Source organism: Heloderma suspectum, chromosome 1 (genome assembly GCF_057233095.1).
Source record: "Heloderma suspectum isolate Gila_16-S chromosome 1, 16-S_ref, whole genome shotgun sequence".
In the NCBI taxonomy this organism is placed as follows: domain Eukaryota; kingdom Metazoa; phylum Chordata; class Lepidosauria; order Squamata; family Helodermatidae; genus Heloderma; species Heloderma suspectum.
The window spans coordinates 38,487,145-38,559,233 of NC_139458.1; the positions used below are offsets into that span (position 1 = coordinate 38,487,145).

A 72,089-nucleotide genomic window follows, 5' to 3' on the forward strand; every position below is an offset into this window, starting at 1 on the left:
CTGGTCTTTCGACCGGCTGCCACGGCCGCCATTTACATTCTGGTCATTGCTGTGATAGGCTATGTAAGTCTTTACGTAGCCTATCATGGCAAGCCAATCAAAAACAAAAACAAAAACGGCATATGCAAATGGTGGTGGCTACGGCGGCCGCCATTTGTGCTCCTTATTTTTCGCTGTTTTAGTCTATGTAAATATTTACGTAGGCTATTATGGGGGGAAAAAGGGGAACGCAAACACCATAGTGGGCACTATTTGCATTCCTTTTTTCTGCCATTTTAGCCTATGTAAATATTTACGTAGGCTAAAATGGCGAAAAATAGGGAACGCAAATGGCGGCCGCCGTAGCTGCTGCCATTTGCATAAGCCATTTTTTTTTTTTTTTGCCCAGCCGTGATAGGCTACGTAAAGACTTACGTAGCCTATCATGGCTGCCTGGCTGGACGCAAATGGCAGAGCAGAGCCGGCTGGGCAGGATTCCAGGGGGAGGACCGGATCGCCTCCCCCCCTGTCGAGGATTCTGGGGGGAGGGACGGAGCGCCCCCCTAGCAAACAGAATCCACGAACAGGTAAGTCACTTTTGTAGATCCCTATTTAAAAGGGGGTTGGATGAATTCCTGGAGGAAAAGGCTATCAATGGCTACTAGGCTTGATGGCTATGTGTTACCTACAGAGGCAGTTTGCCTATGTACACCAGTTGCAATGGTACATGGATGGGAGTGCTATTGCACTCATGCCCTGCTTGTGGTTTTCCCATGAGCAGCTGGTTAACCGTAGTGTGAACAGGATGCTGGACCAGATGGACCCCTGGTCTCATCCAGCATGGCTCTTCTTATATTCTTACTTGCTTCCATTGTTTTTGTGATAACAATGTGATCTTATTTAGTGACCAGTTCTCCTTTTTCAAAACTTAACTGAATATGGTAAATATTTGGCACACCATGAAATATTTAGATGTGCATGAAAATTATTTGCTACCATAGATGCAGTGAACTCTTTTGTTCATGCCTTCTCTTCAAAGACTAGTTTGGTCCAAAAGTTGCTAAGTGTACTACCAACCCACAATAAAGAATCTGACCAAGAAAAGTATCCTCATCATGAGGCTTGCATGCATTGTCTCTTTGAATTGATTTCAGGAAGGTACCTCACTTGCTCTACAGAGCTTATTTTTGCCACACCATTTCCCAAATGCTCAAAAGCATAATTTCTCTAGCTTTCCCAGTCTTAGAGTCTTCTTCAAATTCTCTTTTATCCTGTACTGATGGAGATAAACGCAATATTATTTAAACTGTCTGGTATTTGGGTACAATCTCCAGTATCTTGCCCAGCAGTGCTCTACAAAAGAATACTGCACATCACAGATGTTAAAGGGACTACTTGTGTGGGTGAAATATTGCAAGATTTGGGCATGGATTGTATATATGTTACCTGCAATTTCTATGACACACAGAGCTAGACTTTAATACATTTTTTTCATCCTAATTCTGAACATTTGTATCTGGAAGAACTTCCTTTTAAGTAAGGTTGTTTAGAACTCCAGGGTTCCTGACCAAGGGGCTAATGAATTTGTTCCCATCTCTTAACAGCCAAAGAACTCTTTCCTATTTGCTATCATTGCCACTACTTCAGAGATAATCAGCTGATAGCAGTAGAGGGAGGGGGCAAACCAAGGCATCCATTTGCCACCAATGCTGCTGCCATGGAGACCATCAACTGACAGCACCAGCAGGAGAGGCCAAAGCCAGCCACCAAGTTTTCTATCAGACTAAGATGATTTTTATGTTTCTTATAATTTATTTGTTTTATCTTCTTACATTTATATCCTGCCTTTCCTTCATCATGCACACTGACTCCTGTGATACACAAAGAAGACAAAGGACCAAGACTGAAGGAATGCATCCCATCCCATCCCACCCCTCAACCCCCCCATGAAGATATTCTCTAAGGATAAATCTACACTGTTAAACCAGTTTAATCAATATTTAAAGCTCATGGTGCCCAACAAGCAACCCTAGTCACTACAGCTGTATGAATGAGATCCAGTGTAGGGATGGGGGAGAATTTCTCGCTGAAACTTCGGGGGGCCGAGTGCCAACGTATTCGGCCCCCCGAAGTAGTTTCGGGGAGAAATTCTCCGCACCCCCCCGTCCCCCGCACCCCCCCCGGGATGGGACTTACCTTTCCCGAATGTCGCTCCTGGTGGCGGGTCGCAGCGGCGGTTCGGCAGGTCTTCGACAGGGGCAGGGGCGGCAGCCAGTCTTTCGACCGGCTGCCGCTGCCGCCATTCCAAGAAAAGTAAATAAAAAGTTAAAAAAAACAAATGGCCCCGTGATAGGCTACGTGACGATTAACGTAGCCTATCACGGCTAGATTTGCAAAGTCAGCCGTGATAGGCTACGTAAATCGTCACATAGCCTATCACGGGTGACTTAAAAAAAAAAAGCGCGTACGGCCAATGGCGGCCCCCATAGGGAGCCGCCATTCGCGTTCCTTATTTGGTCGCTGTAGTCTATGTAAAGATTACGTAGACTATGGCGAAAATAAGGGCAACGCTATTTGCGTTGCCCTTATTTTCGCCGTAGTCTACGTAAAGATTTACGTAGACTACAGCAACCAAATAAGGAACGCGAACGGTGGCTCCCTATGGGGGCCGCCATTTGCGTATGTGCTTTTTTTTTAAAGTCACCTGTGATAGGCTACGTGATGATTAACGTAGCCTATCACGGCTGACTTTGCAGATCTAGCCGTGATAGGCTACGTAAATCGTCACGTAGCCTATCACGGGGACTTTTTTTAAAAAACTTTTTATTTCGCAGCCGGGCGAGGCGAGGCGCCTCCTCCCCGGCCTGAATTTCGGCTGGGCAAGGCGGGAAGCCTTCCCCCCAGCCTGAATTTCGGCCGGGCAAGGCGGGAAGCCTCCCCCCCCGGCCTGAACTTCGGGGGGAGCAGCGAAGCGCCTCCCCCCCACCACGAAGCAAGCTGCGAGACCAGGTAAGTGACTTTCGTACACTCCTAATCCAGTGAAGAAATTTCAACCACCCTCACAAATCTACAATTTCCAGAACCCTTCAATGGTAGTCATGACAAATAGCACACTTTAGGCACAATCGTATGGCTGCTAGTCAGTGGATAGATGGCCACAGGATAGGTCGGTTCCTGGGAATGGACCTCAGAGCCCATGCTTTGAGGTAGTTTCCCTGAGAACTGACCTCCGAGCCCATGCTTCGAGGTCGGTTCCCTGAGAACTGACCTCCACCACCCTCCTGTGGAATGGCCCCATGCTTCATGTTTGTAAGAGGAGCACGGAGCAGCGAGAATGGGGTGTTCCTGGGCGTGGGGCAGGGAGGGTGGAAGTACTGTTTCGATGCTTCCTATGCATCGTCTGGCATCCGCCCCCCGCTCTGACTTCCTGCAGCAAGACAGCTGAAATCGGTTGTCTAGCCATGAATGCAGGGCAGCTGCGGAGGGGAAGATCCCCTCCATGCTGCTCCTCCCCTGCATTGGATAGGCGGTTGCCTCTGAGTTCGGAGACAGCCACCTATCCAAATAGGATATGACCTTTAGCATGGATGGGCAAATCCTTCAAGCTGATTTTACACAAGTTGACATTTTACCTCTGCTGAGTTCATTTTATCCAGTCTCTGCATAAGATTGCCTGCCTGCCTGCCTGCCTGCCTGCCTGCCTGCCTGCCTGCCTATCTATCTATCTATCTATCTATCTATCTATCTATCTATCTATCTATCATCTACCATCATCTATCTAATCTCTCTCTCTCTCTCTCTCTCTCTCTATATATATATATATATATAGTCTACAAGAAAATGTCTACATATTTTTGTGCACATTTTTCAAAATATATGCATTTTTGTATTGGTTTTTCGAAATGTATCCATTTTACATGTGAATTTTTCCCACTGAATAAAACAAGTTTGGGTGCATTTCCCCAAATACATGCTTCTTTGTACACGTGGTTTCCAACATACCCCTTTTTTGATACTCACTACTTCAATTGTCCACATCTTTGTACACTTTTGTTTTTGGCAAACTGCAGAAAAAGATGGATTTTGATGTTTAACTGTGTTCTGTTCAAGTTTAGGTAATGAAATGCGGATCTGGTAAGCTTGCATTGAAATGTGAAGGGAGCAAATTTCTCCCTCATCCCTACGCATTAGTGCCCTGAGTCTACACAAAGCCACCATAGTTAGTAATGTAGCTACTGAGATAGATTATATTTTCTGGTATCAAGGTACCGGCAAGATAATATATAGGACCCCCCCCCCATTATAAACATTGTTCCTGTTTGGCTGCTCCAACAAGAATTACTCTTTTGCTCTCAGGCCAATAGGAGCATTCTCATAAGGTCAAATCCACTGTAAATGGAAATCTTTATCCTGGAGCGCTCAGACAAGGTGTTTCATTTCTTTGTATTTTCAACCTCTTCACGTTTATTTTCCCCCACAGCCCTCTGTGCTCTTTATTAGAAAGCCTCACACTGTTGGCATTATTATCCTGGCTGAAGACCACAAAGTCGCTACAGGCTCCTGGTCTTCACAAACCCTGCTGTGTGGTGGCTTAGTTGTGAATACAAGTTTAGTAGCTGCCCTTTCCCTCACCTAGCTAATTTCCCAATGTGGACAAGTGTTCTGGTAACAACTTAACCCCTTTTCCTTTAGAACAGAAAGGATACAACAACAGAAAGCTCTTTTGTGTCTTGGCCTTAAGGCTTAAAGCATAATGGTTATTCCTGCTCTTCTGTTCTTTCCCACCCCTGTCTCAGACCATGCATTCTCTTGAAGAAGACTAAAAAAGAAAGGGGGGGGGGGAAAGGATTTTATCACAGAATTCTAGAAGCCACAAGGCAGATCTTTAGAAGTTATAAACTGGAAGAATGTCAGTAGCAGTGAAGGTGGTACCCTAGTTAGCACAAACCCAGTAGTTCCTAGTAAGGGTTGCCACAGTCCAGTTCTCCATATCTGGGCAGCCTAATATTAGCTAAATATGCCAAACATGTGAAGGGTTGGGATAGGGTTAAGCAACCCCCCTGATGATCTTCCGTTCCACATCATACCTTTCAAATTTGCTTTACAAGAAAGAAAGAAAGAAAGAATGGTTGGGTTTAGATTCTTTTACATATTTGAACCCTCAATGCTTAAATAAAAATAAAGGCAATCATATATTCTAAGAAATCTAAGGCTGCAATCCTATGTACACTTTCCAGAGAGTATACTGCTCTGTCTGCCCGACCCAAATGGGTTCAGGTGGTGGTGAGTTTGCATCCTGGCTGGGATAGAGGTAGGATTAGGGATGGGGGAGAATTTCTCCCCGAAACTTCGGGGGGCCGAGTGCCAACGCATTCGGTCCTCCGAAGGTTCGGGGAGAAATTCTCTGCCCCCCCGCCCCCCCCCCCCGGGATGGGACTTACCTTTTACGAATGTCGCTCCCGGCGGCAGGTCCCGGCGGCGGTTTGGCAGGTCTTCGTCAGGGGTGGGGGCGGCAGCTGGTCTTTCGATCGGCTGCCACTGCCACCATTACAACAACAACAACAACAACAAAAAACTCCCCTGTGATAGGCTACGTAACGATTAACGTAGCCTATCACGGCTAGATCTGCAAAGTCAGCCGTGATAGGCTACGTTAATCATCACGTAGCCTATCACAGGTGACTTAAAAAAAAAAAGCACGTACGCTAATGGCGGCCCCCATAGGGAGCGTCCCTTATTTGGTCCCTGTAGTCTACATAAAGATTTACGTAGACTACGGCGAAAATATGGGCAACGCAAATAGCCCGTCACCGGAGTCGCCGGCCATGGTAAAGCCGCGCAGGAGCATGCGCGCCCGGCCGCGAAGTACTAGTTCCCCTCTACTCAGCACTGGTTAGGCCTCAACGTCAGCGAGGCTTTGGGCGCGCAGATTGCACACCGAGTTCATGTGGCTGGGAAGGCGAAGAAGCCGGTCTCCAGCAGGCAGGTGTCCTTTGTTGTTTCTCAGCAAACCTGTAGTTCTCCCTAGCTGCGTTGAGCCAGAGAACTGAGATTGGGAGGAGGGCTGAGTTTAAGGCAACTCAGCCTGCCCCTCTTTGCATGGTGGTGCCACTGGGATGCACCAATCAGAGGTCCCTACGTCTTGTCACCCCACCCGCCCGCAATGGCCCCCCCCTTTCTGCCAGACAAGCTGGTGTCGGGTAGGGCATTTCCATTAATACATCTAGGAGATGGCATTCTGGGATACTTTGACCATTGGTCCCTCCTGATATCAAATAGCTCCGATGGCTCACAATAGGAGGCACTACACACAGAACTAAGTGTTCCTGTTTCTAGTCTGGAGAGAAATGTTTAATGATAGCAGAAACCCATGGCCTTCTGGCATAATTTAGGAGAAGATCCCTGCTGAGCAGCTATCGCAATTCTTCTGTATGTGAGAAAGAAAGTAAGGCCAATAGGGCAGTATGGCAGGCCTGCTGGAGCCATTTACAGCAAACAGAAGAGCCTCCGGAGGCAAGCCAAACGAACTGACCAACAACATACATGACCAACAAACAAACTTGTTGGTCAGGGATGCAGCCGTGTATTCCTGTTTGAAACAAGTCTAGTTGCTGAAGAACAGCTAGTTGCTGAGATTGCACACCTGGACCTTGATAAGTGTCTGGAAGTGAGTGGGCAGGAGTACTCTGGGCTGCTACAGCATGAGGTGTGTGTGGCAGAATGGATGGGACTCTTTCAAGCACAGCTGGGGTTCACTCAATCCCTTTGGAACAAGCTCCATTTGGAGGTCCACTATTGCAGGCTCTTAAGAAGGCCTTAACAAGGTATTATTTTACTGTGGCCTTCTCTTCATATGACTGCTGTTGTTGCTGGTTGTATTGTCAGCTTTTATTGTTGCTTTTATTTGCTATTTTATTGTCCTTATGTTTTTATCAATTTGAATATTTTAACTGTTTTTATGTATTTATTGCTGTGAGCCACCTTGGGAGGGCTTCTGCCCTGAAAGGTGGCCAAGAAATTTTTAAATAAATACAAAATAAATAATGAATAGCTGCCAGTCTGAGGTGAGGCAGGCATAGCATGTGGGAGTCTCGTGTGCTTGGCATTTTGGAGTGCTGAAAAGTTAGCTTCCGCTAGATTTACCTTTGTTGTTCAGTCGTCCAGTCGTGTCCAACTCTTCGTGACCCCATGGACCATAGCATGCCAGGCCTTCCTGTCCTGCGCTCTCTCCCGGAGTGTGCTCAAGTTCATATTCATTGCATCGGTGATGCTATCTAGCCATCTCATCCTCTGCCGTCCCCTTCTCCTTTTGCCTTCAGTCTTTCCCAGCATCAGGGTCTTTTCCAGGGAGTTTTCTCTTTGCATTAAGATGGCCAAAATATTTGAGCATCAGGTTCAGTATCTGTCCTTCCAATGAGCAGTCAGGGTTGATTTCCTTTAGGATTGACTGATCTGACCTCCTTGCAGTCCAGGGGACTCGTAAGAGTCTTCTCCAGCACCACAGTTCGAAAGCATCAATTCTTTGGCGCTCAGCCTTCCTTATAGTCCAGCTCTCACAGCCATACATTACTACTGGGAAAACCATAGCTTTGATTAGATGGACCTTTGTCGGCAAGGTGATGTCTCTGCTTTTTACTATGCTGTCTAGGTTTGCCATAGCTTTCCTCCCAAGGAACAAGCATCTTTTAATTTCATGGCTACAGTCACCGTCTGTGGTGATCTTGGAGCCCAAGGAAGTAAAATCTGTCACTGCTTCCATTTCTTCCCCTTCTATATGCCAGGAAGTGATGGGGCCACATGCCATGATCTTAGTTTTGTTAATGTTGAATTTCAAACCAGCTTTTGCATTCTCCTCTTTCACCCTCAACTAGGGATGGACGAAAGGGACTTACCTTGTCCCACAGTTTGCTTCATGGTGGGGGGGAGGTGCTTCGGTTCTCCCCCCGAAGTTCAGGCGAGGGGGGGGAGGCAACCCACCTCGCCCGGCCGAAATTCAGGCTGGAGGGGAGGCGCCCCATCCCTCGCCGGCGAAATTCAGGCTGGGTAGGAGTGCCCCGTCTACCCGGCCGTAAAAAAAAAGTAAAAACACACACACACACACACCCGTGATAGGCTACGTAACGATTTACATAGCCTATCATGGCTAGATTTCCAAAGTCAGCCATCATAGGCTATGCAAATCGTCACGTCCATGGGGACCACCATTTGTGTTCCTTATTTTGGCACATCTAGTCTACGTAAAGATTTACGTAGACTACGGCGAAAATAAGGGCAACGCAAATAGCGTGCCAAGATAAGGAATGCAAATGGGGCGCCGCCATTTGTGTACGCGCTTTTTTTTTTTCAAAGTCACCCGTGATAGGCTACGTGACAATTTACGTAGCCTATCATGGCTGAATTTGGAAATCTAGCCATGATAGGCTACGTAAATCGTTACGTAGCCTATCATGGGTGTGTGTTTTTTTTTTTACTTTACTTTTTTTTTTTGCAATGGCGATGGCGGCAGCCAGTCGGGAGACTGGCCGCCGCCCCCGCTGAACCGCTGCCGAACCGCCGCCGGGACCCGCCGCCGAGAGGGACATTCGCCGAAGGTAAGTCCCATCCCGCGGGGGGCGGGGGGCCATCAGAGAATTTCCCCAACACTTTCAGGGGGCTGAATGCATCGGCGCTCGGCCTCCCAAAGATTCATGGAGAAATTCTCCGCCAACCCTACCCTCAACAAGAGGCTCTTTAGATCCTCTTCGCTTTCTGCCATTAGGGTGGTATCGTCTGCATATCGGAGGTTGCTGATAATTCTCCCAGCAATCTTAATTCCGACCTGTGATTCATCCAACCCGGCGTTTCTCATTATGTTGTTGTTGTTGTTCAGTCGTTCAGTCGTGTCCGACTCTTCGTGACCCCATGGACCATAGCACGCCAGGCCTTCCTGTCCTGCGCTCTCTCCCGGAGCGTGCTCAAGTTCATATTCATTGCATCCGTGATGCTATCTAGCCATCTCATCCTCTGCCGTCCCCTTCTCCTTTTGCTTTCAGTCTTTCCCAGCATCAGGGTCTTTTCCAGGGAGTTTTCTCTTCGCATTAGGTGGCCAAAATATTGGAGCTTCAGCTTCATTATCTGTCCTTCCAATGAGCACTCAGGGTTGATTTCCTTTAGGATGGACTGATTTGACCTCCTTGCAGTCCAGGGGACTCGTAAGAGTCTTCTCCAGCACCACAGTTCGAAAGCATCAATTCTTCGGCGCTCAGCCTTCCTTATAGTCCAGCTCTCACAGCCATACACTACTACTGGGAAAACCATAGCTTTGATTAGACGGACCTTTGTCGGCAAGGTGATGTCTCTGCTTCTTACTATGCTGTCTAGGTTGGCCATAGCTTTCCTCCCAAGGAGCAAGCGTCTTTTAATTTCATGGCTACAGTCACCGTCTGCGGTGATTTTGGAGCCCAAGAAAGTAAAATCTGTCACTGCTTCCATTTCTTCCCCTTCTATATGCCAGGAAGTGATAGGGCCAGATGCCATGATCTTCGTTTTTTTAATGTTGAGTTTCAAATCAGCTTTTGCACTCTCCTCTTTCACCCTCAACAAGAGGCTCTTGAGATCCTCTTCGCTTTCTGCCATTAGGGTGGTATCGTCTGCATATCGGAGGTTGTTGATAATTCTCCCGGCAATCTTAATTCCGACCTGTGATTCATCCAACCCGGCATTTCTCATGATGTACTCTGCATATAAGTTAAATAAGCAGGGTGACAATATGCAGCCTTGTCGTACTCCTTTCCCAATTTTGAACCAATCGGTTGTTCCATGTCTGGTTCTTACTGTTGCTTCTTGACCCTCGTACAGGTTTCTCAGGAGACGGGTAAGGTGGTCTGGTACTCCCATCACTTTCAGAATTTGCCACAGTTTGTTGTGATCCACACAATCAAAGGCTTTAGCGTAGTCAATGAAGCAGAAATAGACATTTTTCTGGAATTCTCTTGCTTTCTCCATGACGCAGCGAATGTTGGCGATTTGATCTCTAGTTCCTCTGCCTCTTCGAAACCCAGCTTGTACTTCCGGTAGTTCTCGGTTTGCATACTGCTGAAGCCTAGCTTGTAGGATTTTGAGCATCACCTTGCTGGCATGTGAAATGAGCGCAATTGTGCGGTAGTTTGAACACTCTTTGGCGTTGCCCTTCTTTGGAATTGGAATGTAAACTGACCTTTTCCAGTCTTGTGGCCACTGTTGAGTGTTCCAGATTTGTTGGCATATTGAATGCAGCACTTTAACAGCATCATCTTTTAGGATTTTAAATAGCTCAGCTGGAATACTGTCATCTCCGCTAGCTTTGTTGTTACTAATGCTTCCTAAGGCCCACTTGACTTCACTCTCTAGGATGTCCGGCTCAAGTTCAGTGACCGCACTATCATGGCTATCAGGGACATTCAGATCTTTCCTGTATAGTTCTTCTGTGTATTCTTGCCACCTCTTCTTAATCTCATCTGCTTCTGTTAGGTCCCTGCCTTCTTTGTCCTTTATCATGCCCGTCTTTGCACAAAACGTTCCCTTGAGATCTCCAATTTTCTTGAAGAGATCTCTAGTCTTTCCCATTCTGTTGTTTTCCTCGATTTCTTTGCATTGTTCGTTTAAGAAGGCCTTCTTGTCTCTCCTTGCTATTCTCTGGAACTCTGCATTCAGTTGGGTATATCTTCCCCTTTCTCCCTTGCTTTTCGCTTCCCTTCTTTCGTGAGCTACTTGTAAAGCCTCATCAGACAGCCACTTGGCTTTCTTGCATTTCTTTTTCTTTGGGACGGATTTTGTTGCTGCCTCCTGAACAATGTTACGGACCTCCGTCCATAGTTCCTCAGGCACTCTGTCTATCAGGTCTAATCCCTGAAATCTATTCCTCACCTCCACTGTATATTCAGAAGGGATATGACTGAGGTCATACCTGAACGGTTTAGTGGTTTTCCCGACGTTCTTCAATTTAAGCCGAAATTTTGCAAGAAGCAGCTCATGATCTGAGCCACAGTCAGCTCCAGGTCTTGTTTTTACTGACTGTATGGAGCTTCTCCATCTTTGGCTGCAAAGGACATAATCAATCTGATTTCGATATTGACCATCTGGTGACGTCCATGTGTAGAGTCGCCTCTTGTGCTGTTGGAAAAGAGTGTTTGCTATGATCAGCATGTTCTCTTGGCAAAACTCTATTAGCTTTTGTCCTGCTTCATTTTGTACACCAAGGCCATGCCTGCCTGTTATCCCGGTGATTTCTTGACTTCCTACTTTAGCATTCCAATCCCCTATGATGAAGAGGACATCTTTTTTTGGTGTTAGTTCTAGAAGGTGTTGTAGGTCTTCATAGAACCGATCAACCTCAGCTTCTTCGGCCTCAGTGGTTGGGGCATAGACTTGAATTACTGTGATTGAATGGTTTGCCTTGGATTCGTACTGAGATCATTCTATCATTTTTAAGATTGTACCCCAGTACTGCTTTTCCCACCCTTTTGTTGACTATGAGTGCTACTCCATTTCTTCTAAGGGATTCTTGCCCACAATAGTAGATATGATGGTCACCTGAATTAAATTCGCCCATGCCTGTCCATTTTAGTTCGCTGATTCCCAAGATGTCGATGTTCAATCTTGCCATCTCATGTTTGACCACCTCCAGCTTACCTTGATTCATTGATCTGACATTCCAGGTTCCTAAACAATATTGTTCTTTACAGCATCGGATTTTCTTTTCACCGCCAGACACATCCACAGCTGAGTGTCCTTTCGGGTTTGGCCCAGCCGCTTCACTCTTTCTGGCGCTACTTGGAAATACCCTCTGCTCTTCCCCAGTAGCATATTGGACACCTTCCGACCTGAGGGGCTGATCTTCCGGCGTCATATCTTTTAGCCTTGTGATACGTTCCATGGGGTTTTCTTGGCAAGAATACTGGAGTGGGTTGCCATTTCCTTCTCCAGTGGACCACATTTTGTCAGAACTCTCCGCCATAACCTGTCCGTCTTGGGTGGCCCTGCACGGCATAGCTTATGGCTTCACTGAGTAACGCAAGCCCCTTCGCCACAACAAGGCAGTGATCCATGAAGGGGTCTCATTATGTACTCTGAATTTAAGTTAAATAAGCAGGGTGACAATACGCAGCCTTGTCGTACTCCTTTCCCAATTTTGAACCACTCGGTTGTTCCATGTCTGGTTCTTACTGTTGCTTCTTGACCCTCGTACAGGTTTCTCAGGAGACAGGTAAGGTGGTCTGGTACTCCCATCACTTTAAGAATTTGCCACAGTTTGTTGTGATCCACACAATCAAAGGCTTTAGCATAGTCAATGAAGCAGAAATAGACGTTTTTCTGGAATTCTCTTTTTGCGTTTTGCTATTTGCGTTGTCCTTATTTTCACCGTAGTCTACGTAAATCTTTACGTAGACTACAGGGACCAAATAAGGAACGCGAATGGTGGCTCCCTATGGGGGCCGCCATTAGCCGTACGCGCTTTTTTTTTTTTAAGTCACCCGTGATAGGCTACGTGACGATTAACGTAGCCTATCACGGCTGACTTTGCAAATCTAGCTGTGATAGGCTACGTTAATCGTTACGTAGCCTATCACAGGGGCATTTTTTTTTTTTTTACTTTGCTTGTAATGGTGGCGGCAGCAGCCGGTCGAAAGACCGGCTGCCGCCCCCGCCCCTGACGAAGACCCAACAAACCGCCACCGGGACCCGCCACCGGGAAGGACATTCGTGAAAGGTAAGTCCCATCCCGGGGGGGGCGGGGGGGGGAGAATTTCTCCCTGAACAACCTTCGGAGGACTGAATGCGTTGGCGCTCGGCCCCCCGAAGTTTTGGGGAGAAATTCTCCCCCATCCCTACCTGTCTCTGCTGAGCACCGGCAGAGAGGGGCGCAGTTGCTCTCAGCAGCAGGGTGGGAAGGCTTCCCATCCTGCCGTCACCGCTCGGGCAAGGATCAGGGGCCACTGCACTTGCCCGACTCAGCATGCGCCAAGTCGGGCAAGAGCAGGAAGTTGCAGACTGGTGTCCAGTGGGCTGAACTGGTGGGAACCTGGCAAGCTCAAAGCCCCAAATGGATGCCTGTGAGATCCCTAGTTCTACCTTTTACATAGAATTGCAAGGGATAGTCAAACCATTGAGTAGGGGCTGGCAATGTAGCACCTGCCAAGACCCCTGAATATTTATTTTTTATTTCATTTATTTCATTTCTATACTGCCCAATAGCCGAAGCTCTCTGGGCGGTTCACAAAAATTAATACAAAAAAGTATGCTTGCCAGAACCCCTTTCACTCCCCTCCACTCACCACCTCGTGCCTTCCCTACCACGTCTGCCCACTTTCTTACCCCCGTGCACCTTCTGCGCCATACCATCCCTACTTGGGATTACACACACACACATACACACACACACACTTCTGCTTCCTTTCTCTGTGCTCACCTCAGCAGTGCCAAAGTGCCACCAAGGAGCCTGGAAGCAGGAAATCTGCTGCCACTTCATCTACTCATCTGCCAGCTTTCTGGTTCCTCCTTAGGGCATCAGCACTGCTGTGGCAAGCATGGAGGCAGAAGCAGGGCAGGGGGAATCCTGGGCAAGGGCTGGGGAAAGTGCATGGGGGTGGTTGTGGAGAGGATGGTGGGCAAGGGCTGAAGGGAATCCCAGGTTAACGCTTGGGAAATACCAAGAGAAAAACCAGAGGGAAAGAGAGAGAATCCAGGGGGTGAGGGGGAAAGAAAAGTCAGAAGCCAGAGCAGTGGGGGTGGGGAAAAAGAAAAGTCAGAATTTGGGGAGCAGGGAGAAAAGTCCAAATCCAGGGGTGGGGGAAGAAAGGTCAGAATCTGGGGGTGGGGGAGAATAGTCAGAATTGGGGGGGGAGTCAAAATCCAGTGGGGGGGGAGAAGAAAAGCCAGAATCCGGGCAGGGGGAGAAAAGTCAGGATCCAGTGGGGGGCCCTCCCAACATTTTGTGACTGGCCAGCCCTCTCACAGCAATTTGTGGTGGTGTCCAGAACACTTTTCAAATGTGCCTGCAGTCCCCCAAATCCCTGCTGTAGAATAAGGTATGGAGGCTGTAGGCCTTGGAGGAGTTCAGATTTATCCAGGCTGCTGAGCTGGGCATGTATGTATTATGGTCAGGACTGTTATCTATGGGGTAGGAATGGTGAAGGGGATCTCGAGTGTCTTTAGATCTGGGGTGATCCTTTAGGAAAGGAACAACCATATGTAGGGAAGTATAAATCAGCAAATTCCATCTTGAAGCTTGTTCTGACTCGAGTTTGTATCATACCGCGAGTTTTTTTCTTTTCATATGAAAATCCACGTCTATTTTTGTGCATATTTTTCTAAATGTATGCATTAATTATGTACATCTTTGAAATGTACGCATTGTTTTCTCGTTCATTAAAGCGTATTAGTGTGCATTTTTCAGAAGTACACATTTTTATGCTCACTGTTCAAATGTACATCTGCCGTCAAACACATTTTTGGGGGAGGAGATGTCCACAAATCACATTGTAAGCTCAGAAATGTATGGACTTCAACTGCAGATTGCATCCAACTCTGTGTTTGGTCCAAAGGTACGTACAGGGTATGAACTGAAACAAATTTCTCGTACATCCCTAACCGTACATGAATGGATCACTATGATCAGTTGCTGAGGAGGCTAGTTAACATTTGTGTTCAATTCTTCATGGTGTTACTCATGCTGGGTTGAGGGGATTTATTTCAGGGGGAAGAAAAGCTCACTATAAGGATCTGCAGTGTGGCCTGTGGAGTTATATCCTGACCAGTGGGGCAAAGGCCATTAATCAGAGGCTGTCCCAGTGGAGGCTGGTGGCTCCCATGTCAGTGGAGCAGTGAATCCGCTCCGGGTTTCAGTCAGAACCAGTCAGAATTCTAAAGGAGCTAGTCATACCATGGATATCTCCTTTAGAGTTTTGACTGGTTCTGACTGAAACCAGGAGTGGATTCACCGCTCCACTGACATTGGAGCCTCCACTGGGCTGCCTTCCTTTTGCCCCAGGGCTGTATGGGAAAAGTAATCAACACAAGACAGAACTCTGGTGGTCACTTTGAGGAAGATGATGGCGGATTCCCAAGACTCTTGGACCCATGGGGTTGGAGAAGGAAACCCTTTGGATCCAACCTTTCTCAGCTAACCAGAGTTGTGGGGCTTGAGGGGGAGTGACCTTGAACAATTGATGCAGTGGGGAGGAGGTAGTTAGTACATTGCCCCCAACTCATGGGTGGGCATGGCCTGCTCTGATTCAAGGCTGCTGGGCCACCACATTAGTAGTGTCCTCATGATTGCAGATCCTGTTCTAATAAACTTAAATGAATGTTTCCAGAACATTTGCTGAGCTTCTCCTAATTTCAGCTGAAGGCCCTTACCAAGACAAGTACGCATATCTATAGGACCTTTCCTGTAAATCTGATGCAGTGACATGATCTGCTTTAGGATATCAAGCAAGGGTGAAACAAAGGTTGATCATTAATAAGCACCATACAGGTTTGCTCCTAGGAAGGCAGGTTGGGGGTCTGTATCAAGCAAAGGTCAGACACAAGACTTGCAGATTATGTGCAATTTCTACCATTTAACCCGTTGCATCCCTGACTCTCTGTGACAGGAATAAAGCAGATTGTCACCTTAGAGATGGGAAAAGGCAAGAGTAGGGATGTCAGAGAATTCCGCCACAGATCGAATTCCCTTCAGTCCGTGCCACAGAATCCTCTGCGGAATGGCACCACGAGGTCCTTCAGAGCCAGCAGTCATGTAGCTTTTTTTCGTCATCCGCAGAGTCGCAGAATTTTCATAAATAAAAACGCAGTATAGTATGTTCCAATAATAAATACATAAGTTTTTTTTTAAAAAATGAATTGTGCTCACCACCTCGTTTGTGGGTGTTCTTTTTAAATTGAAATCCCCCATCTCTGTTTACTTTCAGCCAAAACACTTCCTCCTCCTAGGGGCTTCCCAAAAGAAGCCTGTCCTAGGTGTGCCTGAGCAATGCACTCTTTGTTTAAAGCAGCACTGTTTTAAAGAACGAAAAAACCTTTTAAAATGACCATGCCAGTCCTGGAGCCCTGCACGGGGTATTATTATTCTCCCTGCTAACCTTTATATTTCCACATCCAGCTCATGATCAAGCAGTCACACTTGTACAAATGCAGCATGAAGGGAAAGAGTAGCAAGCTTCTCTTTGTTTGAATAAAAAGCACACTCTGCACATGCTCAGGGAATGGACAAAATGAGGAATAAACATACCAGGGAATATGAAGAACTGTATTGTTCCGTTATGCATGTGTGTGTGTGTGTGTGTGTGTGTAGATTCTCTCTCAATCCAGCTGTTTCCCTGGTAGGTTTATTCCTCATTTTGTCCATTCCCTGAGCATGTGCAGAGTGTGCTTTTTATTCAAACAAAGAGAAGCTTGCTACTCTTTCCCTTCATGCTGCATTTGTACAAGTGTGACTGCTTCAGAAAGAACTTTCCATTATACTGTCTCTTTTTCATGAGTTTCATACCAGAAGTGTGGTGTAGTGGTTAGAGGCCAGCCCAAAGTGAGATAACTAACAGGAGGTTTGATCATGAGCTGGATGTGGAAATACAAAGCTGAGCTGGGGGCAGTGGAGTGCTGACATGGGTAGGAGTAAGTCACATTGAACTCAATAAGACTTACTTCTGAGTAGACATGCACAGAGTTGGTTTTCCTCTCCATTTTAGCCTCACAGCATCAACAACAATGCTGGATGTGGAAATATAAAGCTTAGCAGGGAGAATAATACCTCATGCAGGGCTCCAGGACCAGCAGGGTCATTTTAAAAGGTTTTTTCTTTCTTTAAAACAGCGTTGCTTTAAACAAAGAGTGCATAGCTCAGGCACACCTAGGACAGCCTTCTTTTGGGAAGCACCTAAGAGGAGGAAGTGTTTTGGCTGAAAGTAATTACTGCACGTCTCAGGGCAGGGGGAAAAATATGTAAATATCTATGAAAAATAGCCATTCTTACGGAAGTTACACAGACTCACGGAGATGGCTGGGCACCGGAATTATGGTTGTCAGTATGGATTTATCTTCGTAATTTTCGGAGCAGAAAAAAAGAGAGGAGAATTCTGGGGGCTTGTTAAGGACGGAACGGAGCACTGGCTGCAAACTGCGGAAGTCAAGCGGCACTGAAGGTACACAATTCATACATTCCTAGACAAAAGTGAGACACTGCTCAGTTTAATGGTTGATTTGGTATGGTGATGTGACACTTTGTTGGGGCAAAAGTGTGATGTGTATGTGGCTGCATTGTCTCATATCTCTGAAGACTTGCTTTTTCAACTTGAAGACTGGGAATCCCAAAGTAGCTGAGTTTATTATGTTATTATCAGTGAACCAGCTTTGTACACTGGCAATAAAAGTGATTATGGTACCACTTTACCTGATAAATTCTGGAAGCCAAATGTAGGCTGCTAGGGAGGAGAATAAACTCTGAGGTCATAATGTAGTGCTTTCAGAAATGCGATTTGGTAAATGCACAAGGCCAAAAAGATGGGCAGAGCTGTGGTCTCTCAGTGCATGTTTGGGATGATGTTATCAGAGAAACATGTTTAAAGGTGCAATCCTATGCAAGTTTAGACAGAAAAATGTCCTACAACTTCCAGCATGCTGGGAGTTGTAGGACTTCTTTCCATCTAAACTAGCATAGGATTGCATCCTAAATTTGCTAGGCATTAGGGAGCTTAACAAATATTGTTAGACAAGAGAAAAAATGTACACAACTGTTGAGGTATGCTTGAACTACAATAGAACCAAACTGTTGAATGAATATATATATATATATATATATATATATATATATATGTGTGTGTGTGTATATATATATATATATATATATATATATATATATGATAGAAAGACTAGCAACAGAGAATTTAAAAAAAATATTTTGAGCTAAATGTTTTGGCTTCCACCTTCATCAGTAGCTGTGCTGTTAAATGGATACCAGGAGTCAGGAGTGGCAGTTTGGAGATGAACATTCCTTAGGAGAAAAAACAGAGGTATGAGTGGTATAATGCCTATGAATTGTCCTCCAGATTAAGGCCATTTGGACTAATAGTTCTGAGACTTCTGTTTGTTCATATCAGTGTCGTGTGTGTGTGTGTTAATATAATGCCCCTTTCACTTTTACTCTTGTGAAGAGGTGTTCACATGCTACTTGTCCTGCCCTTGAGGTCATGCAGTTTCCTATCCTGACACCCATCAGTTAAGCATGGACAGCTGATGGGAGAAATCCTATGTGTGTGGAGACCCTGTGCAATCAGGGATCCAGGTCCTGGGAAAGCCTATGTCAGCCATCCCCAGTGTGGTGCCCTTCAGATGTCTTGAATTCTCATCAATCCCAGGAGCACAGTCAATGGCCAGGAATTCTTAGAGTTGTCGTGGTCCAAAACATCTGGAGGGCACCAAGTTGGGGTAGCCTGGGCAACACACACAGAGGTATATGCATGTAGGTTTTTTCCCTGCGGATGTCCCCAACTTATATATGGACGTCAGGGGTAGATGTTGCTGTGTGACCATGGGGTAGGCCCAAAAGGGCAGCTTCACTGCCACTTGATTACATGAGCATCCCTTCACTTGAGTAACTTGGAACTTTTAAACCCAAGTTTTGGGAGACAGCTGACAAGTGGCGAGGAGTTTCCAGTTTGTAAGGACTTATCCTTCAGGGATGATATTCTAAATATTAAAGGTTTTCACAGTGAGACAGTATCAAAGTGGATGAGCATATAGAAACTGAAGAAAACTGTTGTAAGAGAGTTTCAGAGGTATTCTTTAGCTTCCACCCAAAGTCAGACCCCGGCTTCTTTTGAAGGATCCCAAAGTATTTCATTTTGGATGTAAGAGAACTGAAATAACTTAAACAGTCATCTTCACATCATTCCAGACACTCTTCTCCCATTATGTCACTTGTGAAAACTGGTCAAGGATATTTCAGCCCACCAACAGATTCTTTTGCTTCTGAGGATTTGGGTTTCTTCCCCCTAAAACTCAAGGATATCTGTTATATATCAACAGGGGGAACAGAGTTTTAGGGGGACTCTAGAATGCAATGTAAAAATATAATGCAATGTAAAAACATTATGTTGAAATTGGTATAACTATTTCCTGTCCATGGGACAGTGAGAGATACGAATATAAATAATTATCTTTTTGTAATAATGTCCTGAGCTATGAAATGGAGGCAGTTCCTTTTAGGAATGGATAACGCAGCCTATTTTTGTACACATTTCCTCCTAAAATATACATTTTTGTACACATTTTTCAAGCCAAGAACTGCATCACAACGTCTTGAGAAGTGTGCAATCTGAAGGATAGCTGTGTTCCAATCTGTATATTAGTATGGAAGTGCAAATTAGGTCAGTTCACTTAAAAATGCAGACTGAACAGAACTCCCCAACATCACCTCTACTTCCATATTTCAAATGCTGCCGTGTAGATTTGATAATGTGAAATAAGCATGCCTTGTTCGATCTACTGAGATCCATCAATACTTTTTCTGCAAGACTGTGACTTTGTTTCCGTTCACAGAATACCCTGGAAAAATCGGGATTTGCTATGAAATTCCTATGACTGAATCATAATTAGTATGTGTTGTGTGTGGGGGGGGGGGGAGAGAGAGAGAGCTGTTTGTAGTTCCTTTATTTTGTCTTTTCACAAGTTTACACTAAGTCGTCATCTCCAACAAACTGTGCTGGACTACCACATTATTAATTGTTTGGATACAGACAGCAATTAAATATAATTAGCAGACTGATTATCATTTGCCAGTAGATTTTGCTAAGAATGCATATGCTCCTTTGGGGAGTTGCTTTCTATTTCCTGCACCACTGATCTGATGCTGTTTAGAGAGAGCTTTCCCCCCACTATTTACTGCTCCAGTGAGCTGGGGCAGGAAGAAAGTAAGTGTATGAGAATATGCATGCACTGGCCTGTGAATAACTCTATCACAGAGAGTGAAAGGCTGAAGCTTCAAACCAGCTTTGTTGCCAAGCAAAGATGCACAAGCATTATATGATGCTCATTAGGGGGTGCATGAAAGGAAGGTCATCACACTGAAGTCAGGGGGTGGGGGAGATACAAACATTTCCACTGCTGGGGTGATGCCTGCATACATCAATCGGATAGATTGTTTTTTTTTTTTAAAAAAAATATTTTAATCTTTTTCTATTTGAGGATAAGACTATCAATGGCTACTAGTCACACTGGCTTGATATTATCTCCAGTATCAGAGGCAGTATGACTTTGAATTAGGGCTGTGTGTGTGTGCACTGCTTCAGTCCAAACGCCAAATCCTGAAGCAGATCGGGTTGCTTTGGGCTGAAGTGGTGCAGTTCTGGAGTGGGTCAGGATCAGGCTGAAGCACTCCAAAGTGGGGTGGATCACCTCAGGACACTTTGGGGGCACTTTGGCTCGATCTGGAAAGCCACCCCACCCAGCCATGCAAGCCCTCCACTCCTCACCTGGACCCCTGGGGAGCACCTGCAGCCATCTTGGAGGGAATCGGCGTTTTCTTTCAAAATCACAACTCTTCTTCTTCCGGTAAGAGGAGTCACCATAAAAAATAAATAAAAAATAGACGACTCCCTTGCAGAGGCTGATGGCTGTGGGTGCTCCCAAAAGGTCCAAGTAAGGAATGGGGAGTTTCACGCAGTACAGTGGTGGGGTTGGGGAGGCTCACCTGGTGGCAGTAGGGGCACCCGCTTCGGGTCTCTGGATCTTGCTTCAGCTCCAGAGCCCGAAGAGGGTCAGCCCGGCTCTGGAGCAGGCCGAGGAGGGTCGGGGCCAATTTGGGTCCTCCAAAGCAGCCTCTGAAGCGGGCTGTATACCAGTTGCTGTGGAATGGTGCTATTGAGCTCGTGTCCTACTTGTCAGCTTCCCATAGGCAGCTGTTTGGCCACTAGGAAGACCTTTGGTCTTACCTTTGGTCTTACCCAGCATGGCTCTTATGTACTTTGCTCTGGGACACTTTTTCTTTGTTCATTAAAATAATAATAATAATAATAATAATAATAATAATAATAATAATAATAGTAATGATGATGATGGTTAAAAAAGGAAAGCAATCAGCAGAAAAATGAAGGAGAGAGGTGACCTCAAAGGAACTCTAAGAATGTAAGAATATTTATATATTGTTCTTCATATATAAATGAAGAACAATATATTGTTCCCCACACTCCTTTGTTCCCATAAACCAAACAAATCAAACAATTGTTTTCCTTTGGGGGAAAGATGTCTGTACATTTTTGAAAGCAGGCAGCTTGTAATCAAAGCTAAGAATTTGGAAGGGAAGTGAACAGGATGCAGTTACGCTGTCCATATTTCAGAATACTTGCTATGACATCTCAGGAGGAGAGCCTATGTCTCTGGATAAGTCAGTATTCTGCACACGGATTTGTTCTACACAATCAAATGGGTCTAATATATGTGCTAGTTATTCATGCCAAAAGCACTTTCACCTCAGCAAACAGACAGAAAGGGTGACTGTTTCTCAAGTTCTGGCTATGCTAGTCAATAATGTTTTTTCTTTTCTTCCTGGAGCACCTCCTTTGGAAGCAAGTGGGAGATGGTGGACTGCCTTGGTATCTACTCCCTAAGGCAGGGGTAGGTATGGATGTACAAGAATTTCATTTCAGTTTGCAAATCGCTTTAAAATGCCCCTTTCACAAACCTGAACCTGAATGGGAATGCACGTTCTCCTGAGTTGTAGGTTCGCAAAATGTGCACTTTAAAAAAATGCAGACATTTAAGAAACGCACAACTTGAAAAATGCGCCACTCAAAGTGTGCATTTTAAAAATGCCCACTTTAAATCTTCCCATTTTCATGCTTTAGTCAATAAGGGGAAAGTGCATACTTTTGAAAAATGTGCACTTTTCCCATTTGAATGAGCTGAAAACAACAACAACAAAAGGTCACAACTGAGAATGGGAGCAAGCCAAACCAAGCTTTGAAGTAAATTTCAGAGAATTGAAACAAGTTTGAACATCCTTGATTCTCCCATACCTAGGGGTAGGAAACTTCCACTGGTCCAGGGGCCAATTTCCCCTCACTGGAACCCTAGAATTGCCACTGCACAGCCAAATTTACCACCGTACTTTGGCAGTGAGGTGGTGGCATAACCCCCCACCCGATTTTCCATTAAAACAAGGCTAATGGGGAGCACATACCTTGTTCTAAAGCAGCATTCTGCTCCCTCGAGGCTTCTGGGAGTGCAATTTTGCTTTAAAACAAGACACACTATGTTTTAAAGGAAAACATGAATTTTTCCCCTGTTGTGACACCATCACATTTTGGTAGGGATGTACGAAAGTCAGTTACCTTTCCGCGGATTATGTTGATGGTGTGTGTGGGGGGGAGGCGTTCTGTCCTTCCTCCCGGAATCCTCGATGGGGGGGGAGACGATCCATTCCTCCCACCGGAATCCTCCATGGCCGGCTGTGCTCTGTGGCAGCTCCGCAGAGCAGCCAGCCTGGCCCAGGCCAGAGCCGTCCGCAGCCGGATTTCCGGCCGCGGAGGGCTCTGGCAAAAAACAAAACAAAAACAAACCGCGTACACAAATGGCAGCGGCTATGGCCGCCACCATTTGCGTTCCTTATTTTTGGCCGTCTTAGTATACATAAATATTTACGTAGTCTATGACGGTGAAAATAAAGGGGAACGCAAATAGCGTAGTGGGTGCTATTTGCGTCCCTTTCTGATTCGCTGTTTTAGCCTACATAAATATTTACGTAGGCTAAAATGGCAAATCAAAAAGGGACGCAAATAGCGCCCGCTATGCTATTTGTGTTCCCCTTTATTTTCGCCGTCATAGTCTACGTAAATATTTATGTAGATTCAGACAGCCAAAAAGAAGGAACGGAAATGGCGGCGGCCATAGCCGCCGCCATTTGCGTACGTGTGCGTGTTTTTTTAACCCAGCTGTGATAGGCTATGTAAATCTTTACGTAGCCTATCACGTCTCTGTTAAAAAAAACCAACAACCTCCAGACTGCAAATGGTGGCAGCGGCAGCCGGTCGGAAGACCAGCCGCCACCGCTGGAGCCGCCGCCACCGCCCGGAACATCCGCCCCAGGTAAGTCTCGTCCCGGGAGGGATCTGCAGGGTGGCGGGGGTGTGGCAGGCTGTTCTGCCACGGAGTTCGGGGGGGCCGAATGCACTGGCATTCGGCCTCACCGAGATCCGTGGCGGAATTCTCTGACATCCCTACATTTTGGCAGTAAATTCAACAGGGGCAGAATCGGCCACAAAGTCAGACGGAGAGTGGGTGGATGGATGCATGCTGGCCACCTCTTCACTAAACCGACCTGCCAGCAAGTTCACTCGCCATTTATGGACCATTTCCCACATCTCTTTTGCCTTTGCAGCCAGTTGACATACTTTGGGGGTGGGGGCAGGGTGGGGGGCAAAAATTGACTCAGAGTCTTCTAGTTGCTGACCTCTCTGTTATGAGGTATATAAACAAAGGAAATAATGACAACAAATGCTCTTCAGATGCACTGGGTCTGCTTTATTTTTTAAAATTTATACTTTAATGTATGGAAGTGCAGGCCTTTGAACCTTGCTGTGAATCTTGCCTAGCTCTTGAAACCTGAAATAGAGCCCCTGTGCACTCACCTACTGACTCCCCTTGCAAAATTGAAATAATTAAGAAGCTCATGTAGTCCTGGAGCTGGATCCCTTGTTGCTTGTCTCAGGGCAGGGAATTTGTATCCTCCCTTCTTAAGGAAGCAGCCAACAGAGTCAGCGAGAGGAGCAAATGGTATCAAAAAGAGAGTTCTACGAATATACTGCCTTTCCCAAGGTGGAACGGAGAGTTCTCTGTGGCAGATGCAGCCAGAGGGCAAGGAAGAGGTCTGCTGGAATGCTGTAGCAAATTCCTGGGGGACTTGAAGTCTTCTCATTAGAACTGGGGGAGCTAACAGAAGAAAGTGCTCTGGGATATGAGGATCATATTTTGGAAATTGGGTAATTTTAGATTTAGAAAAATAAATATATTAGTGGTTGTTGGCTGGGAAGGCAGTTTGTTGTGTGAAAAGAGTGGCAGTTGCTATGCAGTCACATAAGAGAATTTCATCCCTTACCTTTAAGCACAAGGAAGCAGCAGTGGAGGAAGGTATAGGGCTCCATACAAGATCACAGCTGTTGAGCGGATAGCTCCCCTGGCATTTTGAGTAGTAGAGATCTGAACCGATCAGATACCGCCTTTGGGGGGACTGGGTCAATGAGGGCACAGGAACAGTGAATGGGCAGTCATTATGTCCCTCCTGTGCTCTCATTGGCTGTGTCTCCCGAAGGCAGTGTCTGATTGGTTTAGACCAATGCTACTCAAAATGTAAGTTAAAAAACGTTGTTTTAAAATGACGTGTTGCAGTGCAGGTTTGCCCAGCCTGCTGCCATGGTGATTCCTTTTGCATCCAGCCAGACGAGACTGCACTTGGAGTCAGCAAGGAAAGGGGGGAGCCACTGGCATCACAAGTTTGAGGAGTTTGGGGGGCCCTCAGTACCCTGGTGCCCTGGACCTGTGCCCCAACATCCAGCTCCGGCTGCGTCAATGGCCAAGCATCATTATTTCTAGTGCTGTGCCAGAAATTTCTACTCTTCCATTTCCAGCATTTCATGAGGGTGGGGTGGGGGATGAAAACTCTGGAGAAAGGGGCTGGGAGATGTGAGAATTTCAGAGAATTCTGTCTTGGAGAGGGGAACAGGGTTTCCACATACTTTCTGAAGTGTAAGCAATTCTTGAGGGGTTCTCTTTCTATTCTTTATTTTTGTAAAAACAGCCACCACACTTGCAGGAGCCCAGGCCTCTTCTCCAGCCTGGCAGTTCTTTCTGAACTCCCAGGAGACCATGTGATCTCATCCTCTCCAATAGGCATTCAGGAACAACTCCTGGCTGGTGAAAAGGGCTCAGCTCCTGCAAATGCAGGGGGTGTTTTTATAAAGTAAAAAATAAAAAGAGGAGCCCTCAAGAATCGTCTACACTGAAAAGGAACACGAAAACCCTGTTCCCCTCCCCAAGGCAAAAATTATCTGAAATTCTCCCCCTCCCTGCAAAAGAGGCAGAAAAAACAATGCCTCTTTTGCAGGGAGAGAAAAGTTCCTGAAAATAGGGGGCAGGTTCCAGCATAGAACTAATTATTTCCATATTTTAGTACATGGTGTTAGAGGGTATGAAGCAGTGGAGGCTGGTGGCTCCAATGGCTTGGGGTGGTGAATGCACTCTGGGTTTCAGTCAGACCCAGTCAGCACTCTAAACAAGCTATCCGAGGGGCTGAAACCCAGAGCAGATTTACTGCCCAGTCAACATCAGAGTCACCAGCCTCCACTGGTGTGAAGGGAGCTAATGGCTGGTTTTGTTTTTGGTTGTTGTTTTTTTCCTTGAGCAGAAGCTGCAGCTTTACTCATCAACACTGAGGAGGTTTGAAGCAGTGTGAAAAATGACAATTTCTGCTTCTAGCAAACCAATCGGAGCGAGAGGACCAAAAATGGCTTCCCACAAATGGGTGGACAATCTTTACAAACCTGGTCCAAGGGAATTGATGTCATGTTGAATAGCTTTGTGGCTACAGGAAATGATAGCATGGAAATGCCATGTGGAAGAATAAATGAGAAAGCAGAAGAAAGCAAAGTGATGGATCTCTATTTCCTGGCAATTCTCTTGAGCTCTTAAACTAGAGAAAACAGCAAGTTCCATTCCATGTAGAAATGCATGGTGCTCCATGGAGCAACAGCCCATTTGTGCCACAGTGGGGCTGGTTTTTACTGAATCAGATGCTGCATGGGTCAGTCAGAACCCATCTATCTGACACACTATGGTGCATGCCATTTTATACAGCTCCCACAGTGCTATCTATTGTACCAAAAACTTATGTACAATAGCTGGACCTGGGTTAAAGAGGACGCTTCAATAGAATTCATAAAAGCCCTGTCAGATTTTCATGCTGAAGGGTTTTTATCAAATAAATCCGAGGAGTTGCAGCAGAAAGAGCACAAACGTTTCCAGCTGTCCAGCTACTGAACACGGTATCATTCATTTGTTATTTTTCTTCAGGTACCAGCCTCCTTCTTTCAATATTAGCCTTGGGACATGTGTTGACGCCTTGTAATTCAGAAAGCACTTCTAATCTCTGGATGTGAGAGGGGCAGCTAGCTCTCAGTGCACCAGGGAATTAATTAAATGAAAGATCGGCCATCAGGACTGGAGACATTTGTTAGACATATACGTAGGATTAACCCGATGGAACAACTGAGGGCATTTTTGCCTATTCAAACTGCGGAAGAGTTTTTTTTTTTAAAGGGATTTTCACATAAGCTGTTTTGCACTTAAAACTGTTTACAAATGTGACTGAACAGTGGACCAACTCAATGTTAAGATTTAGTTATACTACTATTTAGCATTTCTATGATATATTAGGGTGTTGTGATTTTGAATATTTATCACATTCATGCCCTAAGGTAGACCATAATAGTCCCATTTTCTAGATGAGGAACTGCTGTTGTGAAATGAGTAGCAGTATATGATCTCCAGTGAAGTAATCCCATGGAAAGGCCACTGTGGTGTAGTGGTTAGAGTGTTGGACTAGGACTGGGGAGACCCAGGTTCAAGTCCCCACTCATCCATGAGGCTCACTGAGTGACTTTGGGCCAGTCCTTAGGTCTCAGCCTAACCTCACAGGGTTGTTGAGAGGATAAAAGGCAGGATATAAATGTAACAATAAATAACTAATTAAATAAATAAGATGAGATTTAATGCATAAAATGGAACTCCCTCCCTGGACAGGTATGTGGTGCCACCTATCTCCAATCATCCCAGAACTCAAGAAGAGCCATGCTGGATTAGACCAAGGGAACATCTAGTCAAGCATTCTGTTCCTACAGTGGTTTATGGGAATCTCATAACAGGACATGAATGCAATAGCATCCTTCCACTTGTGTGCCCCATCAACTGGCATACAGAGGCATACTGCCTCTGATACTGGACATAATATCCAGCCATAATGATTAGTAACCATTGATAGCCTTATCATCCATTATCTTCTTACCTGTTCCATGTACCTATGACTTCTCACCTTAATCTTAATTCTCACCTATAACCACACTTAACTACATTAGTCCACATTCCTCCCTCCATAATCTCATCACTCTCTCACTCTTTCACTCTCACTGTTGCTTTCCCATTGCCTATCTTGTATTGTCTACCCTAAATTGTAACCTCCTAGAGGGCAGGGAGCTCCCTTGGGAACTGGAATGAAGTCCAGGGGGCCAAATCTAGTGCTAGGGATGGACGAAAGTCCCTTACCTGGTCCTGCAGCTTGCTTCGCGGTGGGAGGGAGGCGCTCCGTCCCTCCCCCTGAAATTCTGGGTGGGGGGGAGGCGCCCCATCCCTCCCCGCCGAAATTCTGGCTGGGGGGGAGGCGCACTGTCCCTCCAGCCAAAATTCTGGCCAGGGGGGAGGTGCCCCGTCCCTCCGGCCGCAAATCCTCCTGGCCGGCCGGGATGCAAATGGTGGCGGCTGTAGCCACTGCCGTTTACGTCCCTGCAGTCAGCCATGATAGGCTACGTAAATGTTTACGTAGCTTATCACGGCTGACTTTGGGGGAAAAAAAAAGCGCATACGCAAATGGCGGTGCCCATGGGCGCCGCCATTTGCGTTCCTTATTTGGGCACGTGTAGTCTACGTAGACATTTACATAGACTATGGCGAAAATAAGGGCAACACAAATAGCGTTGCCGTTATTTTCACCGTAGTCTACGTAAATGTCTACGTAGACTACACGTGCCCAAATAAGGAACGCAAATGGCGGTGCCTATGGGCGCCGCCATTTGCGTACACACTTCCCCCCCCCAAAGTCAGCCGTGATAGGCTACGTAAACAATTACGTAGCCTATCACGGTGTTTTTTGAAAATCTAGCCGTGATAGGCTACGTAAATCTTTACGTAGCCTATCATGTTTGTTGTTTTTTTTTTTTACTTGGAAATGGCAGCGGTGGCAGCCGGTTGGAAGACTGGCCACCGCTGCACCGCCGCCAGGAGCCGCCACCGCCAGGGACATTCGACAAAGGTAAGTCCCATCCCAGGGGGGGGTGGCGGACCGTTTCTCCACCAATGCGTTGGCATTCGGCCTCCCGGAGATTCGTGGAGAAATTCTCCGACAACCCTAAGTGAAACACATTGAACCCCACCCCCAAATGGATTTCTCTGACATCCCCACATGAAAACTTCTCCTCTATAAGACTGGAAACATTTCTCAGTTGATCTGAAATACATATACACTACTATGCTTTGTGTCTTCCAGTGTACCTTCCCTTCCAGTGCAACTTCCGAATACGTCCCTTTCGCAAGGGACAGGAATTCTTGAAAACAGCATAAAGCAGTATAATTGGAAGAAAGCCTCACTCAGGTCCATTCTAAACTACTCTATTTGCTACAGGGACTTGGCCTCTGCATACGATAAGCAGTCCCTGCACTCTTCTAAATCTAATAAGCTGGTTTTTAATTCACCGAGCAACATCATTTTCACTGTTACAGAACCACAAATCCTATTAAAAGAATCAGACTAGGGTATGTTACCTGAAAACATGACTGACATATATGGCTAGCCAGATGCATCTATATTTTTCTTCTCGTTTCCACTGGTGATAGGCAAAGTCATAAAAAATACATAATTGTTAGAATTCACTTTAGGGAGGTTTCCAAAGAGCAAAACACCACATACTTATAAACACACATCTGCCAGTTTATTTAAGTTTATGGTGCTGAAATGTGCAAAGGGAGTTTGTGAGAAAAGTGGCAGGGAAATGCCTGGTTAAACCTTATATTTCCTCATTTTATGTTGCTTAGATAATCTCCACTGGGCTATATACTGCATATTTCAACTTCATGATTGAGAATCAGTTTTTATGTTGTCAGCTGGCATGTGGGAAAGCCATATTCAAATCCTTAATCATGGAAGATACTGGGTGGCCTTCAGTAGGTCACTAAGTGGTGCCTCATGTGAAGCAGAAGCAGTCATGACATGGGAGGTAGTGCCTAGGGACAGGAAGCATGAGTCATCACACTTCCTGTTTTCCTCAGACTTCTGGGTCTTAGGCAAAGGTAGCAGAGATGCATGCATGTATCTCCTGAGGTAAGATGTGTATTCTCCCTCGTGAACACAGAACATACATCTAGCTGTGGGTGATATGTGTCTCTCTCCTGCTTCATATGGCACCTGGAAAACAATTATTTTTCTGATTCCCTATAGCTTTCTGGACTAGAGGTCTGTTCATAAACGTGGAAGCTGGAACTGTGCATATACTGCTGCACAGAACTGAAACCTTGCTGCTTCTGCATCTCATGTGAATCCACCCACCCCTTTCATCCTAATCAACATTATAGGGCTGTTGTGAGGATATAATATTGATCTGAGCTCCTTTGAGGAAAGGTAGGTGTATGCACATGTAACAAATAAATAATAAAATAGGACTTATGAGAGAGCAAGAGACAGAGAGAAAATTTCCAAAACAACCCACCCACCAACCAGAAGAAAAGATTATACATACTTATATACATCAGGAGACATTTAAGCCATTAGGAGTAGTGAAATTATGATTATTTTTCAGATTCCCTATGCCTTTCTCTGGACCAGATCAGGGAAGTCTGTTCATAAGCCTGGAAGCTGGAATTTTGCATACGCTATTGAACAGATCTGAACTTGTGCCATTGACTTCACATTTAAAATATTCATAACAACCTTAGACACCCTGTCTCCTTCTCTGTTGGAGTAGAATATTTGTGTACTTAGCATTTTGAGAATTAGAACTCTTAGGGTGGGATTTTAGTAGTGACTGATGATTGCATTCTTAAATATCAAAGGCACCAAGGGCAGATGTCTTAGTTATTGCATGGCTCATTAACACGACCAGAAGAGGCTCCCTTGTCAACTGTTGCATTTTGCTTTTAGGCCTGAGATGCTCCATTCCACAATTTCCACTTGGAAAAAAGCCACAGTCATGTACTTAAGCATCCACCTTGTCAATTTTTATGGTATACAAGTCCTGAACATCTGCTTATCAAGCAATGGACTGGACTGCAACAGTAAATAAAGAGAAATGTAACTGGATAGTTTGTGCACAACCTTAACCATTGAGAATTACACACACACACACACACATCATCTGAACCATCTAAAGAACATTATGTATAGTTTGGCTCTTAGGATAAAATGCATTTGTGATAACAAAGAAAACTTCTCAAGAAGATGTAACAAACTTAAGGAATATTTCTAACAGTGCGGATACCCTAGTCACCTAGACTACTCATCAATCCGGAATCAGTAATATCCAGGGATACTCTTCTTTATGAAGCAAAGGGTAACTCTTTGAAAGAAAATCACATTCCATTTGTTGAGGACTACCATCCTGCTGTCCCTGAGTACCACCAGATAAGTAAAGATAGTTACCCTATTATATGCTATTGTGCTCATTTAACAGAAGCCATTAATTCTCCACCATGCATCACATTCGGAAAGCCACCCAATCTGCATAACTAAGCCTTTAGAGTGGCATTTCAATATTTTAGAATGGGGAAAAAACTGGACAAAAGCCAGGACACCATCAAATGATCAGTGGTGGTCAGGGGAAAGAAGTGTGGCCTTCTGTGGAACTCTGGATGGCTGGATGGGGATTCTTACCAAAAATCTGAAGCAATCTGTTGTAAGACATTTCAACTCTCCTGCATATGGTCTCTCAGATTTTCAGTTGCTTCCAATAGAACAAACAAAAGACCTAAACCTGTCCTTTTATGGTTGATCTTGTATTTCCCTACTGGTCAATCACAGCTCTCAATGCCTCCCTCTGCTCTTTGGGCAGCTTCTAGCATCCGTAGCTCACTTCCCTGTGTGTTCACCCATAGTTGCCCTTATTTTCGCCGTAGTCTACGTAAATCTTTACGTAGACTACAGTGACCAAATAAGGAATGGGAATGGTGGCTCCCTTTGGGGGCCGCCATTATCCATACACGCTTTTTTTTTTTTTAAAGTCACCCGTGATAGGCTACGTGACGATTTACGTAGCCTATCATGGCTGACTTTGCAAATCTAGCCGTGATAGGCTACGTTAATCGTCACGTAGCCTATCACGGGGGCATTTTTGTTTTTTTTTCTTTGATTGGAATGGCGGTGGCGGCAGCCAGTCAAAAGACCGGCTGCCACTCCCGCCCTGGACGAACACCCGCCGAACCGCTGGCCGGACCCGCCGCCAGGAGGGACATTTGCCAAAGGTAAGTCCCGTCCCAGGGGGGTGCGGGGGTGGGGGGGTGCGGAGAATTTCTCCCCGAAACTTGTTCGGGGGGCCGAACACGTTGGTGCTTGGCCCCCCGAAGTTTCGGGGAGAAATTCTCCGCCATCCCTACAGTCAGGAAGTTTTTCCTGATATTCAGCCGGATTCTGGCTTCCTGTAACTTGAGCCCATGATTCTGTGTCCTGCACTCTGGAATGATCAAGAAGAGATCCTGGCCTTCTTCTCTGTGACAACCTTTCAAGTCCTTGAAGAGCGCTATCATATCTCCCCTCAGTCTTCTCTTCCTGAAGGCTAAACATGCCCAGTTCTTTCAGTCTCTCCTCATAGGGCTTTGTTTCCAGTCCTCTGATCATCTTTGTTGCCCTCCTCTGAACCCTCTCCAGTTTGTCTGCATCCTTCTTAAAGTGTGGTGCCCAGAACTGGACACAGTACTCCAGATGAGGCCTAACCAGTGCTGAGTAGAGGGGAACTAGTACTTCCTGGGCTCAGCCTCTCACCCTGGCGTCCAGCAGGTAAAGGGAGGGAGGATAGGATAGGTGCCTCCTTCTTCCCTCCACCCCCACCTGCTACAGCAGCGGCAGCAAGGGACAAGCTGGTCATTTGCCGTAAGGCTCTTGCACTTACAGAAAATGACCAGCCTGTCCCACATCACTGCCGCTGTAGCAAGGATGGGGGAAGGAGGAGAGGCACTGCCTTCTTCCCCTCTTGGCAATAGGCGGCTGGCTGGCTGAGGGAGCGGGTGCCTGTGCTCTTGCCCGACTCAGCACGCCACGAGTCGGGCAAGAGCTGAGGTCCGCGAACTGGCATCCAGGGGTCTGAACTGGCAACTTCTCACCGGGCTTCAAGCCCCAACCAAATTCTCGCGCCATCCCTAATCCTAATAGATAGGTAATCCAACCCACATACAGAGAACATAGGAAGCTGCCCTTTACTGAGTCTGTTGGTCCATCTAAGCCCAGTATTGTCAACATGGACTGGAAGCAGCTCTCCAGGTTCTCTTGGAAAAGAATTATTCCAGCCCTACCTGGAGATGCTGGGGATAGAACCTGGGACCTTCTGCTTGCAAACCATCTGCTCTACCACTGAGATATGGACTTCTCACAAGCCATATGTCTCATTTTTTTCATCTGCATGAAAAATATTTCAATACCAATGAATATAAAAACATTAAAACACCAACAACAAAGAACAGCAACATTCTCAAAACTCCAACAGAGCCCCACCTTCCTTCAGTCCAAATAATTGTTTGGTGGTGGCCTGTGGAAGGGCTGGGCTGGGCTGGAGGCAGCCAGATCTCCATCACTGCAGAGATGACTAGGTGACAAATGGGGTGCTTAGGATATTGTTCAAGAACCCAGTGAGCAATATGCCCCAGGGTCATCATTGGTTTGGCCACATTGTTTACTGGGGCAGCTATAGTCTGGCCTTTCCATTTCTGTCTCACTCTGTAGCCTCTAGAGTATGAATCCTTGGTTTCTGGCCAATGATAGGGGCCTAGTGATTAGTGATGTATGAAAGGGACTTACCTGGTCCCGCAGCTTGCTTCGCGGTGGGGGGGAGGCGCTTCGGTTCTCCCCCCGAAGTTCAGGCCGGGGGGGGAGGTGCCCCGCCTCGCTGGGCCGAAATTCAGGCCGGGGGGGGAGGCGCCCCATCTCGCCCGGCCGAAATTCAGGCCGGGGAGAAGCGCCCTGTCTCCCCAGCCATGAAAGAAAAAGTGAAAAAAAAGAGCCCATGATAGGCTACGTAACGATTAACGTAGCCTATCACGGCTAGATTTCCAAAGTCAGCCGTGATAGGCTACGTTAATCGTTACATAGCCTATCACGGGTGACTTTGAAAAAAAAAAAGCGTGTATGCAAATGGCGACGCCCATGGGCGCCGCCATTTGCGTACGTGCTTTTTTCCCCCCATAGTCACCCGTGATAGGCTACGTAATTATTAACGTAGCCTATCACGGCTGACTTTGGAAATCTAGCCGTGGTAGGCTACGTTAATCGTTACGTAGCCTATCACGGGTTTTGTTTTTGTTTTTACTTTATTTTGTAATGGCGGCGGTGGCAGCCAGTCAGAAGACCGGCCGCCGCCCCGGCCCCCAACGAAACACCGCCGAAATGCCGCTGGGACCCCCCGCCGAGAGGGACATTCGCAGGAGGTAAGTCCCATCCTGGGGGGGTGGCGGGGGGGTGGCGGAGAATTTCACCACCAATTTCAGGGGGCCGAATGCATTGGCATTTGGCCTCCCCGAGATTCAGGGAGAAATTCACAGCCATCCCTACTAGTGATGGGCTGTGCTCAGCTATGTATCCTTAAGATATGTGATGGGCTGTGCACAGTTGTGTATCCATATGTACCTGCTCAGACCCTAAGATCATCTTCAGGAATCCTTCTCTGGTAGCTCCTGCCAAAGGAAGTGAGGTGGGTGGCTACCAGAAAGAGGACCTTTTCTGCTGTGGTACCCCAGCTGTGGAATGTGCCCCCTAGAGAGGTTCGTCTGGCACCTACGTTGTACTTCTTCAGCACCAGGTGAGAAGACCTTTTTATTTTCCCAGCATTTTAGCATTCTAGTCTTATAGCTCTGTTTTTTCAAACCTGTTTTTTCAAACTCTCCATTGCTGCTAGGTTTTATTCTGGCTGTACTTTGATCTTGTATTCTTAAGCTTTCATATTTTATATTATTTTATGCTGTGCTTTGTGGTTTTAATTTTTGTGAACCAGCTAGAAAGCTTCAGCTAGTGGGCAGTATAGAAATGAAATAAATAAATAAAGATAGTGGACTGGGTTTCTAGCCATGTCTCCAAAACTTGTGTGAGTCAGCCATACAAGTGACTTGATAGAGGGCTTCCATGAACACATTCAGCTACCTCTTATCCTTATGCTATTTGATTCAGCTTTTTCTTTAATGTTGCTGCAGTACATAAGCAAGGTACTGATCCTTGCTTATGGAGAAAAAAGGAAAAGAAAATCTTCAAGTCTGTGGGCCAGAAGGATTGGTCATTATACCAACTGAAGTGAATCAATGAGGCAGCTTTTCTTTGATAGCCTATGGCCCTAGTAAAATTATTAGCAACAATGGCCATCTGTAATGACTGAGTAGCTTTCACTGAAAAAATACTTTGTGGAAAGAAAGAAAGAAAGAAAGAAAGAAAGCCAGCCAGCCAGCCAAAAATACATAACACTTGTTTGGGACTGTAAGTCTGACACCTTTTGCCCAATTAGGGCTCAAAAGAGCTCAAAGTGAACAGAAAAAACAATCTGTAATGTATTGAAATGATTTTAGGGAGCATAACTAAAAAGGTGCAGAACACACAATGGAAAATCTGTGAGGGCGCAAGCCTATGCATATTTAGACAGAGAAAAGGCCTACAACTCCCAGCATGCCCCAGCCAGCATGGGACATGTTGGGACTTGTAGGGGTGAACGAAAGTCACTTACCTTTTCTCGCAGCTTTTTCGCGGTGGGGGGGAGCGCTTCGCTGCTCCCCCCGCGAAGTTCAGGCCGGGGGGGGAGGCTTCCCGCCTCGCCTGGCCGAAATTCAGGCCGGGGAGGAGGCTTCCTGCCTCGCCCGGCCGCGAACACGAAAGTAAAAAAAAAAAAAAAAAGTCCCCTGATAGGCTATGTGACGATTCACGTAGCCTACCACGGCTAGATCTGGAAAGTCAGCCGTGATAGGCTACGTGAATCGTCACGTAGCCTATCACGGGTGACTTAAAAAAACAAAAAAAAAAGCGCGTACGCGAATGGAGGCCCCCATAGGGAGCCGCCATTCGCGTTCCTTATTTAGTTGCTGTAGTCTACGTCAATGTTTACGTAGACTACGGCGAAAATAAGGGCAACGCAAATAGCGTTGCCCTTATTTTTGCCGTAGTCTATGTAAACATTGACGTAGACTACAGCGACCAAATAAGGAAGGGGAATGGCGGCTCCCTATGGGGGCCGCCATTATCCGTACACACTTTTTTTTTTTTTTTTTTAAAGTCACCCGTGATAGGCTACGTGACGATTCACGTAGCCTATCATGGCTGACTTTGCAAATCTTGCCGTGATAGGCTACGTGAATCGTCACATAGCCTATCAGGGGACTTTTTTTTTTCTTTCTTTCATTGCAATGGCGGGGGCGGCAGCCGGTCGAAAGACCGGCTGCCGCTCCCGCCCTGCTCGAACACCGGACGAACCGCCAGCCGGACCCGCCGCCGGGAGGGACATTCAGGGAAGGTAAGTCCCGTCCCGGGAGGGGGCGGGGGGCGGGGGGGCGGAGGATTTCTCCCCGAAACTTGTTCGGGGGGCCGAACACGTTGGCGCTCGGCCCCCCGAAGTTTCGGGGAGAAATTCTCCGCCATCCCTAGGGACTTGTAGGCCCTTTCTCTGTCTAAACATGCATAGGATTGCACCCTAAGTCAGGGTTTGGAATTTAGATTTCACATATGGATAAAATTGTTCACCGAGGGTGAGGTGTGGTCTGTCTTTGGCATATTAAACCCTGGTTTTCCACAATTTAGCCTGTTATCTAACACTGAGCAATGGTTGGTCATAACTCTATTGAGCTAACATTCCTGGTGAACAACAGTACTACACACAAACACACATTTGTTGGCCCAGTTCCTTCCAAATACATGATTTTTTAAACGGAGTGGTTGGTACCATCCTGAGGGATTCTCCTAGATATATATTTTTAAATAGTCTATATCCCTGGTAAAATTATTAGGGTGCAATCCTATGGGTTGCACTCTCATTAAACAGAAATTTCGAATCTTGGAGCCTTATTATTATCTAGTGGCCAGGCCAGCTGGGCTGCTGCCAGCAGGGAGGGAGGGGCAACAGAGTTAATTTTTGCTTCTCCGTCCTTTTTCTTTTTTTCATTTTTCCTCTAGACAACGCTCTGAGCTGTCTGTCTACAGTAGGTGTGCTCCCAGGGTTGGGGCCAGGGATCAAGAGGCTATCAGAAACATTGTATCCTGGCCTCTCCCCTCCCTTCCCCACTCACTGGAAAAACCCCTTGCAGACCTCTCTGACATCCTCCAAGACCACTTTTGTGACATTCAAAAGGACCTGGCACGGCTGCAAGGGGTAGTAGGAGGGACTGGATTCTGTAGTTGATTGTATCAGTGTCTATGGCCTTGGAGGGGGGACTCCAAAGAACCCTATGGTCCCTCAGATGTTCTCCCAGCACCACAGGATTGCTCTCTTGGCCATGATGCCTGCTGGGAATGCATCACTTTCCTCTCTCAGCTGTTGCTCATGTGAAATTTTGCAGGTTTCCTCTAGGATCTTGATCCTTCTCATGCCATTGCATTGTAGCTCTGTCAGTGTGCATTTGCGATGCCTGGGATTGTATGAAAAAAGTGCATACAGTGCATAGTTAAACCATGGAATTCACTACCACAAGATATAGTGATGGCCACCAGCTTGGATGGCTTTAAAAGGGGATTTGGCAAATTCGTGGAGGATAAGACTGTAAGTTGTGCCTAGCCCTGATTAGGGATGGCGGAGAATTTCTCCCCGAAACTTTGGGGGGCCGAGCGCCAACGTGTTCGGCCCCCTGAACAAGTTTCGGGGAGAAATCCTCCGAACCTCCCTGCCCCCCGCACCCCCCCCGGGACGGGACTTACCTTCGCCGAATGTCCCTCCCGGCGGCGGGTCCGTCTGGCAGTTCGGCGGGTGTTCGAGCGGGTCGGGAGTGGCAGCCGGTCTTTCGACCGGCTGCCGCCGCCGCCATTCCAATGAAAGAAAGAAAAAAAAAAAACGCCCCCTGATAGGCTACGTGATGATTCACGTAGCCTATCACGGCTAGATCTGCAAAGTCAGCTGTGATAGGCTATGTCAATCGTCACGTAGCCTATCAGGGGGTATTTTTTTTTCTTTGATTGCAATGGCGGTGGCGGCAGCCGGTCGAAAGACTGGCTGCTGCTCCCGCCCCGCTTGAACACCCGCCGAACCGCCGGCCTGACCCGCCGCCGGGAGGGACATTCAGCGAAGGTAAGTCCCGTCCCGGGGGGGGTGCGGGGTGCGGGGGGGTTCGGAGGATTTCTCCCCGAAACTTGTTCAGGGGGCCGAACACGTTGGTGCTCGTCCCCCCGAAGTTTCGGGGAGAAATTCTCCGCCAACCCTAGCATTGCCCTTATTTTCGCCGTAGTCTACGTAAATCTTTACGTAGACTACAGGGACCAAATAAGGAACACGAATGGCGGCTCCCTATGGGGGCCGCCATTAGCCGTACGCGCTTTTTTTTTTAAAGTCACCTGTGATAGGCTATGTGACGATTAACGTAGCCTATCACAGCTGACTTTGCAAATCTAGCCGTGATAGGCTACGTTAATCGTTACGTAGCCTATCACAGGGGCGTGTTTTTTTTCTTTACTTTTCTTGTAATGGCAGCGGCTACAGCCGGTCGAAAGCCCAGCTGCCGCCCCCGCCCCTGACGAAGACCTGCCGAACCGCCGCCGGGACCCGCCGCCGGGAGGGACATTCGTGAAAGGTAAGTCCCATCCCGGGGGCGGGGCGGGGGCGGGGGGGCAGAGAATTTCTCCCCGAACAACCTTCGGAGGATTGAATGCATTGGCACTCAGCCCCCCGAAGTTTCAGGGAGAAATTTTCCCCCATCCCTAATTTTGGGGGAAAAAACATGCTTGAAATTGGCATGAATTTTCATGCAGAAGCCCTGAATAAACCTCATACAGGCATGTGTTGGAATGAGCTCCAAGGCTGAATTTGAAAAACCTTGATGAGCTCAAGGTCTGCTGAATTGCACATCCCTGTTTGTTCTACTTTTTCTTTTCAAGGCAAGCCAATGCACCCATGCATCAATTTTACTCAAAATGGCATCATACTCGAAATAATTGTACTCAAAATAACAGCAAGACCGTTAGCTTGAAGCACTTGAATTGAAGCCAAGTGGCACACTGATCTTTGACCTTCTGAATGAAATAAGCTCTGTGGACCTTCCATGCAGGGTGATTGATCTTAGGAACATAGGAAGCTGCCTTATACAAAGGCAAAACATTGGTTCATCTAGCCTAGTATTGTCAACACTGATTGGCAATAGTTCTCTGGAGTTTTGGGCAGGATTCTTTCTTAGCTAGGCTGACCATATATACTGTTTTAAATGACAGTACTGTTTTTTTTCATATTTCCCAACCATCCTGGCATTTTAAGATAAATGTCAATCTTGTCCCGTTTTAATTTTTTTGTAAACAACTGAACATGTTTGTCATAAGACTCTATGCTAATCAATGCGTGCAGTAAAACTACTCGTGTGATGAAAGAGGAAGTTCCATTTACTTTATCCAGTCAGGGCCAGGCTTTTTGAGCTAGCAACGATCAGACGCCACCCCCTTGCTTGTCTGCAGTGGCAGGGAGTTCAAGAGGTGGTCGCTAAGCCCCATTCAGCATGTGGGAGCCAGGAGGTGAGTCTTACTGTTATTTCTACCACCATTCTGCCCATAGAGATTCTTTCTGCCTTACATTCAGTTTGATTCGGACTTTTCAGACTCATATTTCAGTTCAACAGGCTGTTAGCTATTTTTTTATTACAGAGAAACTCTCCGGTGGGACATTACATAACCCCGTCCCATTTTTGTCATCCCAATATCCCGTTTTTGTCTCAAGGAAATATGGTCAGCCTATTCCTAGCCCTACCTGCAGATGCCATGGATTGACCCTGGCACCTTCTGCATGCAAAGCATGTACTCTGCCACTAAGCTATGGCCCCCTCCATCCACTGAGCTGCCGGTCCTCAAAAAAACAGCAACACAAAAACTCTGTGGATGCTCCAGTGAAGCACATCTAGCTAGGGATGTACAAAAGTGACTTACTTTTCACAGATTATGTTGATGGTGGGGGGGATGCGTTCCGTCCCTCCCCCCAGAATCCTGGCTGGGGGGGAGGTGCTCCGTTCCTCCCCCCGGAATCCTCGAATGGCTGGCTGTGCTCCGCGGCAGCTCTGCGGAGCAGCCAGCCAGGCCCGGCCCGGCCCGGCCAGGCCAGAGCCATCTGCAGCCAGATTTCCGGCCGTGGAGGGCTCTGTGTAAACAAAACAAAACAAAACAAAACCGCGTACGCAAATGGCAGTGGCTACGGCCGTCGCCATTTGCGTTCCTTCTTTTTGGCTGTCTTAATCTATGTAAATATTTACGTAGACTATGACGGCGAAAATAAAGGAGAACGCAAATAGCGTAGCTGGTGCTATTTGCGTCCCTTTTTCATTCACCATTTTAGCCTACGTAAATCTTTACGTAGGCTAAAACGGCAAATCAAAAAGGGACACAAATAGCGCCCACTACGCTATTTGCGTTCCCCTTTATTTTCGCCATCATAGTCTACATTAATATTTAGGTAGACTAAGATGGCCAAAAATTAGGAACACAAATGGAGGTGGCCGTAGCTGCCGCCATTTGCGTACGCATAGGGATGTACGAAAGTCACTTACCTGTTCGCAGATTATGTTTATGGTGGGGGGGAGGCGTTCCGTCCCTCCCCCTGGAATCCTCGCCAGGGGGGGGAGAGGCGCTCCGTTCCTCCCCCCCGGAATCCTCCATGCCCGGCTGTGCTCTGAGGAGCAGCCGGCCTGGCCCAGCCAGGCCAGAGCCGTCCACAGCCAGATTTCCGGCCGCAGAGGGCTCTGGGTAAAAAAACCCCAAAACCCCGCATACGCAAATGGCGGCGGCTACGGCCACCACCATTTGCATTCCTTATTTTTCCCTCTTAATCAACGTAAATATTTATGTAGACTATATAGTAGCGGGCGCTATTTGCGTCCCTTTTTGATTCGCCGTTTTAGCCTACATAAAGTTTTACATAGGCTAAAACAGGGAATCAAAAAGGGACGCAAATAGCGCCCTGTACGCTATTTGCATTCCCCTTTATTTTTGCCATCATAGTCCATGTAAATATTTATGTAGATTAAGAGGGCAAAAATAAGGAACGCAAATGGCGGTGGCCGTAGCCGCCGCCATTTGCGTACGTGGTTTTTTTTTTTAACCCACCCAGCCATGATAGGCTATGTAAAGATTTACATAGCCTATCACGTCGTGGTTTTTTTAAAAACCTAGTCATGATAGGCTACATAAATCTTTACGTAGCCTATCACGTCTCTCTCTCTCTCTCTTTTTTTTTTTTACAGGAGTGGCCTATCATAGGCTACGTAGCGTATCATGGCTGACTGCAGGGACGCAAATGGAGGCGGCTACGGCCGCCACCATTTGTGGAGCCGGCCGGCCAGGATTCAGGGGGGGAAGGATGAAGTGCCTCCCCCCCAGCCAGAATTTCGGGGGGGAGGGATGGAGCGCCCCCCTGGCCAGAATTTCAGAGGGGAGGGACGGAGCGACTCCCCCCCACCGCGAATGTCACCCTTCGAAAAGGTAAATGACTTTCGTACATCCCTAAGCATATCCACTTAATTGGATTGTGGACTGAATTTCCCAGGAATTGATGATCAATATATGATCAGCATATAATGATATATCTTGTGATAATGGCCATTTACAGTATATTTTAATTTGCAATAACCATATTGGAATTTCATTAGTATGCAGATATCCATGAGAAGCATATGAAAATATATCTTAGAGAAGATTATCATGCAATACATTTTATAAAAGGCATAAAAAATCTTTAGGATGAATGATCTCTCTGAGAGTAATGCACACTAAAATTGTAGGAGTGGTATTTGCTCATTAATTGCATGAAGCTATTAACTGCACAAAAATCATTCTTTTCTGCATATTCATTTGTCACATAAAATCATTATCCCCTTCATAAACTTGTTAGAAATGTGAAATGGTTTTTTTTTAAAAAAAATCATTAGTTACAGAGTGTAACATTATAAACTAGTAGAGATGTTATGTTACTTCATCATTTTCAGCAGGAGAGTATGTCGGTTATGCAAAATCACTTCTGTTGATAAATAACTTTTTAAGTAGTTTTATTGTCCAATAGGCAGGCTGTTCTCTATTCAGTTTCAATAGCATTTATTATCGCTCAGACATTTTATTAGTTTTTTTTAAAGCTCTGGAATGAACTAGAACCAATATTACTCTCCCATCAAGCTGGAAATGACGCTCCTAGTTTCAGAGTGGCATTCAGAATTCAATAAGCAGAAATGTCCCTATTTGCTTGTCACTACATCAAGTATTTTCTAGTGATGGAGAAATCTGTCAGTTTTGTTTTCTCCCACATTTGAATATTTTGGTTATTTATTTATTGCATTTATATCCCACCTTTTTTCCACTTGCAAGGAACCCAAGGCGGCTTATGTTATCCTCTTCCTCTCCATTTTATCCTCACAACAACAACCCTGTGAGGTAGATTGGGCTGAGAGTCTATGACTGGCCCAAAGTCATCCAGTGAGCTTCCATGACCTAGTGGGGACTAGAACTCGGATCTCCCAGCTCCCAGTCCAACACTCTTACCACTACACCACACTGGGTATCATGTATATATCAATCAATCTCAAAGTTTATTGTACTAGCCAAAAGACATGACAAATATATTGGGGGGGGGGTTTTAATATATAAAAAACAAGTTCTTCCTGTCTCATTTATGGAGACATTTGCAAATTTTGGTAAGTTCTTATAAAAACAACCCCCCCACACACACACAAAAAATGACCAATGTAATTCTCACCCCTCCCTAGTGGTATGTTCACTAACACCCTCCCCCCTTTTGCTTTGCATATATTTGGTTAAATCCAAAGCTATGCTAGCAGAATTCTGCTAGCGCAATGGGACTTTCCCCCTTTCTCTCTCTTCCCCCAGGCAGTCCTCCACACTGCCTAAAATCTTCTCTGGAAGGTTTCCCAGCTCTCCAGAGCAGATTTTGTGGGTGCACAGAGGGCTATAGTGGGAGGGAGAATCTCTCTCCCCCCCCCCCCCGCTGATGGAATCAGTTCCATCAGTGGAGTTACAGCACTGGATCCAACTCAATGTCATGAGGTAACATTCTTGGAGAATTACAAGATTTTACTTTGACAGACTTATCAGGCACTCCATATGCAAAGAGGCATCCATTGATGTCTCACGTATGCAAAGCTTCTCCATTCACTTCAGCACCATTTTTTGTTGTTGATGTTGCAGGGGGGTGCGGACTTTGACATGAAATGTATACCATACTGGGAGCAGCATTGTACATGCAGTGGTGAGGAAACAAATTCACACATGCAGCCAAGAAATCCCATTAGGAGGAGGAGACAGCCTTCTGCTCTTTTGTATCCCTCTTCTCAATGCATACTAAGAAGGCAAGGAGGCTTCACATTTTGAAACATATGTGATGCAAAACCAAGGGAAGGTCTTGAAAGCTACCAAATAAACCTGCCATATTCCTCTAGTGCCATCCAAATTATGTAGAGAAGTTTCTGAATTTGTCTAGCTCAGGGGTCTCAGCAGGGAACTCTTCCATCTGCCCAATCTGCTTGTTTGTGATTATGAGTTGTTGTGGTTTTAAATTGGTTGTAATTGTTTTATTGTTTTATATAAATGTTTCAGTAATTACGTATTTTAATTGCATTTTAATGCATATCATAATGTATTTTAATTTTTTAATTTTCATGTAAACCACTTAGGAATATTTTAAAATATGGATAACAAATATAAATCTATTAAATAAAAGAAAAGAAATGAAATGAAATCTAATCTAATCATGAGCCATGCGAAAAGCAGGTTGTTTGTTTCATTGCTCGATAAGAACTTCCCAGATTTGCAAATTTATTCAAAAACAAGAGGGAAAGAGCTTGAGATTAACAAAATTCAAATGTGGGAGAAAGCGAAACTGATGGATTCATCCATCCCTCTCACTGACTGCACTGGGGACAGGGTGAGGGAGAGAGACAGCAAGATCCCCCTCTCCACACATTCACCATATATGCTTCAGAAGGTGTGAAGAGGGCTTCTGTTAGGGCTGTGCACCGCTTTGGCCCGAGGCCTAAACCCCGAGTTGAAGCGGGCTGGTTCGGGTCACTTTGTGCCCCTTCCGAGGTGAAGCAGAGGGGGCACAAAGTGACCCAGATTGGGTCATGGCTCACCGCAGCACTCAGTGCACTTCGGAGCTTCGGCCTCTGGGCCAGCCCCCCCGTCCCAGCCCCCCCAGCCCCTCCAGGTCCTTACCTGAGCTGCTTCCACCACCTTCTCCTCATCGTGCCACTGCCTTCTCCACCTTCTCTGCCGCTGCTCCACTGCTTCCTTCTCTGTCACTGCCTTTGCCCCCGCTGTGCTGCCAGCACGGTGTCTTTGCCACTGTTGTCTTCGCTATCGCAGCCGCTACTGCCTGTCACATCACTCCTGCTTTCACTGCTGCCTCTTCACCGCCAGCTCCTGAGGCCTGGATGCACAACAAATTTTCTTGCAGGGAGTTGCCATTTTTAAAATGGCACTGGAACTTCCAGGAGGTTGCTATTTTAAAAATGGTGAGTCCCTGCAAGAAGAGGAGTCGCCATGTGTCCAGGCCTCAGGAGATGGCAGCAGCGGCGAAGACAGCAGCAGAGGCGGCGGTGAAGACAGCAGCAGCGGTGGCAGTGGTGAAGACAGCAGCAGTGGTGGTGAAGGTGGTGAAGGCAAGAGTGCAGCGATGGAGAAGGTAACGGCTGTGGCGGCAGCAGAGGAGGAGGAAGCCCAGGTAAGGAGCTGGGGTGTTGCATGGGGGCATCAGGGGGGGGGGACCTGAAGCAGGGTTTGCCATCCAAACCCTGCTTTGGGTTTGGGGCTGAGGCAGGTAAGGGGCTCCTCAAATCTGCCCGAGCCAGATCAGACCCACCTCAGAAGCCACAAAGTGGCTTCCGAGTAGGATCAAGGAGTCCCTGCACAGCCCTAGCTTTTGTTACCAACGCTAAAAAGTGAAGCATAATCAGCTCACTTTGAATCATAGCATAATAGTGGAACAGTAGGGTTGGAAGGGGCCTATAAGACCACTGAGTCCAACCTAATGGTGGTACTGCCGTAGGCTGATACACAAGGCTCATTCTGACCAACAGACTCATTTTTTCTAGAGCTGTGCACAAATATCCTCTCAAAATTCTCTAGCCTATTTGCAGGCAGAGAAACTGGGCGGGGGGGATTTCACTGAATTTCTCCTAGGGGAGGAGAGAAGTCTCCAACAATTCCTCACAGATAGGGCTCACTATTGGCAGGGGTGGTGGCACAGGTTCTTTCTTTGTTCCTAAGGGTTTTTGGTTTACTGCACTGCTTCTGTAGGCGGCAACAGCATCAACTGTGTTGAGGTTTCCACTTTTTTGAGGCAGAATTTTGAATGTCTTTTGGTGGTATTTTTGAGCTCACCTAATCACTGTGAGGTGGCCGAGGGTGCTCTGTATTTTTTTCTTTCTCTATTACACATCTTTCCATTGCTTTGCAGCCTCCAAGACCGCCTGCATTTCCTGAACTGAAAATGCCCCATGGGAGGAATTTCCTCATGATGTCTTCCTCACAATGGCTTTAATTGAAATGCAGGAGGCTGAGGAGGCTGCCGGCTGCCAGAGAGATGACTGTACAATGACAGACAGGACACTCCTGCACGCTCCTCAACCGCCTCCTAAAGTAAGGTAAGCACAAGAACCCCAAACCCAGCCCATGAGAATTTCTCCGAAATTTCTCCTCCTTTGAATTTCTTTTTGAAAGCAACTGCTTTTCTATCAAATGGAATGAGAATGGTCATTCCAAAAAAATGTGGGAGAAATTTTCAGTACAGCACTAATTTCCCCCTCAATTGAATCTAGTGCTTTAAAAAGAAGTGGCTGCAAAGCACCTTGTCTCAACAGGCTCAAAGTATTGCTTGGATATGTACATAACTTTACTCTCCACATGCAAGTGCAGGCTTTCAGTTCTTTGCAAATCGCTATCAAGTCATCCCCGAATAGGTGAAATGGCTCTTCAGTGAGGGGGAGACTGAGCTGGGCCTTTTCAGAGTATCCTCTCACAGCAGACAACAGAGAAATCAATAAGTCTTGCCCAAGTTATTAAAAAAAAGTGCTGCAGTTGCCTAGATCATTACATAGCAAACTAATACCGTATTTTCCACAGAGGCATGTTCTAGAGAAAAATGCAAGCAGCTCATTTCAAGTGAATGCAGAGCTCCCCAACTCATTTCCTCAGCGAGATGTGTTCGTAAGTGTCCAGCGGCCCCACTGTTGAGAGAGAGAGAGAAGAGAACTCCTCAAGCAGTCTGAAAAGTTTTTATATGTATGTCTTCAGTCTCTATATCCTAAGATGGATGATAAGAGCATCTGAAGTTGAAAATCGTAGACTGAACCTGAAAGTATGGACCTTGATCCTTTCAAAATATTCAGGAATGCTGGCAGAAAATAAGGGGTCAACGCTGATATGATGGGCAGTCTGATCTTAACTATGTTTGCTCAGAAGCAAGTCTCACTGATTTCAGTGGGACTTACTTCCACCAGTCAGCTGGCTTAGGAATATGGCCTAAGGTTGTTGTAAAAATGAACACATGACAAACAGAAGTAGCACTAGCTCTGCTTCTACAGGCAGGTCAACATACTCACTTACGGGTCAGTTTTTCATTTTTCTGTTTTTTAAAATAGACATATTTCTTTCTTTCTTCACAGTTCTTATGCCCTGCCCTTCCTCCAAAGCAGGAGCACAAAGCTGCTTACAAATAGTGATAACACAAACACCAATTAAACAATAATACTATTCTGTGATTACAATAAAACATGACAATAATAATTTCTCAGAGAGGCACAGAAACCAGCAAGTCAGGAGCTAAATGCTTGTGTAAACAAGCAAGGAGTCAAATGCTTGTCAAAGCAACAACAGAAAAGGTCTTTTACTTACATCTTAAAATATTCACAGTGGGGGCTAATCACCCCTCTCCTGGGAGATGGTTTCAAAGATGAGGGCTCCACTCCTGAGAATGCCTTATTTCATATCCCCACATCATGTCATTTAGGGCCTCACCTGATTTAGGGCAATGGCAAGGCATCTCCTGCATATCTAAGGGCCGTAGCTGGCTGGTAATGGGGAAGCACTCCAAAGGGGTTTGTACAGGCATTGGAAACCTCAAGATTGGATTACTGCCCTTAAGGCTGCTCTGGAAGCTGGAGCTAGCGCAGAATGCAGCAGCTCAGCTGTTTTCGGGAGCTGCCCCTTTTCAGTGTGTAACTCCTCTGTTGAAAGAACTGCACTGGCTGCCTATCCGCTACCGGGCCAGGTGTAAGGTTTTGCCACTAGTGTATAAAGTTCTAAACAACTTGGGACTGGGATTCTTGAGAGCGCCTTCTAGGGTTGGCGGAGAATTTCTCCCCGAAACTTCGGGGGGCCGAGCGCCAACGTGTTCGGCCCCCCGAAGATGTTTCGGGAGAAATTCTCCGCACCCCCCCACCCCCCGAACCCCCCCCGGGACGGGACTTACCTTTCCCGAATGTCCCTCCCGGCGGCGGGTCCCGGCGGCGGTTCGTCGGGTCTTCGTCAGGGGTGGGGGCGGCAGCCAATCTTTCGACCGGCTGCTGCCACCGCCATTCCAATAAAAGTAAAAAAAAAAAAAAACGCCCCCGTGATAGGCTACGTGACGATTAACATAGCCTATCACGGCTAGATTTGCAAAGTCAGCCATGATAGGTTACGTAAATTGTCACGTAGCCTATCACGGGTGACTTTAAAAAAAAAGAAAAAAAGCGCGTACGGGTAATGGCAGCCCCCGTAGGGAGACGCCATTCACGTTCCTTATTTGGTCACTGTAGTCTACGTAAAGATTATGTAGACTACGGTGAAAATAAGGGCAATGCTATTTGCGTTGCCCTTATTTTCGCCTTAGTCTACGTAAAGATTTACGTAGACTACAGCGACCAAATAAGGAATGCGAATGGCGGCTCCCTATGGGGGCCACCATTTGCGTACGTGCTTTTTTTTTTGTTAAGTTACCCGTGATAGGCTACGTGACGATTTATGTAGCCTATCACAGCTGACTTTGCAGATCTAGCCATGATAGGCTACGTTAATCGTCACGTAGCCTATCATGGGGGCATTTTTTTTTAACTTTTTATTTCACGGCCGGGCGAGGCGGGAAGCCTCCTCCCTTGCCTGAATTTCGGCCGGGCGAGGCGGGAAGCCTCCCCCCCCAGCCTGAACCTTGGGGGAAGAGCAGTGAAGCGCCTCCCCCCCACCGTGAAAAGCTGCGAGACCAGGTAAGTGGCTTTCGTGCACTCCTAGCGCCTTCTCCCTTATCAACCTGCCTGATCACTGAGATAATCAGATTGGATGCTCCAGGTGGTTCCACATGGACCTATGGCCTAACTGGACTCCACCTTGAGTACCACCTATGATGGATGCCACCATCACAGGCTCTCCTGGGGGGAACGCAGGAGCGGGCCTTCTCAGTGGCTGCCCCAAGGCTCTGGAATTCCCTTCCCAGGGAGGCGAGAGTGGCACTCTCCTTGGTATGTTTCTGCAGGCAGGCAAAAACATTTTTGTTCTGGCAGGCTTTGGGGGATAGATAGTCTGGACCTGTGAAAATATGATGGATTGGTACTATTGTTTATATTGTTGTTGTCTTTTCAAATTCTGGTATTTTATACAATTCTAATATTATTGATGATTTAATTATATGTTTAACTTTTGTATATTTCTGTTTATATGTTTTAACTGTACAAGTTTTTAGTGTTGTAAATCCGCCTTGAGTCTCAGTATTGGGAGAAAGGCGGGAAATAACAACAACAACAACGTCAATAATGAGCTTTCAGTGTGGTGGCTCTCTTTTTGTGGAACTCCCTGTCTCTGGAGGTCAGTCAGGCATCAACATTGTGTTGTTTTCAGTGCCTGCTGAAGACATCTTTACTTCAAGAGCCTTCCTTGATTGACCGGCCACTGTTTTCATTTGTATTCTGCTTTGTTTTTTTATTAGTTTTAATATGTTGTTTTATTTTTTTATATGTTTTAATATGGTGTTTCTGTTGTTTTTATCTTTTATTGTTTGCAGCTCTGGAATCTATTTAGATGTGGAGCAGTATATAAGGCTGTAATCCTATGGGCTGTGCCTGGGTACCCGTAAGCCCCCAAACTCAAGAGGCTTACAAGTATCCTATGCAGAGAGGGAGGTGCCTCATGCCGCCCATCCTGCGTTTTAGCTAGATGGGCGATTTCATCTGTCTAGCAAAGCCTCCAAGGAGGCAGGGAGAAGGAAGGAGGCTGGGGTGGTAAGAGGGAAAGGAGTAAGCCAGCTGCCCTGGCATCCTCCCCTCGCCACCCCCAGGAATGTCTCCTTTCCACCATGTCCATGATCCGTTTACTGAGTGCAGAGAGGCAGCTGGTGTGGTTCTCTCTGCCTTGGCTATGAGAGGGAGTGGGAGGGGGTGGGAGCACGGTTTCCCTAGACACTGTCTAGGGAACATAGGATTGCTCCCTCCCTGTTGTAAATAAAAAATAAAATAAATAAATGCTAATAGCAGGACCTTAAATTGGGTTCAGTAGCTCACTGGAAGCCAGTGCAGTGCTTTCAGGATAGGTGTAATAGGATCCCTATTAGCAGTTCCTCTCAGCAGCCAGGCTGCAGCATTCTGAACCAGCTGCAGCTTCTGGCCCACAGCCACACCACCCTGAAAGCACCTGATCCTGTCTAATCTCAGAAGTTAAGCAGGGTTGGGCCTGGTTAGTACTTGGATGGGAGCTAGGGATGTACGAATGTCCCCTTACCTGCCGTCCGTAGGGATGTCCCCTTACCTGCCGTCTGCGGGGGGTCCGCTGGGGGGGAGAAGCTATCCGTTCCTCCCCCTGGAATCCTTGATGGGGACGGGGAGGCGATCCGTTCCTCCCCCCCAGAATCTGCCCAGGCCGGCTCCGCATCGAACCTGCAAAATATATGCGTAGCCTATCACGGCCAAAAGCAGGGACGCAAATGGCGTAGCAGATGCCATTTGCGGCCGTAATGCTGGTCCCCTGATCATCTTTGTTGCCCTCCTCTGAACCTCTCCAGTTTGTTCTTAGATCAGCTTAGATCAGCTAAGCATGTGGCAAACCAGACTCCATAAGAAGGGCACAAAGGTGGTGCTGATGTGAACATCACTGGAAGCAAGGAAGAGCAGAAAAAGCACCTCTTTTATCCCTTCTCAGGGCATCTCTATACCAGCCTAAAATCCTGCATTTAAAGCGGGGCTTTCTGCTTCCATTTTAAATGCAAGATCACAACTGACTCCCTTTACATGCGCTTCCTTTCCCCTCTCCCTTCCCCCTCCTTCTCCCCGTATCTGAGTCTGCCATTATCTTTCATTGATCTCGCTCCTCTTCCTGCCGCTTTAACTCTTTTCATGGAGGAAACTGAAGCAGAACACAAGGGGATAATTTGATAACTCATTGTCTGCAATCTATTTAAAAAACGGAGCAAAGGGCATTTAGTGCAGGAGATGCCCTGGAGGGTCATGGCAGGGTCACAGCTAGGAGTGCACGAAAGCCACTTACCTGGTCTTGCAGCTTTTCGCGGTGGGGGGGAGACGCTTCGCTGCTCTCCCCCCGAAGTTCAGGCCGGGGGGGGAGGCTTCCCGCCTCGCCCGGCTGAAATTCAGGCCGGGGGGGAGGCTTCCCGCCTCGCCCGGCCGAAATTCAGGCCGGGGAGGAGGCGCCTCGCCTCGCCCAGCCACGAAATAAAAAGTTAAAAAAAAAACCGCCCCCGTGATAGGCTACGTGACGATTAACGTAGCCTATCACGGCTAGATCTGCAAAGTCAGCCATGATAGGCTACGTAAATCGTCACGTAGCCTATCATGGGTGACTTAAAAAAAAAAAAAGCGCGTACGCAAATGGCAGCCCCCATAGGGAGCCCTTATTTTCGCCGTAGTCTACCTAATCTTTACGTAGACTACAGTGACCAAATAAGTAACGTGAATGGCGGCTCCCTATGGGGGCCGCCATTAGCCGTACGCGCTTTTTTTTTTTTCAAGTCACCTGTGATAGGCTACGTGACGATTTACGTAGCCTATCACGGCTGACTTTGCAAATCTAGCCATGATAGGCTACGTTAATCGTCACGTAGCCTATCACGGGGGCGTTTTTTTTTTTTTTTACTTTTATTGGAATGGCGGCGGCGGCAGCCGGTCGAAAGATCGGCTACCGCCCCCGCCCCTGACAAAGACCTGACAAACCGCCGCTGGGACCCGCCGCTGGGAGGGACATTCGGGAAAGGTAAGTCCTGTCCTGGGGCGGGGGTGCGGGGTGTGTGTGTATGCAGAGAATTTCTCCCCGAAACTTCTTCGGGGGGCCGAACACGTTGGCGCTCGGCCCCCCGAAGTTTCAGGGAGAAATTCTCCGCCAACCCTAGTCACAGCATCATGTAAAGAGCCCGCACACTTCCATGAAGGAGCAATCTTGATTGCACGATAAAAGCTCAGTGTGAAGGAGCCCTCAGTCTGAACAGCCAGAAATTATGCTTTTACTGCTCCCCACTAAAAACATAAGCAAATTTCCCCCCAAATATGTAAACTGAAACAAACAAAGACAGACAAGATAGTATCATTTATAGAAGTACCAAACCCCTAGCCCCTGTCTTTTTCTTTTTGTCTTCCTTTAGCTGAGCTAATACTGAAGTTGCTGGGTACTTATCAGAATCCGCCTCTTTTTAGCTAAGAGCACAAAGCATTAAGACAACAATTATGATCCATATGAAAACAACAATAAGGCCATTGTGCTACACCAGAGCATTTCAAATAGACCTGCTAACTCTTGTTTAGCTGCTTTGGGACATGAAGGATATGTAATAGTTCTCTCTCCTGCATGAAAAGACACTTATCTTCTGCTTATGAAATTCACAGGATAATAGTCATTGAAAAATATTTTCCCATCATGAGTTCCACTCCATTTAGTACAATCTGTTGTTGTTTTATGATGGAGCAAATCAGAGTCAGAATGGAGCTGAAAGTTGAAAAGGACCCCTAGATTGCTAGGCGCTCAATGATAAGAACAACAACACCAACAACTAATCCTGGGGATGAGTGTTACATTTTCAGTATGGCAACAGTACAGGAGGTGTTGGGGATGGGGTCAGCGGCATGTCTGTTCACCTCCCCCAAAATCTTGCTTTCTCCCAAGAGGATGATGCCCTTGTAGATGCACTAGGGATGTACGAAAGTCACTTACCTGTTCACAGATTATGTTGATGGTGGGGGGGGCGTTCCGTCCCTCCCCCTGGAATCCTCGCTGGGGGGGGGAGGCACTCCGTTCCTCCCCCCCGGAATCCTCCGAGGCCGGCTGTGCTTCGTGGCAGCTCTGCGGAGCAGCTGGCTAGGCCCGGCCAGGCCAGAGCCGTCCGCAGCTGGATTTCCGGCCGCGGAGGGCTCTGGGTAAAAAACAACAACAAAAACCGTGTACACAAATGGCGGCTACGGCCGCCACCATTTGCGTTCCTTATTTTTGCCCTCTTAATCTACGTAAATATTTACATAGACTATGACGGCAAAAATCAAGGGGAACGCAAATAGCGTAGTGGGCGCTGTTTGCGTCCCTTTTTGATTCCCCGTTTTAGCCTACGTAAATATTTACGTAGGTGAAAACGGGGAATCAAAAAGGGACGCAAATTGCGCCTGCTACGCTATTTGCATTCCCCTTGATTTTTGCCGTCATAGTCTACGTAAATATTTACGTAGATTAAGAGGGCAAAAATAAGGAACGCAAAAGGTGGCGGCCGTAGCCGCCACCATTTGCGTACGCATTTTTTTTTTTTAACCCACCCAGCCATGATAGGCTATGTAAAGATTAACGTAGCCTATCACATCGTGTTTTTTTAAAAAAACCCTAGTCATGATAGGCTACGTAAATCTTTACGTAGCCTATCACATCTTTCTTTTTCTTTCTTTTCTTTTCTTTTTTTTTATCAGAGTGGAAATGGCAGCAGTGGCAGCCGGTCGGAAGACTGGCTGCCGCCGCTGGAGCCGCCGCCGGAGCCACTGCCGCCCGGAAGATCCGCCCCAAGTGAGTCTCGTCCCGGGGGGGATCCACGGTGGGGTGGGGGGTGGCATGCTGTTCCACCATGGAGTTCGGGGGTCCATGATCCGTGATCCGTGATCTGTGGCGGAATTCTCTGCCATCCCTAAGATGGACAGAGGAGAGGTTACTATAGCTTCATGAATGAAGAACACTCCATATTTCCCCACAGGGTTATAGAGGGGAAGAGCTGTAGTGTCCTGGAAGACCAAATGTTTTGCATGCAAAGGGTCTCAGGTTCAATCCATAGCATCTCCAGAGAGCTCTAGAAATAATCCTTTGATAAACCTGCTAGCCAATGCAGAGTTAGATAGAACAATGGAATGACTTGGTATAAAGCAGCTTCCTATGTTTGGGGCTTGGATCTCTTTTTAAAAGAAATCGTGCAGTTCAAGTTTATTCATATTTACTCAGACGCAAGTGCCATTGTGTTCTGTGCTGCTGATTCCTTTGTAAGTGGTTGCTGTTGTTGTTTTAGATGGGAGCCTTAGTATTTTAAATGCAATTTACTCAATCTTCTTTGAAGTTATCATCTAAGTTCTGTATTCTTTGCAGGAGCTTCAGCTAATGTAAATGGCTTTCTAATGCTGGTACGGCTGAATGCCCAAATGCCATATCTATGCATGCTGTGGAAGCAGTGATAAACATGATATATTTTTATTGCTCTGAATGTTCTACATGTTAATAAGATATTTGTTAAACTATAAGGGAGCTTGGCAAAAAGGCTATCTGACTTCAAAGTCAGGCTTCTAGGACTTCCAACCCAGCCCCATTTCATAAGCATCAATTGCTTCTGATAAAATTAGGCACACAACAGTAAAGGTTGTGCCATGTCTGGTGTTTTAATGGTGTTAACTGTCTACAATCTCCCAAACAACTCTAAGTCAGCACCTCTTCAGTGAATCATGTTCAGTGAAGTGGTTTGTGATTCTAATCATCCTCAACAATCTTGCTCTGTTCACAACTTGATGTACAGACAGAAGGCGTACGATTTGTTCAAATTTCCAATGGAAATTGTAGGCAGTTCCATTTGATGCCTGCAGTCCAAAAGGCAAACAAATGAGACAGGGGATGAAGTGGCTGGGCTGGAAGCATTGATGAAGTTGGAGGATGCCTGGAACACCAAAATCCAGACATTCGGTCCATTCAACCCATGGCCATGGGGACAGACTCACAGAGTGTAAGTATAATCTTCAGCCCTGAATAATCATTCTGTTGGTTGACACATGCATGTTCATTACCTACAGCATCAAATGGTGGTACGCACATGTGAATGAGCATAGAATGAATGCCACAGATAGAACATTCACCTTGTTGTTGTTGTTGTTGTTTATTCAGTCAGTTGCTTCCGAGTCTTCGTGACTTCATGGACCAGCCCACGCCAGAGCTTCCTGTCTGCCGTCGCCACCCCCAGCTCCCCCAAGGTCGAGCCCGTCACCTCCAGAATATCATCCATCCACCTTGCCCTTGGTCGGCCCCTCTTCCTTTTGCCTTCCACTTTCCCTAGCATCAGCATCTTCTCCAGGGGATCCTGTCTTTTCATGATGTGGCCAAAGTACTTCAGTTTTGCCTTTAATATCCTTCCCTCAAGTGAGCAGTCTGGCTTTATTTCCTGGAGTATGGACTGGTTTGATCTTCTTGCAGTCCAAGGTACTCTCAGAATTTTCCTCCAGCACCACAGTTCAAAAGCATCTATCTTCCTTCGCTCAGCCTTCCTTATGGTCCAGCTCTCGCAGCCATAGGTTATCTCTGGGTGTACCAGTCCAGAATTATGACATTGGGAAACATATATGTGGAGAGGTCAGTTGTGGAGAGGCCAAACCAAACCGTCCAAATGTAAAGAACTTTGACAAAGCAGCACTGGTATAAACACAAGTGAACTTCTAATGGGTGAGTAAGGTTCACTTTACCCCTTTCCTTCTTTCAGGCTGAATAAAACCAGTCTAGCTGCTGAAGCAACAAAACAACTCTACACACACACACACACACACACACACACCACTTTACTACCCAAGAAGATGAAGACAGTCTGACACCAGACAAAGCTTCCCTCCCTTGAATTGCTCATATTTACATAATGATTCCAACATACATTAAGTTAGTTGAGGGTCAGTGCACTAACCCCACTAATGTATCTAGCACTTATGTTAGTGTCAAAAGCAAAAAAGAAAAAAGAAAAAAAAGAAAAAGAAACCAAACAGATTTTAATTCAATTACAGTTCATTTCTGGAGAGGAAAAAAACAAAACAAAACCCTGTCTGTCTTTTGAAGGTCAAACTGGCCAGATAGGAGATGCACATTTTAACATTTTTAATGCACTGATGGAGGAACCAACCTTGATGTCAAGACTTAGTGAGGTTTCTTTCAAAACTGGTTTTTATGAAGCATTAACTCCATAAAAACCAGTTTTGATAACATGATTTCACATTTTACCCATGGAAAAAGTGGTGGTCTTCCCCAAAAGCACCTGTGGAGGTTTGAGGCCTACAGAGGCAAAAGGAAAAAAATAAGAAAAAAAGGTAAGGCTTAGAGGCCTGGAGTTTTTTATTGGGAGGGGGTATCCCTGAGAGGAGTATTTTCATTTCCCTGGTGAAGTTTCAGTTTCATTTCTCCAGTTAAATTTCATTGAAACAGGGCTGAAACAGTACTTCCAGTTTTGAGGGAGGAGGGTATATAAAGAAAGAGTAGATCTGGGGAGACCAGAGCCTGAAGAAGGAGCAGGAAGAAGCAGCCTAGAGAAGTCTAAGTACAGCTAGGGGAAAGAACATGCATTTTGCAACTTTTATTTTCTCCTAATGCTTTTTGTATCACTCAGCTCTATTGTGTAAATACCTTTAGTTGTGATTTGCTTGCTTTAATTTACCAGTAAACTGTCGTGATTAAATCCTGTATCTAGAGTGTCAATGACCCAATGTCTACAGCATAAACCCCATGTTACCGGAAAGGGGAAGGTAAAAGATGGAAGGTGGGACTTCTAAGGAGGCAAGAAAGCCTTAAGGAGTTGCTCAGGGGGTCCAAGTCATAAGGGAAACCCTGACAGTGCAGCCTCCTCCAAAAACAGCCTCATTCCATTCTGCAGAGTATCCCGCATTCAGCTATCTCTTCTGTTCCCAAAGAGCCTGTCCCGGCAATACACTCACTTACCTGGGACATATACTACCCCTTATTTCCCTGTACACTTGGCCTTAAATATGAGACAGACCCAAGAATCTTGCTTTGTTGTGAACATGCAGCCAGTGTCCATGAGATGTTTGCCTGCCTGAACCATTGTCTTCCATTACTGGAGATTCACAGTCCCATTTCTGAGTCTGGAAATGGACAGATATGATTCAGCAAATGTTGCTTGGCTAATACAAATTCAATTAAAAAAGGTTTTGCTTCAAAGTATCTCTGTAAGACATAAGGTTGAAGAACAGGACTAATCAAATGGCAATAATACATCCCCACATATTTTGTAAAGCAGGGCTATGGAACATGTAGTCCTCCTACTGTTGTTGGATGGCAAGCCTAGGGATGTTAGAGAATTCTGCCATGGACTCCAATGAGGCCGGATTCTTTAGAAATACTTACGTAGCCTATCACGGAAGGCAACCCCCCCCCCCAAAAAGGCGTACGCAAATGGTGGTGGCTACGGTGGCCGCCATTTGCGTTCCCTATTTTTTGCCATTTTAGCCTATGTAAATATTACGTAGGCTAAAATGGCGAAAAATGGGGAACACAAATGACGGCTGCCGTAGCTGCCGCCATTGGCGTACACGGTGTTTTTTTTTTTGCTTGGCTTGCCGTGACAGGCTATGTAAATACTTAGATCCTGGTCTTTACCATGATAGGCTACATAAGTATTTACGTAGCCTATCACGGCAAGCCAAGCAAAAAAACAAAACAAAAACGGCCTACGGAAATGGCGGCCGCCATAGCCGCTGCCATTTGCGTAGGACTTTTTTTTTTTTTTGGCTTGGCTTGCCGTGATAGGCTACATAAATACTTACGTAGCCTATCACGGCAAAGACCAGGATGCAAATGGCGGCCATGGCAGACGGTTGAAAGACCAGCCCCCGCCGCCGGAGCTGACGCCGTTCGGAACATCCGCCCCAGGTAAGCTTCGTCCCGGGGGGAATCCACAGGTGGGGGGCAGGGGTTGGCAGGCCGTTCCATGATGGATTTCGGGGGGCCAAATGCCAGTGCATTCAGCCTCACTGAAATCCATGGTGGAATTGTCCGCCATCCCTAATTCTTGCCAACAAAACCCCATGGAACGTATCACAAGGCTAAAAGATATGATGCCGGAAGATGAGCCCCTCAGGTCGGAAGGTATCTAATATACTACTGGGGAAGAGCAGAGGGAATTTCCAAGTAGCGCCAGAAAGAGTGAAGTGGCTGGGCCAAAGCCAAAAGGACACTCAGTTTTGATTGTGTCTGGTGGTGAAAAGAAAATCCGATGCTGTAAAGAACAATATTTTTTAGGAACCTGGAATATAAGATCAGTGAATCAAGGTAAGCTGGAGGTGGTCAAACATGAGATGGCAAGATTGAACATCGACATCTTGGGAATCAGCAAACTAAAATGGACAAGCATGGGTGAATGTAATTCAGCTGACCATTATATCTACTACTGTGGGCAAGAATCCCTTAGAAGCAATGGAGTAGCACTCATAGTCAATAAAAGGGTGGGAAAAGTAGGGATGGCGGAGAATTTCTCCCCGAAATTTCGGGGGGCCGAGCGCCAACGTGTTCGGCCCCCCGAACAAGTTTCGGGGAGAAATCCTCCGCCCCCCCCGCCCCCTGCCCCCCCCCGGGACGGGACTTACCTTCCCTGAATGTCCCTCCCGGCGGCGGGTCCGGCTGGCGGTTCATCCGGTGTTCGAGCGGGGCGGGAGCGGCAGCTGGTCTTTTGACCGGCTGCCGCCCCCGCCATTGCAATGAAAGAAAAAAAAAAAAAAGTCCCCTGATAGGCTACGTGACGATTCACGTAGCCTATCACGGCAAGATTTGCAAAGTCAGCCGTGATAGGCTACGTGAATCGTCACGTAGCCTATCACGGGTGACTTAAAAAAAAAAAAAAAGTGTGTACGGATAATGGCGGCCCCCATAGGGAGCCGCCATTCCCGTTCCTTATTTGGTCGCTGTAGTCTACGTCAATGTTTACATAGACTACGGCGAAAATAAGGGCAACGCTATTTGCGTTGCCCTTATTTTCGCCATAGTCTACGTAAACATTGACGTAGACTACAGCAACTAAATAAGGAACGCGAATGGCGGCTCCCTATGGGGGCCGCCATTCGCGTACGCGCTTTTTTTTTTTTTAAAGTCACCCGTGATAGGCTACGTGACGATTCACGTAGCCTATCACGGCTGACTTTCCAGATCTAGCCGTGATAGGCTACGTGAATCGTCACGTAGCCTATCAGGGGACGTTTTTTGTTTTTTTTTTTACTTTCGTGTTCGCGGCCGGGCGAGGCGGGAAGCCTCCTCCCCGGCCTGAATTTCGGCCGGGCGAGGCGGGAAGCCTCCCCCCCCGGCCTGAATTTCGGCTGGGCGAGGCGGGAAGCCTCCCCCCCCGGCCTGAACTTCGCGGGGGGAGCAGCGAAGCGCTCCCCCCCACCGCGAAAAAGCTGCGAGAAAAGGTAAGTGACTTTCGTTCACCCCTAGGGAAAAGCAGTACTGGGGTACAATCTCAAAAATGATAGAATAATCTCAGTACGAATCCAAGGCAAGCCATTCAACATCACAGTAGTGATGTACGAAAGTCACTTACCTTTTCAAAGGGTGACATTCGAGGGGGGGGAGGCGCTCCGTCCCTCCCCCTCGAAATTCTGGCCGGCCGGCTCTGCTCCACAGGGATTCTGTGGAGCCGCCGGCCGGCTCCGCCAGCGGTCGGACATCCGGCCGCTGGCTAGCAGGACGCAAATGGCGGCAGCCATAGCTGCTGCCATTTGCGTCCCTACAGTCAGCCATGATAGGCTACGTAAATGTTTACATAGCCTATCATGGCTGATTTAAAAGAAAAAAACAACAACACATATACGCAAATGGCGGCGCCCATGGCGCCGCCATTTGAGTTCCTTATTTTGAGTTCCTTATTTTTATTTTTATTTTTAGCCTACCACGGGTGACTTTGGAAAAAAAAAAAGCACATACGGAAATGGCGGCCCCCATAGGGAGCCGCCATTTGCGTTCCTTATTTGGTCCCTGTAAATCTGTAAACGTAAAAGATTTACGTAGACTACGGCGAAAATAAGGGCAACGCAAATAGCCATGGGCGCCGCCATTTGCGTACGCGCTTTTTTTTTTTCCTCAAAGTCACCCGTGATAGGCTACGTGACGATTAACATAGCCTATCACGGCTGACTTTGGAGATCTAGCCGTAATAGGCTACGTTAATCGTTACGTAGCCTATCACGGGTTTTTTTTTTTTTTTTTACTGCACTTGTAATGGCGGCGGCGGCGGCGGCAGCCGGTCGAAGGACCGGCTGCCGCCCCCTCCCCTGACGAAGACCCGACGAACCGCCGCCGGGACCCGCCACCGGGAGGGACATTCATGAAAGGTAAGTCCCATCCCGGGGGGGGGGCAGAGAATTTCACTGCCGATTTCGGGGGGCCGAATGCGTTGGCACTCGGCCCCCCGACATTTCGGGCAGAAATTCTCCCCCATCCCTAGGGACTTTCATCCATCCTTAAGCCGAGCAGTGTTCCTTAATTGCTGCACAATAGCCCAAAGGGAATGACAATACAACATGACGTAATGGCATTATCAGAGGCCTTGTTGGTCAAAAACAAAGAAAGAAAGAAAGAAAGAAAGAAAGAAAGAAAGAAAGAAAGAAAGGCTGCCCTTACTGGGATCCAGAATGTCTCTGTGGAATGATGCTACATCATGACATGGCACTGGTCCCATTAAATGCTGTGGCGTCTGAGGAATGCCCCCAGGCTGCTGATACGACTGCAGTTCTGCTACAGAATTCTTTGCACCTTCCTTTTTTTGCTGTGGAAGGAAGGAAGGAAGGAAGGAAGGAAGGAGAAAAGAAAGAAAGAAAGAAAGAAAGAAAGAAAACATCTGTCATCAGAAACCATCAGAAAAGTTTTGAGTAAGTGTAGGGATGTACGAAACTCACCTTTTCGCAGAATCTTTCGTGGTGGGGGGGAGGTGTTCCGTCCCTCCCCCTGGAATCCTCGATTGGGGGGGAGGCAATCCGGTCTTCTCCCTCGGAATCCTCAATGGCCGGCGGCCCCAGGCTGTGGTGGCGGCTCCAGCGGCGGCGCTGGCAGCGGCGGCTGGTCTCTCATCTGCCACCGCTGCCGCATCTGCCCCAGGTAAGTACTGTCCCGGGGGGATTCCGCAGGGGGGGTGGGGGGCAGGAGGCCATTCCACCATGGATTCCACTGGAATCCGTGGCGGAATTCTCCGCCATCCCTAAGCAAGTGGTACGCTACTCCTGCAAGGCTTCACCTAATACATCCAAATTATGGTCAACGTTGCTGGAAGGGTTGTAGTCACATCGGTTCATCTTTTGTGGGAATGTTACTTCTATAGTGTGAGGTTTTTAAAACATGGTTGCTGATCATTGTCAGGAATTTCTTCATATTTGACCACTGGTAACTCCTAAAGTGATGCTCCTTCATCTTTTTGAACCTAATGATCATGGATTCCTCCATAAAGACCTTCTTAAGCAATTGTATACAGCTGCCAAGTCATGTGTAGCATGTAATTGGAAGTCTCCAAAGCAACCAACTAAAGAGCAGTAGATCAACAAAGTTTGGGAGACTATGGGTATATATAGACTTACTCAGCAAGTGCAGCAAGCAAGGAATGCTAACTTGAAGAATGATATTATGGCTCCATGGTTTCCATTTATTTCCTATGCTGAAGCTCTTAAAATGTATGATAAAATTCCAGCCCAGTACGGTTGCTTGTTGTTTTTTCTGATTAATGCACATATACACAAAATGACATACCCTCACACATGCTCTTTTTATATGTTGTATAACATGTATTTTTACTTTAGTTAGATATTGTGCTCCTACTTAGGATGTTTTACTGTAGATGTTCCTTAAGCATATCAGTTATAGACTAAGATTTATCATTGTTGTTCACTCATTCAGTCGTGTCCGACTCTTCGTGACCCCATGGACCATAGCACGCCAGGCCTTCCTGTCCTGCGCTCTCTCCCGGAGCGTGCTCAAGTTCATATTCATTGCATCCGTGATGCTATCTAGCCATCTCATCCTCTGCTGTCCCCTTCTCCTTTTGCCTTCAGTCTTTCCCAGCATCAGGGTCTTTTCCAGAGAGTTTTCTCTTCGCATTAGGTGGCCAAAATATTGGAGCTTCAGCTTCAGTATCTGTCCTTCCAATGAGCACTCAGGGTTGATTTCCTTTAGGATGGACTGATTTGACCTCCTTGCAGTCCAGGGGACTCGTAAGAGTCTTCTCCAGCACCACAGTTCGAAAGCATCAATTCTTCGGCGCTCAGCCTTCCTTATAGTCCAGCTCTCACAGCCATACATTACTACTGGGAAAACCATAGCTTTGATTAGACGGACCTTTGTCGGCAAGGTGATGTCTCTCTCTGCTTCTTACTATGCTGTCTAGGTTTGCCATAGCTTTCTTCCCAAGGAGCAAGCGTCTTTTAATTTCATGGCTACAGTCACCGTCTGCGGTGATCTTGGAGCCCAAGAAAGTAAAATCTGTCACTGCTTCCATTTCTTCCCCTTCTATATGCCAGGAAGTGATAGAGCCAGATGCCATGATCTTAGTTTTGTTAATGTTGAGTTTCAAACCAGCTTTTGCACTCTCTTCTTTCACCCTCAACAAGAGGCTCTTTAGATCTTCTTCGCTTTCTGCCATTAGGGTGGTATCGTCTGCATATCGGAGGTTGTTGATAATTCTCCCAGCAATCTTAATTCCGACTTCTGATTCATCCAACCCGGCATTTCTCATGATGTACTCTGCATATCTGTTAAATAAGCAGGGTGACAATATGCAGCCTTGTCGTACTCCTTTCCCAATTTTGAACCACTCAGTTGTTCCATGTCTGGTTCTTACTGTTGCTTCTTGGCCCTCGTACAGGTTTCTCAGGAGACAGGTAAGGTGGTCTGGTACTCCCATCACTTTAAGAATTTGCCACAGTTTGTTGTGATCCACACAATCAAAGGCTTTAGCATAGTCAATGAAGCAGAAATAGACGTTTTTCTGGAATTCTCTTGCTTTCTCCATGATCCAGCGAATGTTGGCGATTTGATCTCTAGTTCCTCTGCCTCTTCGAAACCCAGCTTGTACTTCCGGTAGTTCCCGGTTCGCTATACTGATGAAGCCTAGCTTGTAGGATTTTGAGCATCCCCTTGCTGGCATGTGAAATGAGTGCAATTGTGCAGTAGTTTGAACACTCTTTGGCGTTGCCCTTCTTTGGGATTGGAATGTAAACTGACCTTTTCCAGTCTTGCGGCCATTGTTGAGTGTTCCAGATTTGTTGGCATATTGAATGCAGCACTCTAACATCATCATCTTTTAGGATTTTAAATAGCTCAGCTGGAATACTGTCATCTCTGCTAGCTTTGTTGTTACTAATGCTTCCTAAGGCCCACTTGACTTCACTCTCGAGGATGTCCGGCTCAAGTTCAGTGACCGCACTATCATGGCTTTCAGGGACATTAAGATCTTTCCTGTATAGTTCTTCTGTGTATTCTTGCCACCTCTTCTTAATCTCATCTGCTTCTGTTAGGTCCCTGCCTTCTTTGTCCTTTATCATGCCCATCTTTGCACAAAACGTTCCCTTGAGATCTTCAATTTTCTTGAAGAGATCTCTAGTCTTTCCCATTCTGTTGTTTTCCTCAATTTCTTTGCATTGTTCATTTCAGAAGGCCTTCTTGTCTCTCCTTGCTATTCTCTGGAACTCTGCATTCAGTTGGATATATCTTCCCCTTTCTCCCTTGCTTGTCGCTTCCCTTCTTTCCTCAGCTACTTGTAAAGCCTCATCAGACAGCCACTTGGCTTTCTTGCATTTCTGTTTCTTTGGGATGGATTGAGTTGCTGCCTCCTGAACAATGTTACAGACCTCCGTCCATAGTTCCTCAGGCACTCTGTCTATCAGGTCTAATCCCTGAAATCTATTCCTCACCTCCACTGTATATTCATCAGGGATATGATTGAGGTCATACCTGAATGGTTTAGTGGTTTTCCCTACGTTCTTCAATTTAAGCTGAAATTTTGCAACAAGAAGCTCATGATCTGAGCCACAGTCAGCTCCAGGTCTTGTTTTTACTGACTGTATGGAGCTTCTCCATCTTTGGCTGCAAAGGACATAATCAATCTGATTTCGATATTGACCATCTGGTGATGTCCATGTGTAGAGTCGTCTCATGTGCTGTTGGAAAAGAGTGTTTGCTATGATCAGCGTGTTTTCTTGGCAAAACTCTATTAGCTTTTGTCCTGCTTCATTTTGTACACCAAGGCCATGCCTGCCTGTTATCCCGGTGATTTCTTGACTTCCTACTTTAGCATTCCAATCCCCTATGATGAAGAGGACATCTTGTTTTGGTGTTAGTTCTAGAAGGTGTTGTAGGTCTTCATAGAACCGATCAGCCTCAGCTTCTTCGGCATCAGTGGTTGGGGGATAGACTTGAATTACTGTGATGTTGAATGGTTTGCCTTGGATTCGTACTGAAATCATTCTATCATTTCTAAGATTCTACCCCAGTACTGCTTTTCCCACCCTTTTGTTGACGATGAGTGCTACTCCATTTCTTCTAAGGGATTCTTGCCCACAATAGTAGATATGACGGTCACCTGAATTAAATTCGCCCATGCCTGTCCATTTTAGTTCGCTGCTTCCCAAGATGTCGATGTTCAATCTTGCCATCTCATGTTTGACCACCTCCAGCTTACCTTGATTCATTGATCTGACATTCCAGGTTCCTAAACAATATTGTTCTTTACAGCATCGGATTTTCTTTTCACCACCAGACACATCCACAGCTGAGTGTCCTTTCGGGTTTGGCCCAGCCGCTTCACTCTTTCTGGCGCTACTTGGAAATACCCTCTGCTCTTCCCCAGTAGTATATTGCACACCTTCCAACCTGAGGGGCTCATCTTCTGGCGTCATATCTTTTAGCCTTGTGATACGTTCCATGGGGTTTTCTTGGCAAGAATACTGGAGTGGGTTGCCATTTCCTTCTCCAGTGGACCACATTTTGTCAGAACTCTCTGCCATGACCTGTCCGTCTTGGGTGGCCCTGCAAGGCATAGCTTATGGCTTCACTGAGTTACGCAAGCCCCTTCGCCACAACGAAGCAGTGATCCATGAAGGGGAAGATTTAGCATTACTGAATTCATTTGTTTCTTTAGTGATTTTGATGTATTATTATGTACATTCTTTTTCTTCTTTTGTTGCCATTATTTTGTTAACTTTATTTTGAAATAAAATAAAATTTCATGGGGAAAACCATCTGCTGTCATATTTTATAAATAACAGCAAGCCCCCACAACTGTACATTAATACAATTTTCTCACCCCTCCACTGAAAGCCAGTGAAAATCCCCCCCCCCTTTACAACAGATAAATAGCTCCACATAAGTGTGTGATGGGGTGTATGTGTGTATACTTAAAAGAAATGGGTATTTGCACAGACTAACAGTGTAATCTTGTATGTCTCTTCTCAGAAGTAAGTCACATCCATGTCAGTTGAAGCCCAGGTCGAAGCCCTGTTGAAGCCCAGGTCGCTCTGTGGAATGCAGAGATGACTTGGGCAGTTGACACGATTGCGCCCAAGCGCCCTCTCCCTCTGAGCAGAGCCCGGCCAGTTCCTTGGTATACACCTGAGCAAAGGGCAATGAAGCAAGCGGGAAGATGGCTAGAACACAGGTGGAGGAAAACTTGTGCTGAGTCTGACTGAACACAGGTTAGAGCTCACTATCAAGCCTACTCTGTGGTGGTGAGGGTGGCAAAGAGACAGTTCTTTTCCAGCAGCATTGCATCTTCTCAGTGTGGTCCAGCAGAGCTTTTCTGAGTGGTTCATGGCTTGTTACATTCTGGGCCAGGGAGAGAGACTGTGGAACCCTCAGTTGCATGCTGTGACAAGTTTGCGTGGCACTTTGAAGATAAAGTCGCTCAAATTCGGTTGGTCCTGTGGCTCCGGAACCACTGGAGCATTCTAAGGCCTCCTGTGAGGCTTTGGCAAGGCACTTTGCAGATAAAATTGATCAGATTAGGTGTGTTACTCTGCACACTGTGGATACAGTTAGTGAGCAAGAGGCGGCCTGTGGCAAACCGGTTTTGTGGGATCGGTTCCATCTTCTTCCTCCTGATGAAGTGGACAAGGTGCTTTCATCTGTAAGGCCGACCACCTGCTTACTTGATCCTTGCCCATCTTGGCTCATTATGAGCTGCAGAGAGAGACTGGGTGAGGGGATCAAGGCGGTGGTGAACGCCTCCCTTGAGGAGGGAGTGATGCCATCAGCCCTCAAGGAGGCAGTGATAAGACCGCCCTTAAAGAAGCCCTCCTTGGATCCTCAAGTTCTGAACAACTTTCGCCCAGTCTCAAATCTGCCATTTTTGGGCAAGGTGATTGAGCGGGTGGTGGCGGTGCAGTTGAAGGCACACTTGGAAGAAACTGATTATCTAGACCCATTTCAATCGGGCTTCAGGCCTGGGCATGGGACAGAAACGGCCTTGGTGGCCTTGGTGGATGATATGAGGAGGGCTCTGGATAGGGGTGAATGCTCCTTCCTTGTTCTCCTCGACCTCTCAGCGGCTTTTGATACCGTTGACCACGGTATCCTCCTGGACCGCCTGGAGGGGTTGGGCATTGGAGAAACTGTATTGCGGTGGTTCCGGTCCTTCCTCTCCGGCAGGTACCAGAGGGTAGCACTGGGAGAGGAGGTTTCGGACCCGTGGCCTCTTACTTGTGGGGTGCCACAGGGTTCCATCCTCTCCCCGATGCTATTTAACATCTATGTGAAGCCGCTGGGGGCTATCAGCAGGAGGTTTGGGGTGCAGTGTCATCAATATGCGGATGACACGCAGCTCTACCTCTCATTCAAATCTTCACCAAGGTTGGCCGTAGAATCCCTGTCCAAATGTCTGGAGACGGTGAGTGGCTGGATGGGGAGGAATAAGCTGAAGCTGAACCCTGACAAGACCGAGGTACTTTTGGTGGGAGACAAGAGGAGGCTGGGGGATGTTGACCTGGTGTTGAATGGGGTACGGCTACCCTTGAAAGACCAGGTCCGCAGCCTGGGGGTCATTTTGGACTCCCAGCTGTCCATGAAGGCTTAGGTGTCAGCTGTGAGCCGGACAGCGCTGTATCAACTCCATCTGATACGGCGGCTGCGCCCCTTCCTTCCCGACCATCTGCTCCCATCGGTAGTACATGCCCTGGTCTCCTCTCGTTTAGACTACTGTAATGCGCTCTACGTGGGGTTACCCTTGAAGATGGCTCGGAAGCTGCAGCTGGTACAGAACGTGGCGGCTCGCCTGATTAAAGGCAGCCGCTGGCGAGATCACATCACTCCAGTGCTGAAGGAGTTGCACTGGTTACCAGTTGTTTTCCGGGCCAAATTCAAGGTGTTGGTTTTGACCTTTAAAACCCTATATGGTTCCGGCCCAGCCTATCTTAAGGAGCACCTCCAGCAACAACAGACAGGCCGCTTAACAAGATCAGCCTCGGATGGCCTTCTCTCTGTCCCATCAGCCAGGACAGCTAGACTGGTGGGGACGAGGGAGAGGGCCTTTTCTGTGGTGGCCCCCACTCTGTGGATCTCCCTCCCTAGGGAACTCCGTCATGCCCCCTCTTTAATGAGCTTCCGTCGTGCATTAAAAACGTGGTTGTTCAGGCAGGCATTTGGGGTGGGTTAGGGTATTTTTTTAAAAAAATTATGGTAGAATTTTATTGTTTTAAATTGTTTTATGGTATGTTGTACATCGCCCAGAGTGGCTGGGTGACCAGCCAGATGGGCGATTAATAAATTTAATAATAATAAATAAATAAAAATTCGCCATGAATTGGACACCACAATTAATGCAGTTCCATTGGGAGAGGCATTCAGAGCACCGTCTGGTCCTGTCCTATTGGATGAGTTTCAGTTATTGAGGCCTGAGGATGTGGACAAGGCGCTTGGCCAAGTCCAACTGACCGCTCGTGTGCTTGACCCTTGCCCTTCATGGCTTAGTACATCGAACAAGGAGGGGATGTCCAGCTGGGTCCAGGAGGTTGTAAATTCCACCTTGAGAGAGGGAGTGGTGCTGGCCTCTTTAAAGGAGGTGGTAATCAGACCACTCCTGGAAAAGCCTAACCTGGACCTGGAGGATGTTAACATTTTCGGGGGGCTGAATGCGTCGGCACTTGGCGTCCCGAAGATTCGTGGAGAAATTCTCCGCCATCCCTATCACTGCAGACAGGAATGCTATTAATGTTCACTTGTCCCTTCCTTTTCCAATCGATGAAGGCTTCCTTTCTTTATGGTCCTCCCTAGCCCCAAATGAGCTCTCTAATAAATTTTTTGTCTGCTCATGTTGACTTCAGTTATCACAAATAGAATCTATTTTTCTCAATTTCCCCCCTAACAATGAATATTTAGATGCAATGAATTTTGATACATTGTAAGATTGGATCTCAGCTTGTCATAAACATGTGTAGATGATTCTGAAATTTACTGACTAAATATAATCACTGTGGCATGACATTAAAAATGAAACAGTAAAGCCAGGAAATACAGTGCAATAAATGAATCCTAAAGACAGGTTATAAAACTGGGCTTGGTTAATTAGAATGGTTTGTCCAGTGTTCTCTGACTGAAAGCTTCTGCATGCATGCCCTGCATGCATGCCCTGATGGCTTTGCTGATGCTACAGCCCTTACCCCTGTAAAGAGTTTGTACTCAGGCAGGCAGAAAAACATAAGATTAATAAGAATCGTTCAATTAAACTTGATCCACACAGCACCAAGAGAGAGAAATGAAATGACATAACGCCAGTGACTTCATTTCCTTTTTGAACAAGGTCAGAGAGGCATAAATGCATTTTGTACCCAACTATTACGGTGCTGAATGGATGCATATTTCAGTGATGTGAAGGTCTCTGTCATTCACCAGACATGGCCATCCCATCCCAATGGTAAACACAGCTGGTTCAGAAGTGAGAGGGGGATAACTGGATAAGAGGAATATTTTGCAACTTTCAGTGGCGGAGGACTGAGTGAATTTTCAGTTGTATGTGTGGTTCACGTTATAAATCAAGGTGGCAAAGGCTAGAAAGGGGACAATGATGTGTCTCTATCCAGTTTTGGCTACCAAAGGGGTTGCCGAAACAGGCAACATTGACAGTGATGGGATGGGGCCACCTGTCTCTGTAACCTCTCACTGTTAGAACCTCTCACAAGGGCTTCTGTTAGAGCAGGGATGAATATCTTGTGTCCCTCGTTGCAGCGTTGCCCTTATTTTCGCCATAGTCTACATAAATGTTTACGTAGACTACACATGCCCAAATAAGGAACGTAAATGGCGGTGCCCATGGGCGCCGCCTTTTGCGTACGCGCTTTTTTTTCCCCCCCAAAGTCAGCCGTGATAGGCTACGGCCGCCGCCATTTGCGTCCTGGCAGAAGACGAGATTCACGGCCAGAAGGACGGGGCGCCTCCACCCTTACTTTGTGGGATAAGGTAAGGGACTTTCATCCATCCCTACTTGCATCCCACTTTACAGATCCTACATTGAGGAGGGGCTCGCTCGCTCAGCTTAGATAACTTTCAAGCTTCTTTCCAACTGTATCTTTCTATGATTCTATGGAGAAGAGCTTTGGCAGACAAACTTGACACATGGACTCCTTGATAGGTAGGCACTCCTGCAGGTACTTGAATTAATTAATTCTTAGAAAAATTGAGTAAGAAGATTGGTAATGCATTGTGAGCATGAAGGGTCCAAAAGACAGACACCTCTGAAATGGCCTCAGTTAAGCTACAGCTGTTTCTTTGAAACCTGCCTAATTGCAGCTGTCGGCTCAGTTTCAAGTAAAATTACCTCAAGTGGTTTCTATGACGGATAGATTATTTTTTCATGGACAAATGCCACTTCACAACAGGAAAATAAACAAGGTCCTTTAGTACATCACTTTTCACATTCTAATTCCAAGGGTACCACTTGTAACAGGAAGATGTTGACAGCATGCATTTCTCTCCCAAATTATAAACCACATTCTTCAGAGAACGTTGCTTAGCCCTACTGATGGTTTAAAGTTGTGCATTTAAAAAACCAAAAACAAAACAAAAAACATACTTTTGAAACATCCTGGTTTGGAGCAAGGACAAAAGTCCAAATATATTTATTAAATATTCCACACACACATAAATTATGCATATTCTGTATTGTTAGTATATTTTGTTTTCTCCTCTCAGACACAGCCAAGAGTTGTGTTTACTAGAGCTGTCAATTGTTTAAAAAACATCTTATTAATCATATGAGTTTTAATCAATTACTCAATTGATTACATTTGCATACATTTTCATTAGGAAAACCATAGTTCTTTTAAGAAAGCAAGCTTCAGGCACAAAGAGATAGCGAAGCACATGCTGCATTTCATTGAAATCGATGGGACTCCCAGTTGCTGACTCCTGGCTTTTTGTCTGCATGACCTTAAGAACAGGGTGTAACAAAAGAGAAAGAGAGCCAGTGTGGTGTAGTGGCTAGAGTGTTGGATTGAGAGTTGAGAGGTCCGAATTCTAGTCCCCACTCGGCCATGGAAGCTCACTGGGTGACTTTGGGCCCAACCTACCTCACAGGGTTGTTGTGAGAATAAAATGGAGGAGGAGGAGGATTAGGTACGCCACCTTGGGTTTCTAAAGTAGGAAAAAAGGCAGAATATAGATTTAATAAAGAGAGATGAAAGAAAGGATTTAAAAAAATCTAAATATCAACTATTTCTAAAAAATAAAAACAGGGATCAGTGTATCCTCTAGGTCCATTTCAAACAGCTTCCTTCCTCAGGGCCAGCATCCACACTTGGCACCCTTGGGCGGTTGCTGAGGGCCCGGGGGGCTGATTGGGCCTACCCACTTGCCCCAGTCCACTTGGCCTGGTTTTACCTTTTGAGGAGGAACTGTGAGCTGGCTACCATTTGAAATTTCCCACAATGCTCCAGGCATTGGGAAGCTATATCAAGGCCTTGAGGTGAATTTCAGATGGCTGGCTCACAGCCATGTGTTGCAGAGCATGGTGCCAGCAAGCCCATTGGGAGCCCACAGACGTTGGAGGAGTCATGAGGCATTTGTGGACCCACCAGGAGGCCCTTTGCTTGGTGGGAGGCTTGAACCTGGAGCTGGTCCTAGGAAGGGAAGGGTCTGTCAGTCTCACTTTCTCCCACATCCGTTGTTGTGGATTTTTAAATGTTAAGTTCTTTCCATCTTTAATAAGAAGAAATTTGAGAACTTTAGTAAATTTGTATAAGAAATGAACCAAACTGAAATTCTCAAATGGTACATGGAGAGGGCCATGTTATACTTGCCTACCATATAGCTGTTAAAAATGAGGAGGCTGTCAGAAAAAAGAGGTGGCAATGCTAATTCAATAGCACGAACATGGTTGAATACATAAGTATTCAAATCCAGACTTTTAAGAGCTGAGCACCCAAAGGCCTTGGCCTGAATGGATGAATCTGTTAGGGATGTTAGAGAACTCCACCACAGACTCCAGTGAGTCCCTCGGAGTCCGTGACGGAATGGAGCAATCCCCCAGCCACCCTGCGAAACTTCCCCGGGACAGATCCTACCTGTTGTAGGCCGTCCGCTGCCCTCGTCTGCTGCCGCGAATGGTGACCCCGGTCTGTGGCCACCATTTCCCTCACTACTTTAGCTGTGATAGGCTATGTAAGTATTTACGTAGCCTATCATGGCAAAGACCAAGGATGCAAATAGCATCTGCTACGCCATTTGTGTCCCTGCTCTTTTCGTGATAGGCTATGTAAATATATATGTAGGCTATCACAGCTAATGCAGGGACGCAAATGGCAGCCGCTATAGCAGCCGCCATTTGCGGCTGCAGCCTGGCAGCAGACGGAGGTCCGGCTGTGGGAGGCCCCAGCCAGTGGCTCCGCGGACTCACCGTGGAGCAGAGCCGGCCGGGCAGGATTCTGTAGGGAGGGACGGATCGCCTCCCCCCCCACCGTGGACGCCCCTGAACAGAACCAGGTAAGGGATTCATACATCCCTAGAATCTGTCCATTTTGGCTTATTTCATATTCAATTTTTTAAAATCTCAACTTTTTTTTTTGAATCTCCATCCTGAATATTAAAATATTTGTGAATTTTGGTAAATTGTTATCAAAAACAAACTGAAATGAACACCAGTTGTTCACTCATGAGCATAACATTTCCATCAGGGTATGTGCATTGGACATTATGTGGATACACACGTAATATCCAGTGTGCATAGGCCCATACCATGCAGCTGAAAATCTGGAAATACTATTGTGCTGGGCTGGAAGAAAGGATGGATTAATCTGTCAGTTTTGCTTTCTCCTACATTTGAATTTCTTCAAAACCTTTCCATCCCAAATATGAAGAAATTTGTGAATTTTGTTAAATTCATATAAAAAATGAACAGAAACTAAATTCTCACTCATCCCTACCCTAGCTGGATGAGTGAGCTGGGCCCTAGTTTACTGCTACTGTGATTGAAGAGGCATCAGTAATGGTGCTTCAAGGATGCTGAATTGAGAGGCTATCAACCTTGCAACTTTCCGCTTGACCACTTTCCTTCCATGTAGGGATGTGTGAGCACACCCCAGCTCGGGTTCTCCAGGTGCCTACCAAGCCGCTGTCCTCGCTCACCCCCTGCTCGCCCCTACTCGCAACCTCCCGGACTCACTGTGGTCCTGCCCGGTGAGCACCCGCCATTTTCCTGCCTTTGTTTTCTGCACAAAAAAAGGGCAGTTTTGAAAATGCACATAAATTCCAGGAAAGCTTAGGAGCAGTATTAGAGGCATTATGGATTGTGGTGAGTCTGGGAGGGTGTGAGCAGGTGTGTGTGGGCACAAGCAGACGGCAAGCAAGGACTCTGCTCAGTGGGCGCAGACTTGGGGTTTCAGGCGGGGGGGGGCCCCAACGGACTTCCAGACCCAGTCGGGCGCCTCCAACATCCCTACTTCCAAGCAAGTAGCTTCCTCAAGAAACCCCATTGCTCAAGAGACCCCATGAAACATATTAGTGGCTGATCTTGGTCCTGTCAAAATGTGTCTTTTGGTTGCTATAGTTGATGCAGTAGTTTTTATTGGTTCTAATATTTACTGTGTTTTAACTACTGTTCTCTGTCACATTTTGAATAGGGCTTTCATAGAAAACTACAATGGTTTATCCATAAAAAAATACATTAATTAAGCAGGCTTGTGTTCAAACCAGCTTAGCCACAATTAAGACAACAAGGTCAGTGCAATGACGGTGCAATCAGACTGCATAATATCACCTAGGAAATTAATTTTTAGTGGAAATTAATTTTGAAGTGGAGTCTTATTTTCAACAGTGTGAGAGCTCTCAGGACAAAACTATGAACTCCACACAATGGTTTTCTTCAACTCTGAAACTGCATGCTCCTTTTGTCTGGTACGATGTGGGTAATGCAGCTTTATTAAATGCACACTTACCTGCAAGTAAGTCCCATTGAACTCAGTCAAACTTACTTTCAAATAGCTATGCATAAGATTGTGCTGTAAATGTGTGAATGCTTTTTCCACGAAAGGATTTAATATGGTTTCTGCCTACAAATATTACAGCTGGTTACATTTTAGAAGGTTTTTAAAAAATTCATCTGTCCTTATGCTGACATAAATGACACAACTGAGAGATGTTGCGGAGAAAGATTCCGATGAAATGACTGTTCATGAAGTGGAACTTGCAGAATGATGAGTATGGATAGGTAAGAATGTTGCCCAGTTTA

At 46.4% G+C, this 72,089-nt stretch overlaps 1 long non-coding RNA gene and 1 pseudogene across 3 annotated transcripts; both read left to right on the top strand.

Annotated features, from left to right (window-relative positions):
- The first annotated feature begins 16,868 nt into the window (after window positions 1-16,868).
- On the top strand, window positions 16,869-54,338 carry LOC146357139 (uncharacterized). 3 transcript variants are annotated; one of them, XR_014788667.1, is made up of 4 exons: window positions 16,869-17,138; window positions 17,928-18,005; window positions 21,544-21,606; window positions 25,391-26,759. It is a non-coding gene; the product is annotated as an uncharacterized LOC146357139 (long non-coding RNA). The 3 variants fall into 3 exon arrangements; XR_014788673.1 differs by lacking the exons at window positions 17,928-18,005; window positions 21,544-21,606; window positions 25,391-26,759 and adding exons at window positions 44,619-44,805; window positions 52,078-52,171; window positions 53,522-54,338 and having other exon boundaries at window positions 16,876-17,138; XR_014788671.1 differs by lacking the exon at window positions 17,928-18,005 and having other exon boundaries at window positions 16,876-17,138; window positions 25,391-26,757.
- Window positions 54,339-67,430: 13,092 nt separating this feature from the next.
- LOC146357140 (uncharacterized) overlaps window positions 67,431-72,089 on the top strand; it is an 11,305-nt pseudogene continuing 6,646 nt past the window's right edge.